The sequence below is a fragment of the Barbatula barbatula genome (genome assembly GCF_947034865.1).
Source record: "Barbatula barbatula genome assembly, chromosome: 20".
Lineage (NCBI taxonomy): Eukaryota > Metazoa > Chordata > Actinopteri > Cypriniformes > Nemacheilidae > Barbatula > Barbatula barbatula.
The window spans coordinates 273,855-339,719 of NC_136783.1; the positions used below are offsets into that span (position 1 = coordinate 273,855).

General features: G+C 43.2%; 1 protein-coding gene across 1 annotated transcript; it reads left to right on the forward strand.

Annotated features, from left to right (window-relative positions):
- The first annotated feature begins 13,124 nt into the window (after positions 1 to 13,124).
- col2a1b (collagen, type II, alpha 1b) lies at positions 13,125 to 60,498 on the forward strand. The gene is made up of 52 exons (XM_079482521.1): positions 13,125 to 13,168; positions 14,510 to 14,568; positions 14,728 to 14,760; positions 14,852 to 14,905; positions 17,481 to 17,582; positions 18,353 to 18,427; positions 19,083 to 19,127; positions 19,480 to 19,533; positions 20,220 to 20,273; positions 20,531 to 20,584; positions 20,729 to 20,782; positions 21,066 to 21,119; positions 21,230 to 21,274; positions 21,666 to 21,719; positions 21,902 to 21,946; positions 22,050 to 22,103; positions 22,242 to 22,340; positions 22,658 to 22,702; positions 22,798 to 22,896; positions 33,549 to 33,602; positions 33,926 to 34,033; positions 34,120 to 34,173; positions 36,887 to 36,985; positions 37,061 to 37,114; positions 37,283 to 37,381; positions 37,462 to 37,515; positions 41,293 to 41,346; positions 41,449 to 41,502; positions 41,642 to 41,695; positions 41,777 to 41,821; positions 41,908 to 42,006; positions 42,944 to 43,051; positions 43,370 to 43,423; positions 43,621 to 43,674; positions 43,759 to 43,812; positions 43,904 to 43,957; positions 48,627 to 48,734; positions 48,822 to 48,875; positions 48,954 to 49,007; positions 49,809 to 49,970; positions 50,215 to 50,322; positions 50,474 to 50,581; positions 50,711 to 50,764; positions 55,925 to 56,032; positions 56,216 to 56,269; positions 56,388 to 56,495; positions 56,756 to 56,809; positions 56,896 to 57,003; positions 57,077 to 57,365; positions 57,476 to 57,663; positions 57,753 to 57,995; positions 58,829 to 60,498. Exons 2-52 carry the CDS (start codon positions 14,524 to 14,526, stop codon positions 58,973 to 58,975), a joined length of 4,164 nt encoding a protein of 1,387 aa, XP_079338647.1. The 5' UTR covers positions 13,125 to 13,168; positions 14,510 to 14,523; the 3' UTR covers positions 58,976 to 60,498.
- Positions 60,499 to 65,865: the final 5,367 nt, after the last annotated feature.

Consider the following 65,865-nt stretch of genomic DNA (forward strand, 5'->3'; position numbering starts at 1 on the left):
TCTCCTGACCAACAGGCCAGCCCCTAGCTGAAAGCCCAAAGCTGCGGAAAGGGGGGCGAAAGCCCACTGTTCACACCTCACTAGCCAGCCAACACAGAGGGGGGGAGGGGAGGGGGGGGTGGCAGGAACCATGCAGATGAACCTGCAGACACACACCCTGCTTGGCCCCACAGACCCCAGCAAGCTGGCCAGAATCATGACAGTTGTCACCACTAAACACTGTCACCCTGAACACTGCAGGAGGCAACAACACACGCCTACCCGCAAAACATAGACTCTCAGGCATTAACATTGCCCAGTGTGACCACACAAGACAGATCACCTGCTTAGGATCACCTCCCGGCTAGAGGACCACAGCATCCTGCGCCAGCAATCAGAATCTGTCAAAGCGGATTACAGCGGCTACAACACCTCTGCTACAGCCAGCACCCGAGCCTACGTCAGACAACAGAACGGGCCAAAGGGGAAGCAGACTTCAAAGCAAAACTTTCCGCCCTCAGTAATCTGCATCACACTGCGAGTCAAGCGCTACAGCCTTTTTCCGCCACGATCACCTGTTATCTGCGGAACTCAGCCATAAGGCCTACAGAGTACATAGCGCTGCCTCCATAAAGACTGTTTAAATCCTGCCTATCTCTGCACATCACAAAGAACTGACTCTGGAGGGTGCACCACAGCAGCAGATCTTCAACAGAGACTTAGCAGATGTTCCCGCCTGCTGGGAACAGCCAAGCAACAGACAGGATGCCCTGAGACAACATGGAGCTGACCACTTTCGTCGGTCAACCCGAAAGACGGCGTCCCGTGAATACCCCGCTGGCAACTTAGGAGCCACTGACCTGTTCCAGTCCAACAGTCTGCGAGGCATTCATCTTAACACCATGGACGACACCTGTCCAGAGAGCAACACAGTGTAACTATGTCTGAGCCAGCAGAGATCCTGAGGACATCAAAGGAGCTGATGCCAAAAATCCTCACCAGGAAGGTGTTGAATAAATATTCCAAATCAGACTCTTTTGGCCACAAGTGGCAACGAACCACCCTTCAGAATGCCCTCCTATTGAGAAAAACGTCCAGATCTCTGCAACCTGCTTGTCGACCACAGATACAGTTATCCTAACACAAGATGAGCATGGCACCCAAACCGCATCTCATCAGATGGCTGACTACCCAGAACAGGCCGAGACACAAAGACGGCCATCAGCTGAGGTATGGCTGAAACAAGAAGTTCCCACACACCTGACCAGCAGCTCCACGAGCATGTACACCCCAAGTACATATCATAGATTGACCCACGCTCTCTCTTCACCAGCAAACACCTGCTGAATTGTTTTGCGCCTCTAAGAGACTTTGAGCTTTAATAGAATTGGGCTCAAGTACGGGAATTTCTACTTTCCAGCCCGTCAACTCGTCTGAAATTCAGTGCTAGTTCACAAAAGTCAGGTATAACTTCTCAACTGGTCACAAGAACTAACTCTCAAGGTTGAACCAGCCGACAACCCAGACATCAGCCTCACACTGCTCACATGCTCTCAACTGCAGCATCAGACATTCCCTCTTCGGTCAAGTGCGCACGCCGCTCCCATGGCCACGGCCCAGGACACCTGTGTTTTTGAACTTGAAAATGGAATAACCAATGCTGAATCCTTCCTGGTTTTAGCGACTCTCACTGCCCCATGGGGGGCCATGTCACTGCCTTTACATTGGTCTACACCGACAGCGTGACCAAAACGGAAAGGGGGGGACCAAGCAACAGCAGATCCCAGCTCAGGCAGAAACGCCCACTCCAGGACGGAGATCAGCCACAGAAGTTTGGAAACCAACGAGCATACAAGCCTGACTCCATTCCCTGAACCAGTCTCAGCCTGTCAAGTGTAAAGAACCAACTGAACAACGAGCAGTACGCTGGAAAGTATGCGTCTGTTAACGTGAAAACTGGGATGGGAACAGCTCGTTTGTATCCAACCGTGTCACACCCCACACCGCTCACAAGTACTTAAAATGAAAATAACCGGAGCGCGACACCTGCTTTTGCCCAGCAAACACTGCAGAAGAGGTGAAGGTGCATGCTGCATCCGGGAAGATTCACAAGAAGAACGTGATGTGAGTGACAAGATTTGGTAGCATAACTTGGCCCAACTACATGAGACAACCTCCCATCTGTTGTCCAAGAAACTTCTGCCACACTGGACTGGACTTCCCGTGATTGTAGACAGGTGCTTCCCCATCATGCATAGTCAAGATGAGCGGGGGCAGAAAGGACCAATCATCAGACGTGTCCATCGCCACCAGTTAAAAGACACTTGATATCTGGGCAAGAAACAAACTAATGTCAACCGAGCAGAAGTGAACTTTCTCATCACAACCAAAACTGTGAAGAGGGGGGAAGGTTCTAGTCAACGGCAGTCCCTGTGACACAGCACTACAGGCATCTGCTTGGAGGCCATCCCACCTGCTGTTTCATCCAGCACCGCCACTGTCCATCTCTGCGGAGACGGGAAACACCCTAACCAATAGGTTGCAAGAACCAGCAAACAGGTGCAGGGCTGCTCGCCCTTGATGTTCAAGCAGGATGAGACGGTACCCAAGTCGGTACAATGCCTGACCACATTGTTGGAAACATTCCCTGCCAGTATGTTGATATGCCAGGGACAAAGTAAGAACCATCCGACTGCCCACCATCATGATCCAAATAACCATCGTCAGCTTTAGTTTACACTTGAACTTCATCTTCCGAAAGGGGGGATATGTAGTGTATGGATCATTGAGAGGAATACCATAACCCCCCCCCACTCCCTTTTGTTCTGGTTCCTTGATTGGCATCATCAAAGGGCAAACCCTTTTGCTTCTCCGTGGGGTATTTACTACTCCTAAGCTTCAAAGCAAGCAAAAGGAGATATGAGAAGACTCTGTTTGCATCTGTAGTTTGTCCAGAGTCACTTATCAAGATTTCAGCTAAGTTTTATGAGAAGACCCCATCACCTTCCACAGACAAAGACAAGTTACTTTCCCTCCAAAGATGCCACCGTTTGATTGGGTCAGTCACAGCTATAGGGCGTGACCTCCTCACAACTTAAATAAGAGATCACTTCTCTCTTCACTCGCTCTTCCTTGTTTTTCACCTTTGGACCTGCCTCAACCAGAAACCAGTTCTTGGAGTCTCTTCGGAGATTGCCTTCACCCCCATCGGGGGGTGGGAGAAGGCACAATGGACTGCGGCCTACCACTGAGCCAGGAGGCCAGAACTGTTCCATCGAGATCGCATCCTGAAACCAATTGCAACCTTGCCATCCCTCCAAATGCTACGGATACAAATACAGCACAGAGCTCGCAAGTATTCCGTCCTATTCATCGAATAGCTGCGTTAAGTTTGTGCCTCTGTTAAAGATGTTTTATTGTTGTTCAGATGCTACTCTCCATGCTACTCTCACAATCTATTCTTCTCACATTTCTATCTCTCCTCTTTCCATATGTGTATTCATTTTGTGTATTTGTTTGTATTTGCATTCGTTAAGTGTACCATTTAGATATAGTTTAATAGTTTAATAAACAACCATATATTCATCTGTGATGGGTTTCTGTGATCAATGCTCACAACGCAAAGTCAATTCAACCGTGTTAGATCCAGGCTACCTCTGCTCCAGCCTCTGTTTAGTGAAGTAACGTAACTTATGGCCATGAGATAACGTAAAGTGTATTAATAATTGATGCATTCGCTGGACGAATGAATACCAATATTGTTATACTGTACATTACTAATCAGAGACTGTAAAATATGTATATTTAATAATGATTGTACATTGAGCTAAACTAATTCCTTGACTGTACTGATGTTTAAATAACTCAGTTCATTAATTTGATCTAGACAGATCTGGTGGAGAATTTATTTGGTGAGCTAAGCTCGTCATTATTTTAACATGCAGCTAAAACCGCTACAATTCTATCGCTCACCTTACTCGTTGGTTGGAAAATTGGTAGGAAGATATGTGTATTGTGTATTGTGATATGTGTAACGTGATACAGTCTGTGGAAAAAAAATCCTCTTTAAGGACAATAAAGAATAAATCTGAATCTAAAATGTATGAATTGGAGCTGCTCTTCCGATCACTTTATCAGAACCTGTTGTGTATTGATTCTCACAGAAAGCTGGCTGCATCCGCTCATCCCCGACACTGATATACAGATATCAGGACGCACTAGCTACCATCAGGCAGGGGCAAAGAGTGGTGTAGGAGAATAATTGGGGGGCTGTGTGTGTACTTGCAAAATTACTGGAGTAGTAACAGCAGTATCATCGCATGTCACTGCTGCTCTGCCCTTCTATCAGTTTTGTGTAGACAAAATATTTTACCTCAGGAACTGAGTGTTGTCGTTGTCATTGCGGTCTTTATTCATCCTAATGTTAGCCATGACAGTTGCGATATTCTGACTGGGCATATATAATAGCAGCAGTGGCCAAAGGATTCTGGAAGTATACCGTAATGATAGATCCAAGCATTAACCCACCCTGAAAGGCTGCTCCTGTCAACTTCCCACAACCAGGTGTCTTCTATTGCTGCTTTGTCCTTGAGTGTCTAATTTTATATCTTCCAGAGACTCTTAACCAGGTTCTCCGTGATGGTTGGATTTGGATGTTTTCTGTTGAGAGTCTGAACTTTTCGGGGGCTCTTCCCTTGTTGGAACCCTTGTTATTTGCGGTACGCGAGGTCCCCCATACCTCCACTGGGTTTTCTACCTTCGAGCTTCTCTATGGATGCCAGCCCCCAGGGTTTTAGACGTCCTGCGAGAGACTTGGGAGGACGGACCTTCCGTGAGTAAAAATCTAATTCAGTACGTCCTGGACCTGAGAGAAAAACTCCACACTTTGGGGCGGCTCTTAATGGAGAATTTGCTCCGGGACCGGGACCAGGACCGACAGAGCCAACAATATAACAAGGCAACCAGACTGCACAAATTTGCACCGGGAGATATAAAGTCCTTGTATTACTCCCCACATCGAGTTCCAAAATACTTGCCAATCTCCTCAAAAGTTGGAGGGAGGCGGACACAGTGATTCTGGCGACAGTGGTGAGTAGAGAGGAGGATCTCGGGCCAGAATCAACTACTAAAAGTCAATCTCTCGCTCTGGCTCCATGCGGAGATCATCTCTCACCCTCCCAGATCACCGATGTTGCCCGGTTGCAAGCGGAGTTTGCACAGGTGTTTTCGCCTCAACCCGGCCATACCAATCTCATCGAGCATCACATTGAGACTCGGCCGGATGTCGTAGTATGCAGCCGGCCCTATAGGTTACCTGAACACAACAAAATAGTGGTTCAGAATGAATTAAAAGCGATGCTAGATATGGGGGTAATAGAAGAGTCCAACATTGACTGGGCAAGCCCGATAGTTTTGGTCCCTAAAACCGATAGCTTTGTATGGTTCTGTGTGGACTATCACAAGGTGAGTGCTGTGTCGAAATTCGACGCATACCCAATGCCACGAGTTGAGGAGTTGGTGGATCAGCTAGGTTCGGCTCGGTTTTATTCCACACTGGATTTGACTAAAGGATATTGGCAGATACCCTTATCTTCCATGTCCAAAGAAAAAAACAGCATTCACCATGCCATTCGGTTTACACCAATTTGTGACCCTTTCTTTCTGCTCATTTGGAGCACCAGCCACCTTCCAGGGCCTCACGGACCGAATCCTGCTGCCCCACATAGCATATGCTGCTGCTTACTTGGATGATATCATCATCTACAGTAATGATTGGCAGCGGCCATGCAACACCTGAGGGCGGTTCTGAGGTCCCTGAGAGCGGCCGGGCTGATGGCTAACCCGAAGAAGTGTGCAATTGGGCGGGTGGAAGTAAGGTATCTCTGCTTCCACTTGGGTCATGATCAGGTGCATCCCCAAATTGATAAGACGGACGCGATTGCGACCTCACCAAGACCAAAAAGGAGGTGAAGCAGTTCCTGGGGCTTGGGGGATATTATATAAGGTTTGTACCTTATTATTCGGCACTCACCTGCCCGCTGACTGACCTCACTAAAAAGGAGGCGCCTGATACCGTCCAGATGAATGTATTACTCTCTCCAGACTTTTCTCTCCCCTTTCTGTTGCAGACTGATGCATCGGACCGGGGCGTGGGAGCGGTCTTGTCCCAGGAGATAGAGGGCATGGAGCGGCCGGTGCTGCACCATAGAAGGAGTGCCTGGCCATCAGGTGGGCCGTTCTCACCCTCTGTTGTAATCTCCTGGGACACGTATTCACGCTCTGTTCGGACCACGCGTCCCTCCGTCAGGTGGCTGACTTCCTCTCCAGGAGGAAGGATTCCTCTCCAGGATTTTTATAATCCACAATTAACTGCTTTGAGAACACATGATGGGATGTGTTTCATCAGGAGGATTTGGCAAAGTTTATAGAGACTTCTTTTTGCATATATATTTTTACAGACGTTTAATTACCATCCGAATAGGGCTTTTGTGTGAGTTTTCTGTTTCTGCCCCTGTGCCGTTCCCACAAAAAAACATGGAGCACTTCAATTCATAAATGTGATCTAACAAAGGTACAGGGCAAATATGAACCATATATGCTGTTTAGACTGCTTGTAAGGATGAAGTAAACATGTTTTAATTATTTGAACATAAAGTGTTTGATTGTGTTGAATAAAAAACAACAAACTGCAGTGGGTCCACTAGACCACCAACACTGGCTGAGTAACAAAATTATGAACAGGGTTAAATATCTGGAACAATTGCTGCTCCGCCAACTTTTTTGGACTTTAGGATCACCCATATTTTCTTCTTCGTCTTGTTATTATTATTATATACTTATTCAAACTAATGTGTCTGAGTGAGGTCAAATTAAATGACTGTTCATGAGAGTTTGCAGCGGGTGAAGAGCGCACACATATAGCATACACCTGCACTAAAGAAATACAAACAAACATATGGATTTCTTAATGTATTTGTCACCCGGTGACAGGGCCGAGGGTTATTTACCACCCTCCGGAGGAGCAGACACCAGAGAACACCAAGAGGCGGACAACAAGGATGAGTTTAAAAGGTAAGTTTCTTTATCCCTTTTTAGATTAATAAAAGCAGGGGTGGGGATGCTCGTGGCTGTAGCGTGGACGCAATGAAGAAGCAGGGGCTGGTAGGTACTTCTCCGTCCTTCAGGTAAGGATATTCCTCTCTTGGTGGGCCTGTGGCTGTAGCGTTGATGAAGTGAGTTAGGGGGGCTGGTAGGTACTTCTCCGTCCTTCAGGTAAGGATATTCCTCTCTTGGTGGGCCTGTGGCTATAGCGTTGATGAATGTGAGGAAGGGGGGGTGCCGGTAGGTACTTTTCCGTTCTCCAGGTGAGTATACTCCTCTCTAAGCAGGCTCGTGGGACCGATCGGGACTTTCCTCGTCGTCAGACTCGTGGAATTACTCGTGGGGCAGGCAGCTTCTGGACTTGGATTCGTCAACGTGCTCACAAAGCCACCATCCAACTCGTCACAGTAGCTCCCTCTTTACTCCCTGTAAGGGACGGACAATTCGATAGTGAGGCAGGCAGTAGTAGGTGAGACAAAAACCGGGTACTTTACCAGCCTCCACTCTCGTTCTGGATATACTGGAAAGGCATCATCGGAAGAATTGGCAAGGCTGGGCTTTCGCTGAGGCGGGATACAGTGCTCGTGATTTGTGGCAACAACGGAGCATTGAGTTCTCCTTCCTCCTCTACGCCATGCGCACGATCGTTAGGGACCTGGAAACAACTACGGGGACAGTTCAATTTGAATACATCTTCAAGGTTATAGACCAGTTTCATCCATCAGAGACTCAGAGAAAACAGTTGTTCGATCTCACCACACTCGTGCATAAATCACTCTGGTAAATCCTCACACGTGTTGGTTTCACTCTATCAGACACTGCAAACTCACTCTCTCTTTACAGCGATTAATCAACTCGTTTCTCTCCTCTTCATAGGGCGAATGATCCAAAGGTTAGTAGTTCCAAACGATAAAACCCGTGCTCGATGGTCTCCCCAGCTGGTACAGTTTCTGTTCCTCACTCACCACTCACTGCCACTACGATGATCCTCGAGTATTCCTACAGCGCTTCACAACTGCACGAACACTCTCTTCCCCCTTCCTCTTCTCTCTCTTTACCATGCTTTCAGCCTCTCTCTTTATACTGAAGCACATGCTTCAATGAAGCGCTAATCATTAGCTTCAGCTGGCGCTCGTTATGGTGTTGCACCGGCATTTCTTCCCCCTAACAACGAGTCGCAGTCTCTCTTCGGTTCCTGGTTCGTTCACCCGGTGACATATTTACCTTGTAGCCTAGTTTAATATTCACAGCTATGGATTTTGGAATTATACTACATTCATATGGTTAAAATAACACATTTAACTGTGCTTTATTTCTCTTTTGCACATAGCAGTCATACAGACAAAATTCACGATTAAAGAATGACATGTGTAAATTCTTGACTATTTCACATGAACTGTTAACCTGCAAACAAGAAACTTTGAAGTAACCAGACCGCTTGCTGAAGAAGATAGGTGTATTTATCTGGTCAGGATAACATTTTAATGTCATCCTAATTTCAGTTTATTTATTTATTTTCTGTATTGAACATGTTAGTCACTGACGTTTACCAGTTTAAAGAATATGTCACCATGAGGGAATGTGCAAATAAAAAAAGACATTCACTTTTCAAAAAATATTTTTTTTAGGTTATTTTAAAAAACCTTCTAGAACATTTCGATTCGGTTGCAAAAATGATATCTAAAAAGAACGTTCTGGTTCCCAAAACTTCATAGCCTTTGGGTTTTCCAAAAAAATAACCAAAATGGATCTAAAAACCAACATTAGGGGAACAATCTGTGTTTGCAGCTTTCTTTTTTTTGTCAGTAGCACAAACTTTTTCCCTATGGCAAAAACCAAACTGTAACCCTAACCGAAACGCAACCCTCAGTAAAACCACGATAGAAACGAACCGTACCATCACACCCCTTGTGATGTAATACAGCCCAGCCCTTTTTCGGGTTAGCTGTGAGCCCTCAGCGCCCGTAAGACCACCTTCAAGTGTTCCCGCTGTCAGTTGTTGCTATAGATGATAATATCATCTAAGTAGGCAGTGGCATATGCCGTATGGGGTCGTAGGATACGGTCCATGAGATGCTGAAAGGTGGCAGGCGCACAGGACAACCTGAACTGAAGTGTTACGAATTGGTGTAATCCCAACCGCATTGTGGAGGCTGTTTTTGCCTTAGAAACCGGCGATAAGGGGATCTGCCAATATCCTCTTGTTAAGTCCAATGTGGAAGAAAAATTTCGATCAAGCAATTCGTCAACCCGAGGCATTGGATAGGCGTCGAATTTCGACACCCCATTCACCTTGCGGTATTCCACACAGAACCTGACCGAGCCGTCCGTTTTGGGGACCAACACTATCGGGCTCGCCCAGCCACTGTTGGATTCTTCCATTACCCTCATTTCCAGCATTGGCTCTAATTCTGACTGAACCATATTTTTCCTTGTGCTCAGGTAAACGATATGGCCAGCTGTAAACCACTACGCCCGGCGCTGTCTCGATATGGTGCTGAATGAGGTTCATACGACCGGGTAGGGGCAAGAACACATCTGCAAATTCTGCCTGCAACTTGGCCACATCAGTGAGCTAGTAGGGTGAGAGGTGATCTCCCCCTGAAGCCAGGCGGTGGCCCTTCTGCTTCCTTCACGGGTTTCGCACCAGTGTAATGATTTCAGTTGTCAGGAAGGAAGAGGATGATGATGTGGTTGGCTTGGACGAACACAGGCTTTCATTCCACAGAAAAAAAAACACAACAAAAATAGTCCACAACAGGAGTCTCACACACAGACACAGTCTCGCTGTAGCTCGAGGCCCGCTTTAGCCGAGATTGTCTCCCATGTTCAGTCCGTCTCTCTCAGCTGTTGTGGGTCGTTCTCTGGAACGAGATACAGGTGTTGATTGTCTACAGGTTCCCCACTCACTCACCGCTTGTCTCCCGGTTCTCGTTCTGCTGCAGACCTCGCTAAACCACGCCCCCTTGCCACATCCACATGGAAGGCCTCTCATCTCAGCCAGCCCACTGCCACACTAGTAGATATACATACTGTATATATTTATATATAGAAATAATATGTTCATCACAAATGTAATTGTGTTCACTCTTCAGTCAATCTAACATGCTTGAATAAGCATAGTGTTGTATTTTGATGTCTGTGGGGTCATTTTGACTTTCATATGTGTTCATATGTATTTTCTGTTTGTAGGTAAACTTTTAAAGACAAGCATACACACAAGCATACACACAGACAAACAAATAATAAAAAGTGTTGTTAATTTCCAATTTTTTATTTGCTTTGAGATCATTGAAATTAATAATCTGTGTGATGTTTTTTCATCTCCAGGTTTCTGAGGTTGGGGTGTTATTCTTGAAAGTTCTTGTCTCTGTGAAGAGAGAGAGAGAGAGAGAGAGAGAGAGAGAGAGAGGGGAACTTCTCAGGTTTCAGCAGCAGTCGTTTCATGGGGGGTTTCGACTGAAGGAAGGGCTTGGATTTGGAGTTGTGCTCATTGAGAGCTGTATGGCAGGAGCTTTAGGGTCCATCTGTAGGACACCACACTCATCAAGCTCTTAACTGTGTGTGTGTGTTTGTGTGTGTGGTTTCGATATGACGTTGTGGACGCATTGCTGGACTTTACTTTTCTTTTTTGCATTATTGGCTGTTGTGAGCTGTCAGGAGGAGGATGACCGTAAGTTCGTGCTTTAACACTCGGTTTATCTTTGTGTGTTTGTCTGCATCGATCCATAAACAGTGAAGATAAAAGTGTGACTGATGATTTGGGCATGAATGTTTGACTAATGTGTGTGGTGGATGGGATGTAACAGGTTTTTAAGTTATGGTTTGGACTGTATTGTTGGTTATTTGTGAATTGAGGGGAAATGGTGAGGATACAGAAGATGCAACGTGGAAGAATTTAAGGCATTTCTTTCATCCCTGGGGGAAATTCCCACAAGCATGCACTTTCCTGAGTTATTCACTTATGACTTTTGCCTTTACCTTAGTAAAGTGAAGTGTATACAGGAGTGAAGAGGTAGAGAGAGAGAGAGGTTCACCTGGATATGATGAGTGAAACGCAGGTCGTCTACATGCTCTGCAGCTCCTGGTGTTTGGTCTTATTTCATTGATTTTGGTCGAGTGTGATTATGGGATGGAGGTATTTGTAGCCGATGCACTGCTGGTGGCCTGAAGGCTCAGCTGCTCACATTCCTGTGCTGTCGGAGGCCATCAGGACGAATCCAGGCTTGCACCAACACCTTTCAGATTCATAAAAAGACCCTCATGCTCTTTCATGCATCTCATGTTAAAGGCTTGAGAGGTATACGAGTCGCCTCAGCCACATTTACCTTTCCATACTGTTGTTAAAGTGTTTCCATCTGTTTTCTACATTACTCCTGCCGCCGGCTCTCATCGTCCCGGGAATGAAAGACTGTCTGGCACTCTCATGTTATTGGAAAAACATTGGAAGGACAAAAGCAGCTATTATAATTCAGCATGGCACATTCCTCTGTGCTTTTGGAGAAAGGAAGGAAAAATAAGCTTTGTCAGTTGGCATACTGGAAGATATTTCACATTAAAAAGTACAAATATGTGCGAAAACCCAGTTAAAGTAATTTTATGCTGATTTTCTGTTTTATAAACCATCCTTCGTAATGTAAGAACATTCTGTGAAAATACTATATTTGATATCAACTGAGTAATGCCATGTAAAAGATTTGATGAAATTAATGCTTGCAATCAAACTTTGATTTGAGACTGGATATCACAGACTAGGTTACATATTTCTGTTGAAAAAACAATCAAAGCCTGCCCAAATCAATATAGAAAATGTAACGGGATTAAGGGTTATAATGGTAATTGTTCTGGCTTTAATGGGCACCAAAGTGGTGTCTACTGGTATGTGATGGATTCTATTGGTGGGATGTTAAACCCTATCGGAATAATGAAATCAAAAAGTTTTGTAATGGTTCATAATGGTATTTTAATGTCTATAAAAAATGCATAAAAAGCATGCAGACAAGCCCCAAATACTAACAGTTGAGACACATGTGAAGACAGAGAGGTCAAAGGTCACCGTGCCAAAGATCGTTTCTTAAACTTTCACTTATGCCATTATTTGTTCTGTTCGATCCATTATCGATTTGACGTATGCGAGCCATGAGCAGAGATGAGTAAAGCAGAGCAGATATGGACCTCCCCTCACCTGTGTCCAATTTCCCTGATAAAAACCCCAGCAGTTCTTCTAGAATAATGACTAAAAGGTCGTCTCTCTCTGGCATGTTTGAACTGGCAGCTCGTGGTGTTTAGATTCGGCAGACACTTGTGAATTGCTCAGTCTTTACTTTTCAGAAAGGCGTCATTCATTGCCATATGGGTACTATTTGAATTAACAGGAGAAAAAACTCAAAAGTAAACAAGAATACTGTACGTGCATTACTAGAACTACTAGACCAACGGAGCCCTGAATAAACACCAAACTAATGAATATACTCTATAGCTGAATATATAGCTTTTGTTTATTTGACGTTTGCGGAGGTTTGATTTCACGTTGTATTTTACAGATATTTGTGTGCATTGTGAATGTTTAATATGGTAATATGAGTTTCTTCTGCAGACCACAAAAGATTTTGAAGAATGTTGATAATCAAACAACAGAATCCCATTGACTTCCACTGTATGAACACATTTCTCAAAATATCTTCTTTTGTGCTCCACTTAAGAAAGACTCCCATACAAATTTGCTGCCATCTAGTGGTGTGTGTTTGAATGCGTTGACCTGCACTAATGTTTATCAGATGAAAGATCATTGTGCAGCATCACACTAATACGGTTTCTTTCAGTAGTAATCAATGGCACGTCATAGCTAGAATAACCAGCTTTTCCTCTTCTTCTGCTCATGCTCACACAGAGGATCCAGGCAGCTGTATGCAGGACGGCCAGCGCTATAGTGACAAAGATGTGTGGAAACCGGAGCCGTGTCGCGTTTGTGTGTGTGACACGGGCACAGTCCTGTGTGATGAAATCACCTGTGAGGAGCTGAAGGACTGTCCCAAACCCGAGATCCCGTTTGGGGAGTGCTGCCCGGTCTGTGGCGCTGACTCCGGTTGTAATTTATTTATTCCTCATTTTGTTTGCTTGCTTATGGGATTTATTTCAAAAGAGCACCTCTAATGGGATCCTCCATCTCTGCCCCATCCTCGAATCATAACGGCGAATGCTTTTGGACCCAAAACAACTCACAGAGAGAGAGAGAGAGAGAGAGAGAGACACGGAGAGAGAGAGAGAGAGAGAGAGAGAGAGAGAGAGAGAGAGAGAGAGAGAGAGAGAGAGAGAGAGAGACAGAGAGAGAGAGAGAGAGACAGAGAGAGAGACAGAGAGAGAGACAGAGAGAGAGACAGAGAGAGAGAGAGAGAGAGAGAGAGAGAGAGAGAGAGAGAGACAGAGAGAGAGAGAGAGAGACAGAGAGAGAGACAGAGAGAGAGAGAGACAGAGAGAGAGACAGAGAGAGAGGACAGAGAGAGAGAGAGAGAGAGAGAGAGAGAGAGAGAGAAGAGAGAGAGGACAGAGAGAGACAAACAGAGAGAGAGAGAGAGAGAGAAATAGAAATAGACAGAGAGAGAGAGAGAGAGAGAGAGAGAAACAGAGAGAGAGAGAAACAGAGAGAGTAAGAAGGCGGGCTTTGTCTGCTGTGCTGATGGACACATATGGGAATCATTTGGATAGAACAGATGTCGGTTCAGTTTCAGGCCCGTCCCTTTAGCTCACAGAAAAGAGTTCACCAGTCTTTTACCGTTTTTACCCAGATCACCTTTAACACCGCTCACGAAAGAAAGAACAGATATGACACGCACTGCTTTACACATGTCACTGGAATACATCTCCAGTCAGTGTTTCCTACGGTCTTCATCAGCGCATCATGTTCATATATTCACTGTCCTTCTGGACCCTAAGATGGTTCGATTCATTTAAAAACACTGTCATTTGAAACGATGAAATACTTTGTTGTTAAAGTTGACAAGCAACGATTTATGACAAACAAATTGAAGGACAGAAGGTATTGGAAGGACAGCCGTGATATTTCCAAACTTTAGCATCATTGAAGATGTTGCATGTGTTCCATTTCACGTATTGTGACATCAGGCTCTCTTTACTGACAGACATCAGCTATCAAATGATGACTTGTATTGGTCACAATGTGTTGTTTTATGTATGGGGCAGCTGTGGGCTGTTTTTAACACTGTGTTCTCTTTCTTTCTGTCTGTCTGTGTGAGCACAGGAGTGCCAGGTGTGAAGGTGAGTCTGTGTCTTTAATGTGTGTTTTGACATCTGACGGTGTGATAAACTGTGATTATGTGTCTGCTTCATCCGCTCTATATACGCTGTGTGTTTGGTCTGCCGTAAGGAGTCTTAAATCACGGCATGCTTTTCATGATGATGATAAATAAAGTGTCATGATATCATATGATTTCACAGGGACAAAAGGGGGAACCGGGAGACATAAAAGATGTAAGTCTTCACATGTGAACGGAAAACCTTGAAAAGTGTTGTGTGTGTTTTCAGTAGTAAAGCTCTAATGGAGTCTCTGTCATCTTCTTCTCATGTTTGTTTGAAAGCGGAAAGCTTTTCATGATAATTAACTCTGACTTTCTGTTGATTTTTCCTCAGGTTGTGGGGCCGAGGGGACCGTCCGGGCCTATGGTACGAATACTTCTGGAATTCCTCAAATTCTCTGGGCTTGCTTAAGCGTTTGTGTTTCCGCATCTTAAACTCTCTCTCCTTTACCAAACAGGGACCGCCAGGAGAACAAGGACCCCGGGGAGAGAGAGGAGACAAGGGCGAAAAGGTTATCTCTCAGTTTATACATAGTTGACAAATAAACTGACACGTGTCCTTTGTTGTGACGGCAAAAATGAATATTTTTTCATAATGTATTGTTTTATATCACTGTAAACAAATTGGCAACCGGTCACAAACCCACGTTTTTGAGTTCACTCAACATACGGAAACTGAAGTCCAACCAACAATTAAACAATTATGGTAGAGTCATCAGTTGTCACAACATAGTCAAGTGTCAACAAAGAACCAAATATTTATTTTGGCCAAACTTAAGCAGAGAATATATATTGGTTATTGGTATATACAGCTTATTGCAAAAACTAGTTTGACAAAACATAACATGTTGCTAATACCAGCCTAGCACTCGACAGTAGAAGTTGATTCATTCTGCTCCGTGCTCAGTAACCAAAGATTTTCTTATGATAGGGAGATGTATTATTATGGGGTCTTTAATACTTAAAATTGGAGCATAAAGGCTAACGTGGATCACGAGAGGCCCCTCAGCCAATCATATAACAGCCACTAGTCTCCTCAGTGGCGGTTTTAGGCACGGGCGAACCGGGCAGTCGCCCGGGGCGGCATTTTTTCATGTCACGTGGGGGGCGGCACCGGCACGAGCAGTAAAAAAAACTCTGGGCCGCCGCAAATCGGTTATCTATTATCTATCATTCATTGTGTGGGGAATTGGCAAATTGGCGCCCCTGCATGCTGAAAAGATAAAGGTATGCAACTATAATGTTGTCATCTAAAGTTTTTCAGTGTGAAGAGATGCTGCGGTGTTTAGTCTAGTCGTTAGAGCGCCCGACTCTCATTCGGTCAGACGCCGGTTCGAGGCCCGCGCAGGGCAGGTAGAACTTATACAACAAATTTGGTTTTAAGTCAACAAACACGAGATCTAATTTCACCATTATATTGTGCTTTGCAACAAAACTGTTACTAGTTCAGTTATTATTATTTATTTCCATCAGTTGGGTTAACGTAAGGTCCCGCAATGAGCAAACTGAATTTTCCAATCTGTAGCTAGTTTCTAAGACGAACATAACCTTTGCTATTTATTTGCTACATCACACATGTCATGAATATGAAGGTTTTATGCATGTTTATGACAACTGTCATTAAGTGTCATTCGCTCAATTATGACATTTTTAATGCAAATATTGTTTGTTTGAGTTCTTTGTTGACAACTTTACATTAACCAATACATCTTAACCTGTCATAATTGTCATAAAAACATGACATAGCAGATTAATAATTGAATGTAACTGGTGTTTCGGCATCTAACCATATTGCCTTAGAGACACTTCTGTACGCGTCACAGTTGTTTTATTTGACAGAACAAACATTTTACTTGTACGGTCAACAGAAAGTTGGCCATCCCATCGCTCACCCCCCTACCAACCACGACAAACAATATAACACACCGGATATAAAGGAAACGGAAGTGAACACAACAAAACACGTGATTACAAATAACCAATAAGAAGATAAATGAATTAAGGCCACTACAGCTGGGTTAACTGTCATATTGGTTTTGACATTGGCTGTCATGAGGCCATTATAACTGTCATGAATCTTTTTTTGACCACTTTTTTTCCAGTGGTACAAATAGAAATGTCAGTAAAATATCATTTAGTGTTAATACTCTGTCAAATTGTTTTATAACAATGTCATGTATACTTTTCTTGACCTCAACTACAGTGGTACAATTACATTTTAATGACAAATTCAATTTGTACCACTGTAGTTTAGGTCCTAGAAAAATATGACATAATTTAGTTTTTTCGAGGGGGGGGGGGCGCTCAAAGATGTTCTCGCCCGGGGTGCAATTCAATGTAGAACCGCCACTGAGTCTCCTTGCCTGCTTTCTGTCAAATCCGCTGAAGCAGTGGACGGTAAGACTGCGTCAGGCAGCCATCGAGTCTTTGAGCTATATGCAGCTATAATTTATGGTTACCTGGGCTTGGAACATAATCGTTTGACTCCTTTAATTAAAAAAACTTTATTATCTTTGTTGGGAGAACAGTTTGCAAGTTGGATTGTTACAGTCTAATTTACAGTCTGTATTTTTACTGTAGAGAAGTGTGTACATTTGTTAGGATGGTAAAACTTTGCTATAACTTAATTTTAAAACACACACACACACATACACACACATTTATGTATGTATCAATTGAGGACATTACACAGACTTCTACTGTTTTTATATTCAGTTAGTTATAAACACTATAGTTTAACCCCTAACCACATAACTACTGGCATCTTTTCTGCATTATACTTTTGAAAAGCTTATTTGACTATATTTAATGTTTTAACAAATGATGACGAATTTGAGGAGGGAGGATTTGCTTGGATTTTTTAAGTGTGCACATACACACATACTTTATTCAGAAAAAAAGCAAACCTGAGGAACTCCATGATCACTACTCTTTTTTTTTAAATTTGTGTTCATGTTGCATAATTTTTGTATGCCTGATGATGTTTAATGTTCCAATACCAAGAGCTTTAAGATGACAAACACTCAAGCTGAGCTGATATAAAGCGTCTCATGATGAAGTCATTACGTGTTTCTCTGGGGGGTGTAGGGAAGTCCTGGCCCCCGTGGCAGAGATGGTGAGCCTGGCATCCCTGGAAACCCCGGACCCCCTGGACCCCCGGGGCCAAACGGACCCCCTGGCCTTGGTGGAGTAAGTATTTGTGAGGTGTCATATTAACTTAGAGGCAGTACAATTGTATTTTAGGGCTTAAGAACAGCTGTAAACTGAGACACAGTGAGAGAGTTGTGGATTAATATGAGCTTTTAAACAAGAGGGAATTCAGTTGATTCACGTCCTGTTTGAGCCATGTGTCTGCTCGAGTTGGGATTATGATTTTCAGAGAATTCAACTTTTACGTGCCATACACTTGTTTGCTCTGCTGAAGTAGAAGATCAAACAGCTCAAATCCGTTTATCACACACATTCATTCATTTCATAAGCCTGTTTAACTGTGGACAAGTGACTCTGGCCCGACTTCTGGTTAACTTCCTGTCTGTATTTGTTTGTTAGTCCGGCTAATGGCTAATAATATAACTGAATATGGTTGATTTATATTCAGTTTTGATTGCATATTGTATTACATAAACAGTTTGTTGAACAGGTGGGGTAGTGTCTCATTTAAGTTTCGGTTCTTCTACTGAACACCTAAAATAACACTAGACATAGTTTTGACTTGCTAGCTAATGTCATTCACTTGTTATCAGAAATAACCTACTCTACAGGGACTCTGTCGTTATTGATTCATTGTGGATGTCTACCGGAAGGTTAGGTTTGGGCCACAAAGCATTGGTCTATGTTTTTGCCGTTCAGACCGTCTATGGTGATTGTTTTTTATTAATCAAGGTTTAGGTTTTGTATGGAGGAGGTTGCTTTATCACTGTGAGAAACATTCAGTGTCATTAACTTTACATTTTTTTCAGAACTTTGCCGCTCATATGGCCGGTGGGTTTGATGATAAATCTTCAGCACAAATGGGCGTGATGCAGGGACCGATGGTGAGAGCACACACTTCACTGCGTCTTACATATAGTCACCTGATCATTCTCTATTTCAGTTATTATTGTAGAATTGTAGCTATAAAATAGTAAATACATGAAACAACAGGAAGTATGTTCTGATGAAAAATCATTCTATTTGAAACACTAGTCTTTTAGTGTTGTGTATTGCAATCCTGACTCATATCATGTTGGGATGTTAGAAACTCACTGCCTTCTACGGCTCTTAAACACTGACATGCATTCATTCCTGTGTGTGTGTGCGTGGACGTCTGGGGTTTTTGGTGCTTATAGTAGACCTGACTACCCAAGGTTTTCTTTGGCTGTCACCCAGAAGTTTGTTAGTGACAGAAGCTTACAAGTGATTCCGTTGAAATATTAAGTGTTTTTCAAAGAAAAGCCAGGTTCATGATTGAGATGTGTGATCTAGATGTGTCAGGACATGTGCTGTTAAAGGTTTAATTGTTGGTATGTCAGAAGGGTTCAGAGCACTTGGGCTGATTTCCGGCACATGAAGGTCGAGTGAGCGCCCGGAATTCTCGAAGTCTTTACGCTCCATTTAGTCACACTAATGTCCTACAGCTAGAGCTGGCCATACAAAAAAGTCATAATAAAAATATTTATGATAAATACTAAATATACATTTCTTCTTCAGGGACCGATGGGACCACGAGGACCACCGGGCCCAAATGGAACTCCTGTGAGTGCTTTTTCCCATTGAGTCACATGACACAGAAGACAAATGAGTTTTGATTCTTTTTGAAGATTAAGGGCAGAAAAAGCATGTGTAAGCTGATACTGTGCATAAACACAGGTTAACACTGTCATCTTCTCTGAGAGCTTTAGGCCTTTTTCCTTAAAGTCATCTTGACTGTTACTTTGTGCTTCATATTCGTTTAGAAGAAAACAAAATAGATTTTCGGAGAAAAAAGAAACACGTAGAGCATTGAAAAGAACAGACCGTTTTTTCCACAATGATGAGATAAATATTGTTTCTGGCATTGATGTACACACACTGTCTGTGCTGGTAATTCTGTCTCTCAATGCTGCAGGGCCCACAAGGATTTCAGGGGAACCCTGGAGAGGCCGGAGAGCCCGGATCAGCCGTATGTACAGACCATAACAAACAGCTCATTACCACTGAGAATCATTCACATCCTTTACACACACTGCTTCACAGTTTAACGAATCTCAAAAACATTTTCTCTATTTCCGTTCATTTGAATTTAACAGCAACAAACAAAACAAGTGCATCTGCCCTCGCACTCACCCCTGCAAAACCTAGTTTTTACAATCAAAATTGTCACTGTTAACCAGTGTAAAAAGGAAGGAATCAAATAGGATTATGGGTCCTCTAGTGAAAATGAAAGTCCAGAAAATGAGGAGAGTGCCCTCCTGTGGAGCATAATGGCTAGGCACCTAATTCATGTAATTAAATATCATATTGTATGTACATAATGTGTGGTCACCTTCTTCAACCCTGAGCAGTCTGGATCCTGCAATTCAAATTCCTCTTCATCTTCATCTTACTCCAAATTTGGCCTTCATTGTTGTCCAAACCAATGGCAGTATTATCTCAATGAAACACATGAGCTGTTAGTTACGAATGCTTTGTCTAATGGTTAGAACCCCCCTCCAAATAAATAAATACATCATTACGAACCAAGTGTAACAGTCTATATTTGTCAACATTTCTTTTAATGTGTGTAAAACATTTTCAACAAAATGAGGTAAACATGTACAGCAGAAGCTATGAGCCTTTCAAATGTAAGGTTTCATTGTTGTTTGGTAGGGCTCAATGGGTCCCCGTGGTCCCTCTGGTCCCTCAGGAAAACCTGGAGATGATGTAAGTATTCTAACGCCTCACCTCAATATCTCAGATGTTTTTGTAGTGTAGGGAATGAATATCACATCTCCAGCTGTTCCTCCAGCCCACATGACATACTGTAACACATAATGTGCTTCATCTTTATGCCAGCAGAAAATGCTTCTCATTTTTCCATCCACGTGTATCTGAAAATTTTGCAGGATATTCAGTGAAATGTCACTATAGTAGCATCATGTGATTGGCTTCCAGCTACATGTTTTGTTTCTTTGTTGAAGGGGGAAGCAGGTAAACCTGGTAAAAGTGGTGAACGTGGACCTCTTGGACCTCAGGTGAGTACTTCAGTGTTTATATCGCTGTGTGGACGCACAAGCTTTTGTCCAGATGTGAGCGTTTGCTGTGGATGCAGGCCAGAGAGAGAAAGAGGAGACATTCACCTCATACCTCTCTCACTTTCTCTCTCTCTTTGAACACAGGGAGCCCGTGGATTTCCAGGAACACCAGGTCTACCTGGAATAAAGGGACATCGAGTTAGTTGACTTTTCTCTTTTTCAGCATGTGCTTTACGATATAAATCTGCATCTGGTTGGTCAGTAGCTGTGCTTCATTTATGACAAAGCAGCTCTTCCTTATTCTTCAAATGCAGATGACAAGAGACACTGGTGTGCTTAATATTTACATGATGTTTCAGTAAAGGCTGTGCCATATTGTGCTTAACACTGTTTAACATGTGACTGTATTCAGTATCTGAATCACTCTAAAATCATGAGATAATGGTGATAACCTCTAAACCTGTGGTGTGTGTGTTTGTAGGGTTATCCAGGTCTTGATGGTGCTAAAGGAGAATCTGGAGCTGTTGGGGCTAAAGTATGACCTCCACATATCTCATAAGTTTCAAATGTTCATCTTTCCAGCGTTAGGTGTCCGTTTTTTTAGTAGTTTCAGTCTCTCTCTCTTATTCTTTGCCATTCTCTTAGGGTGAATCTGGCTCACCTGGAGAGAGCGGGGCTCCTGGGCCGATGGTACGTGTTTGAACAGCTGCTAATCCAACTCCTACTACCACATTTCACTGTCAATTTTTATCACACATTCACCAGCCAATGCAAAGGCAATTCAGAACTCTTCAAGAATCTACAACAAAACTTGGGAATTTTAAAACAATCGTATACATAAAATGATGAAATGACCTCACAATGCTCAGGCACGTTGTGACCCACCAGTACAGGATACGATAATTTTCATTCTAATTTTCTAATTTAAATTAAAACTTGAAAGGTAAATAAAAACCAGGATGTCGGAAGTGTAAAAATACTCTACATACGTCTATTACTGTATGTCAACTATTGTCTCATTTGTGTAGGAGAAACTGAGAATCTGCAGAATCTGAGTTCATTTGTGTGTGTTTTTGTTTAGGGTCCTCGCGGTCTGGCTGGTGAACGGGGACGTCCAGGATCCTCAGGAGCTGCTGTAAGACCATCTCTCTGCCTGTCATTTGATAAACACTATACTGTTAAAGCTACACTACACAACTTAAATAAAATTAAAAATAAAAACTCCCATGAAGAAGTTATATTGATTCTATCCACTAATCTCAGAATTGTGTTGTAGTTTTGTTAGCATTTTAAATGTTGTCTATTGTATTTGAACAGGGCGCTCGTGGAAATGATGGTTTGCCCGGTCCCGCTGGTCCTCCGGTACATTCTCTCATCACATTATCTCTTCATCAATGTGTTTTAGGAAAGCTGTGGTGCATTTACAGATGATAAACATGTGTACGTGTTTTTGGTGTGCTAACAGGGTCCAGTAGGTATTGTCGGAGCTTCTGGTTTCCCAGGATCCCCCGGAGCGAAGGTGGGACATTTCTTCCTTCGTCTATTTTTTTATGATTAATAAAAGAAATGCTTCACGCACATTTTTCAAACCAGTTAGACACCAACGATACATTGGTATGAGTGATGAAATCATTTCGTGCAAATGTTTGTTTTTTAGGGTGAAGCTGGGCCTACCGGTGCCCGTGGACCTGAGGGAGCACAAGGACCTCGTGGAGAGTCGGGCGTCCCTGGAGCTCCAGGGCCTTCTGGAGTCTCTGTGAGTGATCATACACGTCACCCCAGTGATGCTGTTTGATGGTTCACCTTTGAGCAAAGCACTGAACACAAGTGTGCTTTTATCCTAAATAACCACTGGTGAAACTAAATGAACAAGTGAAATCCTCCTCAAATGACTTCAGCATTACCAGTGAAAAGCATTCTGATGTTTTATCAGCTTTATTGTCTCTGTCCAGATTCCTTTTACAATCATTCAACATCACAGTGGCGGACTAATGATGTTTATTTTGTTCGTTGAGAGATGACATTGAGACACAACAAGTTGCTGACTGTTGAATATTTTGTCTGAATGTGTAGGGTAACGCTGGGACTGACGGTAACCCCGGAGCCAAAGGATCAGGGGTGAGTGCAAGAGCTTTTCCCATTGTGTTTGTTTATAGGTCACATACTCGGAATATAATGTATGTTGTTCACACATACTCTGTCCCCTCCTGTAGGGCGCTCCTGGTATTGCTGGTGCTCCTGGTTTTTCCGGTCCTCGCGGTCCTCCTGGACCTCAGGGAGCAACCGGTCCACTCGGTCCAAAGGGACAGTCTGTGAGTTTCCACATGTTAAATATTTGTTCATTATTTACACGTGATGTTGTGATAAATGTGTTAATAAGCGGTCATAATAGACTTTCTGTGTCAAAACTGGTAAAAGAGTTTATGAGTTCACGTGTACCACACCGGCATAAATCAAAATCACGCTTCAGGTGACCCGACTCGAGGTCCCTTGTCTCCACCCTCTCCTGTGTCTAATCTAACATAACGTTGGATCTCAATCTTATGGACTTGATTTAAGTTTTTTTTACTTTTATTTTACCACGAAAATCACATTGAGATTTAAAATCTTTTTTACAAGAGCATCCTGGCCAAGATTTTAAAACTTAAGTCACATGGATTTACAAGTAACATTCAACCATATATACACACATGATCGCTATTTCAAACGCAACACAAATTAAATCAAGTTTTAAACTAAAATCAAAAAAAGCATCTACAAGCATTTTCAGCTTCCATTTTATCTAACATCGTTTTAAAAACATCTAACGAGACCAGCTCTCTGATTCACAATTGCAAGTTGTTCCAGGCAGTGGGAGCAACAGATTTGAAATATTTTTTTCCTATGGAGATGATGCATGCATGTACAGTATATCACATCACCATAAACCATAAACCGGTACAGACATAAAAGTAGCAGCAACAAGTCTTTTTTTATTCAGAAGAAAGTCATGACTTACTTCCGAAATGAAAACCCAACATCACTTTCAGCATTGTCATCAACTGTTGAACATGGTGAGTAAAAGAAAGAGAGTATATTTATACTGAGAGACAGACTTAATGGTAGTACCCTGTAAAGTAGTGACTGATGGAAGGCTGTGAGGAATTAACTTTTTGTTCGTAATCATCATGAGCTTTGTCATATCAGCATTTAAAACCAGTTTTAATTAATATAAATTACACTGCACTATATCAAAAGCAAGCTGCAACTGAGAAAGAGCTAGATTAGGTGAAGATGCTGAACTATAAATAACTGTATCTTCAGCATAATAATAAAAAATTGCATTTTGCACAATGTGATCAATATAATTAATATATAAGTTGAATAGAAGTGTCCCAAGACCGACCCCTGAGGTACACCTTTAGATACATTGAGTGCATTTAAAATTAAACCTTCTGCAAGATAATTACCAAACCAGCCAAAAGCATGTTTTGAAAATCCTACACTGACTAGTCTTTGAATCAATATACTATGACCAACAGTGTCAAAAGCTTTAGATAAATCAATAAATAAACCTGCACAGCAATTCGTATTAACAACAGATTCGATGAAATCATTTAAAACTTTTAAGACTGCAGTTGTACTATGTTGCTTTCTAAAGCCTGATAGAAAGTCAGATAGGATATTATTAACAATAAGATAATCCTTCACTTGGTTACTGAAAAAAGTTTCCAATACTTTGGCTAATGCTGAACCAGCTGATTTTGAAGTATCTAAAATGTTTAAGGCTTTACACACTTCAGAGCTTGTAATAGGTGAAAGTTTAAAAACCTGACTAGACGTAATTCCCTCAGATTGTTCAATGGCAGGGTTCATCAGGGAATTAGATTAATCAAACAAAAAAACAGAAGCTATGAAATGACCATTAAAAGAATGAAGCATTTTAACTTTATCAGTGACTGTATGGGACCCTTTTACAATGCAAGGTGGAAGTTCCAAGTCTTTATTTTTTACAGTTGTTATGAATCACAGAGGAGAACCCAAGTGCAGGCAGACACGGATGATGAAGGGGTTAACAAGGCTTTAATAGATAATAAAACAGGAAACAAACCAAAAAACCCAGAGGGGAAAAAGCAGGGCACACAATAACTGATAATTAAACACTGAACAAGAACTCAACTATAAAACACTAAGACTGAAACTAACACAGACTAGAATATACGTGAAAGTATTTCTCACGACTAAGATCATTGACAAGGTAACATGTACAACGAACGAGCACGTTTTAAAGGGAGACAGACAGAGGATAATTAACAAGGGTCAGGTGCGGGTACTGAAACACTCAGGGAAGGTTAACGAGGAAACGAGATGGCGGGAACAAAGACACGGACCAGAGAGAGAGCAAGAAAGCCAATCGAACCAACATCTCTCTCTCACATAAAACATAAGACTTTGTCATGAATCTGCCTCAAGACCAAGAATAGACATGACATGAAGGCAGATTCATGACAACAGTAAATTATTTAGTAAATTATTTAATAGTTTTCCAAAATGTTGATGAGATTTTTAAATTTTGTGTTTGATTGAGGAAATACTTTACTTTAGCTTTTCTAATAGCTACTGTACATGCATTGCACAGTCATCTAAAATTAAGCCAATCTGCATTTAGATCTGTTTTTCTAGCTTTTAACCATGCCAGATTTCGCTCATGTAGCATATTGGATAAAAAAGGAGTAAACCATGCATTATTTTTACTGTTCACCCTATATCTTTTGAACTTGTTTGTTAACTAAAGTAGAAAAAATTGCATATAAATATTCCCATGCTATATTAAGGTCAGGTATTAAAGTTATATTTTCCCACTCAAAGCAATTTACATCATGAAGGAAACCTTGCACAGAGAAGTGTTTCATCATAATACACGATTTGGTTTTAGGAATATTCGTGTCTCTAACCGTTGCGACACAGTGGTCACTGATGTCATTCACAAATAAAGAAGCATTTGAATAATTATGTGGCACGTTTGTTCAAAATCAATTAAAGATGATTTTCAAGACATTTTGGATTCAGCCTGGTGGGACTATCAACCATCTGAAAGAGATTTATTGAGTAACAATAGGCAGGGTCATGCACAGAACTTTTGAGGGGCATGTGCGGAAATCCCCCATCCCCCCTTAAATGTCACATCTTAATGACAAATTAAATCAAACAAAATAATATCTACTCACTGTTAATAACAGAGGGAGGAAATAAAAAAAAAGATTGAATTTCTCAAACACTTAACAGTCTTTACTGCTAAATTTGATATTAAAAACAGAAGAATACTAATTAAAGCTACGGTAATGGGATCTGCCTTAACACTAGAAGGTGCTCGAGTTCAGAAAGGAATGTATATGAGGAAGGGGAGCTTGGGTAACCGAGCTGTCTGGATTAGGAAAATTAAATAATACTGCATCATGACTGCTAGAGCTGCATAGATCAAGAGGGATAAAGTGTGTAATTTGTACTGAACCCGTTAAATGAAGGAAAAGCGGAACTGAACATCCAAGTTAAAAGTGAGTGATCATAGGAAAAAAATATGGATCAGATATTTTCGTTGACACCACCAGGAAGTTTTAATTTCGATGAACTCATGGTCACAGTGGATTCAACACTTTGAATGATTCAGAGTTACATCGGACCTTGCTGAGAAGGACTCCGCTTACCATGTAAACTTGCTTCTATACATTATGGGAGAGAAAAGTGATGATATTTTAAATACATTACCCCTAAGTGAGGATGAAAAAACAGTTATGAAGTTATGAAGGACTCAAGAAGGCTTTAGGTGAACACTTCATTGGCAGGCATAACATCATAACACATAACAGATTCCAACAACCCAGGGAATCAGGAGAGGGCTTTATCACAGATGTATATAAGCTTGCGGAACACTGCAGATATGGCGATCTGGAACTCCACGAAATGGAAGAAATGGGAGTAATTTGGCGAATAGAAGAGCCTCCTGCCTGGTGCGTGGGAATGGTTGTCATACCTTAAACTAATGGCAATTTTAGAATCTGTGTTGACCTCACAAGATTGAATAAGTATGTGTGTAAAGAAAGACACATACTGCCAGCGGTGCATGACACCTTAGTGCAGCAAGAAGCAGCAGCTGTGTTTTCGGAATTAGATGCCACATTTAGGTGCTGGCCCTTTCACAAAGACTCCCAGTCGCTAACAGCATTCATCACACCCCTTGGGAGAAACTGCTTCCAGTGTCTTCCTTTTGGGATAGCTTCAGATCCAGAGCATTTTTAGCTCAGAATCTCACATATCATTGAAGGAACGACAGGAGCTCTTTGCCATGCAGACGATATCCTAGTTTTTTGAAAAGATGAGGAAGAACACAATGAGAGATTATGCAAAGTGCTGAAAAAGTTGGAAAATGCTTAACTAACGTTGAGCGACAAGTGTGTGTTTGCTGTCAAAAGAGTGAAATTCCTTGGTTATACAATAAGCGGGCGTCCCTTCTCGATGCCACAATCTCGCCTTACATGCTCTTTGGTGTTGCAGTTAACCCCGTTGTCACCAAGTCCTGGCAGGCGAAGTGCCATAAGGAGGCGTTCGTAAGATATCTCGTAGGAATACAACGTATCTGGGGGTTATATGGGACTCGATTGTATTGCAGGCACAACTGCAATAAGCAGACCAGGACAAGATTCAAGCCATTCTCAACATGCCTGAGCCAAAAAATGTGGAGTGAGTGAGACGTTTCATGGGAATGGTTAAGTATGCCGGGAAGTTTTCACCTAATTTTCCAACTCTCACAAAGCCACTGAGAGACTTGTTAACTTGGACATGGGACACACAGCAGGAAGAAGCATTTGTGAGAGTGAAAAAGGAGATAAGCTCACCAGCTATGCTGGTGCAGTTTAGCCGACACTTCATCCTATGGTCTTGGCTGAAACAGATTCAGAAAATGCAGGAAGAGGATCTAACCTGCCAACAACTGAAACAATAAACACAAAAGGACTGACCAGAACATCAGAAAACGTCTCGGTTACGTATGTAACCTCTGTTCCCTGATGGAGGGAATGAGACGTTGTGTCGAACCGACAGATGGGGTTCGCCCCTGAGAACCTATCATCTTCTGACTATTTTGAAATTGGCGAATGAAATTTGCATGCCGGTCTCCGCCCCCAGATATCCGGGTATTAAAGGGGAGCCGGCGTGCTCATTCATTCACCTTTTGTGCTAAGGAGCCTGAGAGCATCTCACGACTGCTGCAGTGGACGGCTAGTGTTGTGGCATGAGGGACACAACGTCTCGTTCCCTCCATCAGGGAACAGAGGTTACATACGTAACCGAGACGTTCCCTTTCTGTCGGTCTCTCGACGTTGTGTCGAACCGACAGATGGGGTTCCTATTGAAAACGCCACAGCACTAGGCCGCGTCACAATCTCTAGCGAAGCGACGTTGACCGGCCTGGGCGAGCCACACGTGAGCGCTATCGGGAAATTTGTAACCTTCCAGTGGGCAGGGAGGGGCTCCCAGAGCTTTTGGCAAAGATGAGTAGCCCCTGCCCTCGGCCACCACAGACGGAGGCCTTGTTTCTCTAAGCGAGAAGCCGTCCAGTACCGTAGGGTTACTGGGTAAGCGCTGTTCCCTCAATGTGGACGTTTGCTACGGAGACCACTTCCCACCATAGGGGGGAATAAAGTGGAGACACCAACATGGTCTCACCAAATAGGGGAGAACTCATGGTAGGTATGAGCGGAATGCCGCAAGGTGGATGTCCACCTGGGGGAGGTCATGGGTTGCCACGAGGGGAACCATCTCATGACGACATCTCAGACGGAACCACCCTAGTGGGGGGTTACTACGTGTGGGGCACTAGGTCGGGTTAGAGCTATATGTAATAACTCAGCTTGATACCCGGCCATAGGCGGCAGGGCTGCTCCGCCGAGCCCGCTGCCCTGCTTATTGATGGACGGACGGACTGCCTATTCCTCACCCTCGGGGAAAGAAGGGAGGCAGCCCATAGCGCACTGATCCACCTAAGAAGGGGAATGGCGCTATGCGCAGGCGTACGCCCTACGACTGCTGGTCTCACTGTTGGCAAGACTCGAGCTGCCGGTTCCCCATGGAGGTATAGCGTAGCCCAACCTGCAACTCTACAGATGTCTGCCAGAGAGGCGCACTGAGCCGGTGCCCACGAGGAGGCCACACCCCGAGCGGAGTTTACCGTCACTCAAATGGGCATGGGCTAGGATGGGCACGCCGAAGTGACGGTGTGTGCGATCCAGCACGACAACTGTCCTCTGAGACATCACGTTGCTGACCTCCATAACGGACAAAGAGCTGCTCAGAGCTTTGAAGCCCTCCGTGTGGTTGGAGTAGAGGCGCAATGCGCTTACTGGACACCCCACGTACAGTTTGGGTCTTTCTCCCGGTGAGGGAGCGCCTGCAAGTTCACCACCTAGTTCCCGAAGGGGAGCGGCGGAAACCTTGGGCATGTAAGTCGGCCGGGGTCTCAGGATCACGTGAGAGTCACCAGGCCTGAATTTTGGCAATCGGTGGACACGGAATGCTTGCAGGTGCCTCACCCTCTGGATGGACTCGAGCCCCAGCAGGAGACCCAACCCCCCTCGCAGAACGAGAAAGGGGGCTCTCCGCAGGGCCCGAAAAAAAGGGGACCCAAAGGTCCACCTTAAGGCCCCAAGAGGGTACGGTGCGCGGACGAGGCCTTAGCCCCTCGCGGCCTAGAGGAACCTAATAATCAGGTCATGCCGCCCCAGAGGCTCACCAGCAACTGGTACGTGATAGCCGCGATAGCGGGTACCCACGCTCCAATGTGGAAGGGGAAATTACTCCCCAGCCTCTCCTGCAATAGGGCAGCACGTTCCTAAGCGAGCAATTCCGCGGGTCTTCTTCTCGAGAAGAGCACCAGGACAAGAAGGGGCACCACTTAAAGGCATCCAGCCTTGTGGGAATGGCCCTTGCCTGAGTGATAGTCTCCACCACTGTGGGGGTAGATCATCCAGGAACTCCACGTCCCATCCGGAGCCAGACCCAGAGGTGGGCGTGTGACATGCAGGGGCTTTGCCACCTGCTGTCTCCACGGGAAGAGGCGTTTGGGTGAGTTGCGATGACTGCAGCGAGCGAATGCCACCCTAGGGTTTAGTACGCTACGCCGGTCGTGCTGTCCGGGCCAGTATGCTGGCTCTGCACGAGAGGCCGTAGCCTCATCAGTGCAAGCAGTACAGCTAGCAACTTCAGGCAGTGATATGCCAACGCAGGTGGGGGCCCATCCAGCGACCCGACACTGCGCGCCCGTTGCACACCGCACCCCGTAGGGAGGCGTCTGTCGTTACCTCGCCCGGCCTCAAGACCTGCCCCGGGGTTAGGATGTGACTGCATTAGGCGTAATGATGACACGCCTACTGCCAGTGCGCCACGCTCTCCAGGGAACTCGTCTCTGTAGTCAGTGCTGTAGCGGTCCCTGGTGCATCAACACGAGGGGGACAGGCCACCCCCGAGGACACCATGCCCAGGAGCCTCTGAGACTGATTTCAGGGGACCGCTGGCTGCTGCCTGAAAGTTCAAGCAGCTCAGCACTGACTGTGCTGTCATGGAGACAGTGGCGAGTTCCCCACCAGGAAAAGGGGAGCTCCGCGCCAGGGAGAGCTGTTCTTTTTCCCAGCTGACCCGTTACTGACATGCCAGCCCCTCGACAGTGCCGAGGGAGACTGGACATGAGAGTATGCGGTCAGTTGTCATGAACCACTCCTGGCGTCTGACAGACACCAGAACGCGCTTCTGCGCCTCCTGAACGGCACCCTTGCAAGGTGCTGCTCAAGGTATGCAGCGACCCCTGGTTTTGGGGATGATGAAGTGTGGCTGTAGAAGCCACTGGACATCTCGGCCGAGGGGACGGTTCGATCGCCTTTGCCAGAGGGGTGGCAGCCCCGGCCTGGAGCACGGGAACATCCCTGCCTCTGCTGAGGTAAGAGGATGCCCGAAGCCCGGCGAAGGTCTGGCGAACTGGATGGAATGCCGAGACGGACTGCACTCCCAGACACCGTGATGGTTTGAAATGCTAACCAAGCACCCAGGGACCTCACAGGGGGGCTACGATCTGCTTCATCAACCCGCAGGGGTTGGTTCAATGACTAGCAGTGTTGGTCCCACCCGGGGGGAACAGCCCCGCTAAACCACCTACCAGGCGATGGTGCAGCTCGACGCACCGTCGAAGCGAGAGTGCTGAGGGCTGCTTTATACTCGCCATTGCGTGCCGCCACGACGCAACGTCGAGTTGCCGAACACCATCTTTCAGAGGGTGAGAGCGGCTGCAAATGGGACCCAGAGAGAGACCTCTCCTTGTGAGAAGGCGGGCACTAGGCCCCCGGAGGGGCCCAGAAGGTGTCGGGACGCGGCAGGGACCACCCCAGTCCGATCATCCAGAGACAAAGGCTGGGTCGGGCCCGATGGTTCAATCTCTCTAGGTGGTCCTTCTCTCAACGTCTTCCTCCGGGGGGCCACCTGCGGGGTGAGTCTAGGTCAAGCTCCCCAGGTGGCCACCGTCTGCGGATACCCGCGACTGCATGCTCCACCCAGGGTGCATTGACATAGTCCCTAGCTGCTTCCCCGCCCCGAGGGCAGAGAGGGCGATAGAGTCAGCTAGATGGAAGCGCGCCAAAGGGGGCGCTCCAGGTCTTACTGAACTCCTTATGCGCCTCTGTAAAACTCGGCACTTGAGCCGACGGCTCGTGTCCGAGCGCGTGGCTGAGGAATAAGACGGCTTAGGACCATCTTCGGGGAACTGCTAAACCATCGAGACGGGGCGCGAGCGGTCCGCGAGCCGGCCGGCTGACAGATTAACGCTCACAATTATCCCCACATCACCCTCGCTGCTCGCCGTCGCTGACGGCAGGGCCGTAGCCGCTGCGATCACAGAACGGGAAGCAGACGAGGTGGTGGCTGGATCTTAAGAGAACACAGCCACCGTGACGCAACGTCTGAATAGCCATCCGCCCGCAGAATTCGGCAATTCGTAGAATGTCATCAGATGCGAAGGCTCTGAAGAACAAAAGGTGAATGAATGAGCCCGCCGGCTCCCCTTTTATACCCGGATATCTGGGGGCGGAGCCCGGCATGCAAATTTCATTCGCCAATTTCATTGGCCTTTTCAAAATAGTCAGAAGATGATAGGTTCTCAGGGGCGAACCCCATCTGTCGGTTCAACACAACGTCGAGAGACTGACAGAAAGGGAACTGTGAGTGCACCACTCATGCCGTACTGGTCTCAAAGAGCAGATATCCATGTAGCTGATGGAATTTTACTGAAAGGAGGATGAATTCTGATTCCACAACCCATGCAGAGGGAGATGATCAACAGACTTCATTAGGGTCATCAAGGAATGGCAAAGTGCATTGCAAGAGCACAGCAAGCTGTCTGGTGGCCTGGTGTAATAAGAGAAATAAGAGAGAGAGTGGAATGATGCGACATCTGCTGTCAGCATTCACAGCAGAAAACAGAGCAACTGATGACAACGCCTTTGCCAGCGAGACCCTGGCAGCGTGTTACAGCAGATATCTTTCAGTGGAAAGGAGGTCGTTACCTGGTCATGGTGGACTACTTCTCGAGATTAATTGAGGTTGCAAACTTTCCCAAACTCATAACGGTAACGACAGTGGAGAGGTTGAAGGTCATCTTTGCTAGGTTTGGAATTCCTGAAACCTTGGTGACAGATAATGGCCCACAGTTTGCATCTTGCAAGCGTTGCTTTGTGCCACGCAGCAAGCTGTCTCTATACTGTACACGCGTCATAGCAACCGTTTAAAATCATGCCTTAATCATTTAAAGGCATTTACATGGATAAGAGAGTGCTTGTATAGAAAATTGCGTTTAATATTTTTAAAAGCATTATTCTAAAAAGGTGATGCCATCCGGGAAAACCCATAATATGGTTAAATTGAACATATTAGAAACTTTGAATACATATAAAAAAAGACGGTTTCAAGCCCCTTCCATTTCAAAGTTTTTACAGCGTGGACATGAATTAACCAATACGATTGATTAATAAAAGTGTACAATCATAAATGAAAAAAGATATCTAAAAAAATACATTTCTTAGATATATTTGATCAAGGTGACGAGGATCACTCGTGTGGCTTTGTGTGAAACTCAAATGCAGTTAACGTTACAGGGTTTTTGACCAGCATATGTGCAAATGTGCTTTTTGTCCATCATCATTAAAATGCCGACATCACAGTTTTATTTGACAGTTTTCCTTTTGTAAAATACATTTGACCAAAATCTAATTAATAAAAGATGAAATGCTACTGTGTAAACGCTATAGCAGGCAAATACTAACGTTAGCCCTCCAGTCCCAAATGTCTCAGGCCTCAAATACATAAAAAAACATATCCAACCAGGTCACAACCTAATCCAACCTAATCACAAGCTCTTTTTAACCTTTTATTAGCTAAATTCTTGTAAAACAGGCATGTTAAAGATAAGTTAAGTTAAAGAACTATCAAACAACTCCTCTTAAATTATTGTATAATAATATTATCTCCGGGATTTACCTGAACAAAATTAAAATCACAACGAATACTTACAACCAATGTAAAATTGTCCTGTAGTGTCATAACACAGGTTATATGAACCAGGACTTTTTTCAGCTCGTTCAAATGCTTGGTTTTTCTTACTTGGATCATTTTGAGACCCCCTTGTTTGAGAAACACTGCAATAAAGGCAATAAAGGCATTGGACGAAAAAGAAAACATGCAGAGATGTCAACCTGAAATTATTTTAGAGCGAGAGAAAGATATCATCATTGTGATTGGATGATTTTGTGCTTTAGGGCGGGCCAATATAGGGTTGTTTTTATCATTCTTTGTGTCATCATGCTGAAATGTAATTTCATTCATTTTCGTGTTTGATTCTGACGTGAAGGGTTAAAACTTTCTGATGTTAATAGATGGTGTGTGTGTCCTGTAGGGTGATCCGGGTCTGGCTGGGTTCAAGGGTGAAGCAGGTCCTAAAGGAGAGTTTGTAAGTCATATTCTTTATTCATGACCACATGACAACAATTTAACATGAATATATCTGTGAAGATAATTCAGTTCAAATTTGACTAGACAGTATATACGTTAATGTTTAAAAGTACAGACTTCCACTTGAAAAAATGTTCATGATCTCCAGTCATTGATGAGTTTTTCTGACTTTCTACTTGTTCTGTGTCATACAGTAGGGGGCACTGTTACTCATCTTCTGAAAGAATTGACTGATCCTTAAACATGTGAATGCTCCATCTACAGTATGTTGTGATCATTGATATGAGTTAAATTAAACGATCTTCACTGTGGTTTGTTTAGGGTAATGTTGGGCCTCAAGGTTCCCTGGGTCCAGCTGGGGAGGAAGGTAAGCGAGGACCCAGAGGAGAGCCCGGCGGTCTCGGACCCATCGGACCATCTGGAGAGAGAGTAAGAGGACACTCCCTATGGAGCTGAACTGTGTGTGTGTTGTTGGCTAGATGAGGCAATTTGACATTCACTGTTGTTTTCTGCAGGGAGCTCCTGGTAACAGAGGTTTTCCTGGTCAAGACGGTTTGGCTGGTCCAAAGGTGAGATGTCTTTACAGTTGCTGAATGTTTATTTGGAGCACTTGTTCAGACACCTGGTGCCCGATCTCCCTTAGTTTGGTTTGTTTAGGGATATATGAACACAGTAGTCATGCTTAGATCCACAAAGAAAATAGCTCCAAGATGACCTGAACAAGGTGACACCAGCCCATATGAGAAGAAACCCTGGCGTGGATCCCTTGTGCTTTGAAAATTAATGAGTGAAGTAATGTACAGTGAACGTTTTGGGTTACTTGGCTGTAACCCTGTTCCCTGAAAAAGCGGGAACGAGATTGGGGCTTTAAATAACCTCGGCAGGTGACGTGGCTAATTACACCAGCACCTGCAGGTTATATATACGCGTTCCAACTTTGTCTGAAAGAACGTCCAGCATGTCTACAGTACGGCATTGAGGGCATAGCATCTCATTCCCGCTTTTTCAGGAAACAGTGTTACAGCCAAGTAACCCGAGAAGTTCCCTATCAAAAAGGTTTTCTGGGATCAGCTGTGGCCTAGTGGTTAGAGCGTTGGTCTTGTGATCAGAAGGTTGCTGGTTCTAATCTCAGTGCGAGCAGGTCATGGCTGAAGGCCCTTGAGCAAGGCACCTTACCCCTGATTGCTCTGCAGTAATGTGACACTGTATAAAACTACTTGTAAGTCGCATTTCTGCCAAATGAATAAATGTAAATGTAAATGTAGACTCCAGGACGCATGGACATCCAGACTATAAAATCTGACAAATGTGTGCGGAGAGCACACACAGCATCATAAAATTGCTGCAAGGGGACACTTGCTAAGGCCATAGAAGATGAAATCCCCCTTGTTGACCTCTTGTCCTAGAGGTAAAGCTTGACCGCGGGCCTCATTGGCCAGAGCAAAAGCATCCCTCACCCATTGTGACATGGTTTGCCTGGTAACATAACATAACATATGAAAAGCTGCTCCGCTTTACACCACTGGCTAGTGCGGTGGTCGTAAGTCCGAAGAGCACGTACTGGACACATTAGGTGTAATCTTTCCTGCTCCGATGTCGTGAATGACGGAGGGCAGAAGGCCTCAAGAACAACTGGATGCACGGTGGACAACGGAACTTTAGGCAGATAATTATTTTGAGGATGCAGTATAGCTATGAACATCCTAGGCGCAAACATTTTACAGGACGGCGAGGTCGAGAGCGCCTGCAAATCTCCAATTCTCTTAAGTGAAATTTTTAAAGGTCAGAGCCTGATAGGTGCTGACTCCATAGGTTAAAAAGGGGCGCTAACCAGACCCTCGAGGACTATTGCTAAATCCCATGACGGAACAGTCTGTCTAGAAGGAGGCATCAGCCATCTCGCTCCACGAATAAAGCGGGCTACTAAAGGGTGTTTTCCCACAGAAACCCCACCAATCAGTCCGTGGCAGGCCGAAACGGCGGCCAAATAAGCCCTGAGAGTACCTGGGCTTGTTCCTGAGGACAGTTTCTCTTTAGATTAGATTAGATTCAACTTTATTGTCATTACACATATACAAGTACAGTGTAACGAAATGTAGTTTAGGTCTAACCAGAAGTGCAATTAGCAAGTGCAGGATATACAGTTAGAATAAATACAGAATACAATATTGGGAAAATATTATACTCTTGCACAAACTCCAACACTGAAACGATCTGGCAGTGAATTGGGTCTGCATGGTGTACCATGCACCATCTGCCAAAGACGTTCCATCAAAGAGCGTAGCTAGAACTTAGAATAGTCTCTACTACTTCCGGTAAAAATATTTTGCCGTGTTTGACACGTGCTTCACAACCGGTCGAACAAAGACTGTTCTCCCATAGCGTTTGAAACGCAGCACCGAGAGTAGCTTTAGATAGGGAACACCTGCTGTTACCAAACATAATCACTGAAGAGAACATGAACATGAACAGAAAACACACAACAACTACAACTGATTTACAGTCATGCTCAAACTGATTTTGCCAAGTCAGCAAAGATTTTGCCAAACCCTAAATTATCCCTCAAATCTGAGTGAGATGATAGGTGAATAACATTGGTGCACAAGCCACTAACCTAAGTTGTAAGCTTAAACTTCACATGAACTGTAAATTCAAATCTGATTGGTTGATTGAAATGAAATGACAAAATCAAAGGGAGCCGGCAGCCACACAACCTTGGACTTGGATCCAATCCATAAAAGCAGATTGTGGGTTTGCCTCAACCCGATAGCACACATACTATATACAAGATACATTTAGTTTTTTATCTTTCCGCTGTATTAGAACTGGGCATTAGTATAGATTTCAATGTTTGGTTTGTATATGTGTACTGAAAAATGTATGTTTGTATGTGTCTACAGTTTGAAAGAAAGACATCATATTGTACAGCAAATCATAAAACAACTCACTGTATCTTACTGCGAATTAAATAATCTTTATTAATTTTTTCATCCCTTGTTTGCATTATTAAAATAACAGTTTCTTATATAGAATCAAATGTGACTCGCGGAGCGTCGCCGTCACAGTTATGGTATGGACAACAACTTGAAATGATAAGAGAGATTTAATAGATGTACCTTCAAACACTTGTGAACTATTGAAACTCACATTAACAGATAGTCAACCTGTTTATTTCTGCACATCACAAGATTGACCAGCGACCTGCGAATGTTTATGATGAAAACCCTGTAATGTGTTTATTTCAATTCAGTGTCAGTGTGCTGTTGTGTTGTTGTGTCACAGGGTGCTCCGGGTGAGCGTGGAGCTGCAGGAGGATCAGGTCCTAAAGGAGCCAGCGGTGACCCTGGACGGCCTGGAGAACCCGGTCTGCCCGGTGCCAGAGTAAATTTCTCATTCACACAAACATTTCCTCATTCACGCTATGTGTCAGACTCAATCACATGTGTGTATGTGTAGGGTCTGACGGGACGTCCCGGTGATGCTGGCCCACAGGGGAAAGTGGGTCCCTCTGTGAGTACACAGCATTGATGTTTTTATTCAGTCAGATTACACTACTGTTGTTTTCCTAAACCCAAACAGGGCAATTTAAATCTAAAAAAAAAGAGGTACATATGGTTGGAACACACTAACGGATGTGGACATTGTTTTTTTTCTCTGGTGTTTCTGTTGAGGATTTAGGGAGCTCCTGGTGAAGATGGCCGCCCCGGACCCCTTGGCCCTCAGGGTGCACGTGGTCAACCTGGAATCATGGGATTCCCCGGACCCAAGGGTGCAAATGTAAATATCAAATATTTGTGTTGTGTGTGGGTGGGTGAATATGAGTCGAACATGTCACATGAGGTGTTTCTTCTCTTTAGGGTGAGGCTGGGAAAGCGGGAGAGAAAGGACTTTCCGGAGCTCCTGGTTTACGTGTAAGTTACTCATCTCAACACATCTACAATGCTTGTCTTCAACAGACTCCCTACTTTAGTCCATAAAGTTAGTTAGTTGGTAATTATTGCGGGTTAAACTTTATTTTGATAGTGCACTTTAAACATTTGAATTTACAACAACTAACTCTCAATAGAGTACTAGTAGACTGTTAGTAAGGGTTTGTCAGGACCCAGGCTTGAACTCGGATCTCTGGTGTGAGAGTCTGCCTCTTCACCTTTTGAAACCCAAAAGGTGAAGCAGACACAGCAGATTTTAGAAGGCAATTTATATCCGAAAGGTCACAGGGCAACTTTGTTGTATCCAATACAACGGAGGGAAAATGCTTCAAAGTTCCAAAAAAAGGATAATGATAAATAAAAATAAAATAAGATACAATGAAGTCAAAAAGACTCAGTCAGAGTCCATCCACAAGGAAAGTCCAATATGTTCAGCTCGTACATCTATTGAAGTTGACTCACCAGAATAAATATGAGTAGGGCAAGGATGGGTCACACACACTCAAACACCAAGCACAAAACAAAGGAAACAAAGAGCTTAAATACAATCTGCATAAACAGGACACAGGTGAAACTGATGCCACTAATGAAACAGGTGAAGGTTAAATAAGCACTCAATGGGGCCACTAGTGGCCAAAAAGAGAACAATAGGTAAACCCTGACAGAACCCCCCCTCTAGGAACGACTCCCGGCTGGCAGAACGCTCTCCATAACCTTGAGGAGAACTGGGGGCCTCTGTCCGAAACCATGTCCTGGGGGATGCCGTAGATACGGAATACCTGGTTAATGACCAATTCAGCCGTTTCCTTAGCAGTGGGTAACTTGAGCAGGGGAATGAACCTGGCAGCCTTGGAGAATCAGTCGATTACCAAAATAACAGTATTGCCTTGAGATGGGGGAACACCAGTGACAAAATCCAGAGAAATGTGGGACCAGTGCCGACGAGGGATGGGCAGAGGATGGAGTAACCCCTGAGGACGGAGATGAGACGGCTTCCCTAGGTTGCATATTGGACATGCCTTAATAAAGGTGCTTACATCGATCTTGACTGTGGGCCACCAAAATCGCCTTTGAATAAACTCCAGGGTGTGACCAGTACCCGGATGACAAGTCAGGTGGGAAGAGTGCCCCCACTGAAGGACCTGTGACCGTGCCGCTTTGGGAACAAACAGACACTATTAGGCCCCCCTTCTGGACTGGGCTCAGCGGCCTGTGCTTTCCTCACAGTATCCTCAATTCCCCAACAAACTGGAGCTACAATCATGGTGTTGGGAATGATATGCATCTCAGTGTCACTTCGGGTGGGGAGGGTATGAACTCGGGACAGAGCATCCGGTTTGAGGTTCTTAGATCCAGGTCGATAGGAGAGGACAAACCTGAATCGATTGAAGAGGAATCATCGAGCGTGTCTGGCATTCAATCGTTTTGCCTGTTGGATGTATTCCAGGTTATTCTGGTCAGTAAGTACCTGGAAGATATGAGTCACCCCCTCAAGCCAGTGTCTCCACTCCTCCAATGCCATTTTGACTGCGAGAAGTTCCTGGTCCCCCACATCATAGTTCCTCTCTGCGGACGTGAGCCGATGGGAAAAGAAGGCGCAAGGGTGGAGTCTCTTGTCCTACATCTGAAGCATCCATTTCCACCACAAAGGTGGAAAGGTTGTCCAATTCAGGGAGAGTCAGGACGGGAGCAGAGATAATGTGTTGCTTGAGTTTCACAAAGGATGACTCGGCTCTTGCACTCAAGAGAAACTTTGTGTTGCCTCCCTTGGTAAGGGCAGAGAGAGGCGCTGCTACCGAGCTAAAGTTTTTAATGAACTTTCGATAAATCGCTGAACCTCTTTGAGGGATGTGGGCCTGGGCCTGGGCCAGTCCGCTACCACCTCAACCTTCTTAGGATCCATTCGGATGCGGCCAGGCTCCACAATGAATCCCAGAAACTGTACTCGGGAGGCATGAAATTCACATTTCTCTGGCTTAACATAGAGGTGGTTGTCCAAGAGACGTTTGAGTACTTTCCTAACATGCTCAATATGATCTTGGAGGGAAGCAGAGAAGATGAGGATGTCGTACAAATAGACAAACACAAAGAGGTTAAGCATGTCTCGGAGCACATCATTGATGAGAGCTTGAAATGTTGCCAGGGCGTTGGTTAGGCGGAAGGGCATCACTAAGTATTCGTAATGGCCAGTGGGTGTGTTAAAGGCAGTTTTCCACTCGTCCCCTTGTCTGATACGTACAAGATGTAATGCGTTACGTAGATCCAGTTTGGTGAAAAAAGATGCTCCTTGTAGTAGTTCAAACGCTGTAGCCATGAGAGGAAGAGGGTGCCGTTTGCGGACAGTGATGCTGTTGAGGCCTCGGTAGTCAATACATGGGCGTAATCCCCCACCTTTTTTGGCCACAAAGAAAAACCCGGCTCCTGCAGGTGATGTGGATGGACGAATGAGTCCTGCAGCTAGAGACTCTTGGATGTAGGTGCCCATGGCAGCCCGTTCCGGGGGGGACAACGAGAAGATCCGGCCTCTGGGAGGACATGAGCCTTTTAGTAGTTCAAACGCTGTAGCCATGACAGGAAGAGGGTACCGGTTGCGGACAGTGATGCTGTTGAGGCCTCGGTAGTCAATACATGGGTGTAATCCCCCACCTTTTTTGGCCACAAAGAAAAACCCGGCTCCTGCAGGTGATGTGGATGGACGAATGAGTCCTACAGCTAGAGACTCCTGGATGTAGGTGCCCATGGCAGCCTGTTCCGGGGGGAAAACGAGAAGATCCGGCCTCTGGGAGGACATAAGCCAGGGAGCAAATCAATACTGCAGTCATAGGAACGGTGGGGAGGTTAGGTGGAGGCCTTCTTGCTAAGCACCGCTTTGAGATCATGATAGCACTTAGGGACTCGGGACACATCAATGGATTCTTGAATCTCGGGAGAAGGGTCAGGGGAACTCGAGAATATACACGTAGCATGACAGGTATCTTAGCTTTGTATACTGTGCTAGGCTTTAATGGACTAGATTGATGCACTTATGTATTTTGTTGCCTATGTTGTTATAATTGCTTCCTCATCTGTAAGTCGCTTTGGATAAAGGCGTCTGCTAAATGACTTAATGTAAATGTAGGTAGGGCCCTATTGACGGATAGACCCCACAGACCAGTCAATGTGAGGATTGTGGTAATGAAGCCAGGGGTAACCAAGGATAAGGGGAAACTCTGGAGACTGGATAAGGTGGAATCCTATCATCTCTTGATGCGGGGAAATGGAAAGTCGAAGTGGAATGGTCAACCATGTGACAAGACCTGGTCCTAGAGGTTTCCCATCCAGGCCAGTGACTTCCAAGGGTGTGCTGAGAGAGTCGGTGGGAAAATTGTTCTCCTTAGCCCAGGAGCTGTCCATAAAGTTCCCTGCTGCGCCAGAGTCAACCAAGGCTTGGAGAGGTAGGTGTTGATTGCCACAGGAGATGGTGACCAGCAGGAGACGATTCTGGGGATCATGGATCAATTTGAGTAGATTACATTTCAAAAAATGCCGAAGAGGAAATGCCCTTGAAATGGGAGTTTCAACTAACAATGACCACAATTGCTATTTTAAAAATGCAGCACAGGACGGGTAAATGATATCTGTGTGGGGCTGAAACTAGGTAAAACACTTGCGCCGCATTGCGCTGGGTGTACGATAGTCAGATTGACAATGCAAAATACAGAGAATGGCAGGATTTTATACTCACCAGAGCTTTAGTTTCATTTCACTCTCTCACTGTAGGGTCTGCCTGGTAAAGATGGCGAGACAGGCGCTGCAGGACCTCCTGGACCAGCTGTAAGTGTCCCTCACACTATTTGTTTTACATCAGCTGCGTGCTCGTTATATGAATGTTTGAGATGCAATTAAGAGTCTCAACACAAGGCTTCATTATCTCAGGGCTCTGCAGGAGAACGAGGAGAACAGGGTCAGCCTGGACCTTCCGGCTTCCAGGTGAGTGTACTAGGACCAATCATTTACCATCTGATATATTTTCTCATTGACAGGGCTGTAGTGCTTTTTTGTTGTTTTGTCATTATCATATATAATTTTGTCATATCAAACAATCATCGATACTGATGTATTGTAATAGGGGCTGCCTGGCCCCCCCGGTCCCCCTGGTGAAGGAGGTAAACCTGGTGATCAGGTGAGTTTTTAAAAGACTAAGAACATCTTGACTTGATCAATGGTTTATACAGTGCTGAACGTGATATGTTTGCTTATTCAGGGTGTTCCAGGAGAAGCTGGTGCTGCTGGGGCCACAGGACCTCGAGTGAGTCACCAATCTTTCTTCCCTGGTTTGTAAGCAGTCATTTCATTCATGTGATAAAGCTTCTCACACACTCTCACTCGTCTCAGGGTGAGCGTGGGTTCCCAGGAGAGAGAGGAGGTGCAGGACCAGCAGGCCTCCAAGGGCCCCGCGGGCTTCCCGGTACACCTGGATCTGATGGAGCAAAGGTCAGAGAATTACATGATTTTGTTCTTGTTAAAAGGGCATTAAAACAAAGCTGAATGCATTAGTCTGCCTTAATCAACAGTGAACAGTTGAGAAGCACACAGGCCAATATCATGCAGAGTTCTCACGCACTCACTCTTTCACTCACTGACTCACTTACTTGATCACTGACTCGCTCACTCGATCACTCACTCTCTCTCACTCACTCACTCACTCATTCACTCACTCACTTGATCACTCACTCACTCACTCACTCACTCATTTGTTCACTTACTCACTCATTTACTGGATCACTCACTCACTCACTTGATCACTCACTTACTCTCTCACTCACTCGTTCACTCACTAACTCCATCACTCACTTGATCACTCACTCACTCACTTGATCACTCACTCTCTCTCTCTCTCTCTCTCTCTCTCTCTGTCTCTCTCTCACTTGTTCACTCACTAACTCCATCACTCACTCACTTACTTGATCACTTACTCACTTGTTCACTCCATTACTCACTCATTCATTCACTTGATCACTCACTCATTTACTCACTCGTTCACTCACTCTCTCTAACTCCATCACTCACTCACTTTATCACTTAGTCAATCAATCAATCAATCCCTCACTCACTCACTCACTCACTCACTCACTCACTCACTCACTCACTTGATCACTCACCCACTTGATCAATCACTCGATCACTGAATCGATCACTCACTCACTCCATCACCCACTCATTTGATCACTCACTCTCTCTCACTCTCTCAATCACTCACTTACTCACATGATCACTCACTCTCTCTCTCATCAATGATTCACTCACTTGATCACTCACTCATTCACTCCATCACTCACTCTCTCACTCACATTATCACTCACTCTCTTGATCACTCACTCACTTGTTTATTGATTGACTTATCCATTCATTGACTTAACATGATTTATAGGGTGGTGTTGGTCCTGCTGGTCTTCCGGGTGCTCAGGGGCCACCGGGTCTGCAGGGAATGCCTGGAGAGAGAGGAACACCCGGTGTGTCTGGACCGAAGGGTGACAGAGTAAGTGTGAAACAAAACTCACAGCTGTTATTGCAGTAATTTTATGATTAAGACATTCAGCTCTGGCTCCAAACATCAAGAAATTTAACATTCTAACACTACCGTACAGTACACAAATTTAATGCGTTTGTACTTGTGCATACTGAATGAAGAATAAGATTTTCACTTCATCATCACTTTATAATGTATTGCTCTAAATAGCACTCATAGGATGATGTGTGTACAGAGTATACTTCAGAGTATACAGATTATATTCAAGGAGTGGAAAGCATGTTCTTTCTATGAAATATGTGAGATTCATGTGTCTGTGTCTCACAGGGAGACAATGGTGAGAAAGGACCTGAGGGAGCTCCTGGAAAAGATGGTGCAAGAGTAAGAAGATTCATCATGTCCTCCAGTAATATCCCCTTTGTGTTTGAGACCCGAGTGAAATGACTGTAACACACAGACCACAGAAAACGTATTTCTATTGATGTGTTTCTAGCCAGCAATAATACACAGTGTGTTTATAATCTTTTTACATTGGATACTCTGAACTCATGGTGACACACTGCTCGCTGTCTTTACAGGGTTTAACCGGTCCTCTTGGTCCTCCTGGTCCCGCTGGACCCAACGGTGAGAAGGTACTCAGGTTCAGCGTTTATGCTCTCTTTTATGTAATGATGTTGTGTGATGTCATTGGTAATTATTGCTCTTTGATTGGTCAGGGTGAATCTGGACCTGTGGGACCCTCTGGAGCTGCCGGTAGCCGCGGAGGTCCTGTACGTGTCTCGTAATATCACTGTCATCAATACTGTACATACTGTAGTGATGATCGTGACTAAACTTTACACAGCATGTGTTTTTTCACAGGGTGACAGAGGAGAGACCGGTCCTCCTGGTCCTGCTGGTTTTGCTGGTCCACCTGTAAGTGTCATATTTGATTCACAGTGTTGTTACACTCATGTGAACATCTACCAGAACAAAACTTTCTGTTCAGCTAATTCTGTAAATAAAGGGTAATGGTGATGAAACATAAACCTTACATAAAATACCTAAAATACCGAAAATATTTGAAAAAGCATATTTTCTAATGTGACCCCTGCTGGCCAAGTCACAATGAACAAATTTTTAAAAGTTTTAAATGTATTGTTATTTTCACATTCTCTATTAAAAAACCTTTGTTTGAATCTGAAAAAATAAATTACAGGGCTAAACTTTTGAAGTCTACAGAGTCAGCGAAATCAAATTTGAGAGAAATCAAGTTAATTCAAGATTTTTGAAAGTTCCTAAACAAAATCACAACAAGCATATATTAAAATCACAGAATTATTGTAAAGACAGGTGTTTTAGGTACTGTAATTCTGTTTATATGTGTACTGTATATTAATATCACACGTTGTCTGAGAGCTTTGTGTACACACTTCGGATGTGACTGTCAACAAGTCCCGCACTTGATTTTTCAATTCTCATTAAATGAGCATTGGGCTTGCTAGATGAGGGCTAACAGTAATGTACTGGTTTTTAAGAAAATCTCACATTCGAAGAAAATCTCATCTTTGACTGTATGTCAAAATTATACAGTGTGCATTCTGACTCATTATGCTATTTCACAAGTCGCAAATGTATTTTCTAAAACAAGTTGAAATTGACAATGCTGTTTTGAAAGAAAAGATGCCTCAGTCATAGGCACAAACTGTACAAAGGGAATCAGAAAAAAAGTTGAACAATAGATGACAGGTTAGAGCTTTTCCTGTTGGCAGTGGCGGTTTTAGGCACGGACGAACCGGGCAGTCGCCCGGGGCGTCATTTTTTCATGTCACGTGGGGGGCGGCACTGGCACGAGCAGTAAAAAAAACTCTGGGCCGCCGCAAATCGGTTATCTATTATCTATTCATTCATTGTGTGGGGAATTGGCAAATTGGCGCCCCTGCATGCTGAAAAGATAAAGGTATGCAACTATAATGTTCTCTCAGTGTTATGATTACTGTATCCATGTTGTCATCTAAAGTTTTTCAGTGTGAAGAGACGCTGCAGTGTTTAGTCTAGTCGTTAGAGCGCCCGACTCTCATTCGGACAGACGCCGGTTCGAGGCCCGCGCAGGGCAGGTAGAACTTATACAACAAATTTGGTTTTAAGTCAACAAACAGATCTAATTTCACCATAATATTGTGCTTTGCAACAAAACTGTTACTAGTTCAGTTATTATTATTTATTTCCATCAGTTGGGTTAACGTAAGGTCCCGTAATGAGCAAACAGAATTTTCCAATCTGTAGCTAGTTTCTAAGACGAACATAACCTTTGCTATTTATTTGCTACATCACACATGTCATGAATATGAAGGTTTTATGCATGTTTATGACAACTGTCATTAAGTGTCATTCGCTCAATTATGACATTTTTAATGCAAATATTGTTTGTTTGAGTTCTTTGTTGACAACTTTACATTAACCAATACATCTTAACCTGTCATAATTGTCATAAAAACATGACATAGCAGATTAATAATTGAATGTAACTGGTGTTTCGGCATCTAACCATATTGCCTTAGAGACACTTCTGTACGCGTCACAGTTGTTTTATTTGACAGAACAAACATTTTACTTGTACGGTCAACAGAAAGTTGGCCATCCCATCGCTCACCCCCTACCAACCACGACAAACAATATAACACACCGGATATAAAGGAAACGGAAATGAACACAACAAAACACGTGATTACAAATAACCAATAAGAAGATAAATGAATTAAGGCCACTACAGCTGGGTTAACTGTCATATTGGTTTTGACATTGGCTGTCATGAGGCCATTATAACTGTCATGAATCTTTTTTTGACCACTTTTTTTCCAGTGGTACAAATTGAATGTCAGTAAAATATCATTAAGTGTTAATACTCTGTCAAATTGTTTTATAACAATGTCATGTATACTTTTCTTGACCTCAACTACAGTGGTACAATTACATTTTAATGACAAATTCAATTTGTACCACTGTAGTTTAGGTCAAGAAAATGACATAATGACATAATTTAGTTTTTTCGAGGGGGGGGGGCGCTCAAAGATGTTCTTGCCCGGGGTGCAATTCAATGTAGAACCGCCACTGCCTGTTGGGTAAGTGATGCCGAGTTCACACTGCATGATGTTGGCCCCGATTTTCAGTCGCCGAGATGTTTGGAAAAATCACAGACAAATTTTCGAAACCGATGCTTGTTCACTCGAGTGACGTTCACGCATTGTGAATTATCAATGATGCGATCTGAGAGAGTGGGTCAGCCCCGAAATCCAATCTGGCACCTTATTTGGCAGAACCTGCTCCTCAGGCGCTGTCATGAAACTGCTCCGAGACTTAGAGGGGAGATCCACTTGCAGCTTTATTGGTGGGTAATCCAAAGGCGTAATCCAGATAACGGGCAAGGGTCATACACAGGTAGGCAGTTCAAACAAACAAACAAAACAGGCAGGGACCAGAGGCAAAAGCGTAAACGGAAAGCAAGGCAAGAAATACAAAAACCAGAAAACCATAAACCAGGGAAACGCTCAGAAATGCAGTATAGAACAAACAAGATTTCGCAGTGAGTGAATAAGTGCACATGGTATATATAGAGTGAATGTGAATGATATGCAGGTGTGTGTGAAATTAGTGCTGATGAGTCCGGGTAGTGAGTTATGGGAAATGTAGTCTGTGAATGAATGATAAGTCTGATGTGGAGTGCCCTCTGGTGGTTTTCAAGGGCAATCCAGCTGGTGACCGTTACAGGCGCTAATTTAAAATGTCAGTACTGACCTGTTGCGAGCATAATTTCATTAAAAACCACGTATAATAATTATAATGGCAATAACAATTTTATTTTGATAATGAACAGGCTGTCAAGTTTGAGATTCTGGAATATTGTGTGTGGACGTAAAGTACCGGCACAATCGCTTGAGCAGAAACTTTAAAAAACTCATTTCACTGACATGAGGTGCTGGTGGTAATATTACACAACACATGATGTCACATCCACCAGCCCAAAGGAAAATAAATCAGCACAGTAAACAACATAAGATGGGCCTTCTTAATGTCTTAATAATGTTTAGGTTAATAACTAAAAACATTACTATTTAAGGTCTTTGGGATTATCTGATCCATGTCAAGTCAAGTCAAGTCAGCTTTATTTATATAGCGCTTTTGACCAATTTCATTGTTATAAAGCAGATTTACAAGAAAACATTGACTATAAGCAAAACATATAAGGTTCATATAAGGTTATGCAAGTCAAAAAACAGGTCAAATATCAGACAGAATATAAATTCCTATATGCAGTGTTCATTAAATAACACTATACAATTTTATCAGCCACCCCGGCCAGGCAAACAGTGCAAAACAGTATCCAAACGGTGGCGAGGAACCCAAAACTCAATTGGAGGAGATAAAAACCTCAGAGGGAAACCAGGCCTAACCAGGGGATTCCAGTTCCCCTCTGGCAAAAGCTGCAGCCTCTGCACAAGCTCGACAGTGCTTGCACAACAAGGCAAAATAAAAAACAATTAGATTTAAGATTATCATTAATATTTTGTAGCATCACCACGTCTTTGTCCAGCTCTATCATCACAGGATTTGTCAGGTCTGGGCATGGACTGTGTCCTGCCCGCTCTGGTAACCTTGGACTGCGTCCTGCCCGCTCTAGTAACCTCGGAACAATGAGACAAGACTGGCTGAGAGTAGAGTTCTGTTCTGCACTCTTTGATGCAACAAATGCATCAGTTGTTATTGGACGTGTCCCTGGTTCCGGTTGATCTAACTAGTGCAGCCTAAACCTTCTGAATATATATATTTTGATAGTGTAGTGTATGCAAGATTAAAAAGATGCGTCTTTAGTCTATATTTAAACTGACAGTGTATCTGCCTCCCGGACAGTGCAGGTAAGACTGTTCCAAAGTTTAGGTGCTAGATAGGAAAAGGATCTGCCACCTGCACTTGATTTTGAAATTCTAGGTAATACCAACTGACCTGATGCCTGAGAGCGTAGTGCACGTGATGGACTGTAATACGTGAGAAGTTCACTTAAGTAGTGAGGAGCTAAACCATGCAGGGCTTTATAGGCAATAAGCAAGATTTTAAAGTTTATGCAATGCTTTATAGGTAACCAGTGCAAGGTTGACAGAACCGGGCTAATATGCTCATACTTTTTTGTACGCGTAAGAACTCGAGCTGCCGCATTTTGGACCAGTTGGAGTTTTTGTAATAGGCCTGCAGGGCAACCACCTAATAGTGCATTACAGTAATCTAGTCTTGATGTCATAAAGGCATGTATAAGCTTCTCTGCATCTGATGGTGACAGCATATGACGTAGTATAGATACAGTATATTTTTTTTAAATGGAAAAACGCGACTTGTTTCTCAAAAGACAGAGTACTATCGAATTAAACGTGAAGATTCTTTGCTGAAGATGAGGATTTTATGGAACATCCATCAATAGTTTACCAATTGTGTTGAATTGAACTCAATGTAATCTTTTTGATGAGCATTTTTTGTTGTTTCCTTTTCAGAAATCTCACTTGGCACATGATTCACTAATGCACAAGAGCTGAACATGTGTTGTTTGTGTGTGTAGGGTGCAGATGGACAGCCTGGTGTTAAAGGTGAACAGGGTGAGGGTGGACAGAAGGGTGACGCTGGTGCTCCTGGCCCTCAGGGACCCTCTGGAGCTCCAGGTCCCCAGGTAACCCGACTGAGGGTTCAACACACTGCTCTTGTTTGATTGTGTGGCGTCAGCTTGTGTTTCTTCACACTGTTGATGTGATTATAGGGACCAACTGGTGTTTCTGGACCAAAGGGGGCTCGTGGAGCTCAAGGACCTCCTGTGAGTACAAATGAAAGCTTGATTTATTTGTTTATTGTTACAGATGATGACAGTAATGATTTTTGTTTGTTTGTGTAGGGTGCTACAGGTTTCCCTGGCGCTGCGGGTAGAGTTGGACCACCGGGTCCCAATGTAAGTCACTTGTTCTCTTTCAGTCCGTTTCACTTGCAATACAATGAACAACATATGACATCATTTGAGCTGTCTGGTGAACTTATAAACACATTGATGATTCCACTGTAAAACCTCACACACGGCACTTCTTTATAGTTCCCATCACAGCTGAGATCTTTCAATGATTTCTCCTAGGGGTGTAACAATATTCAAACCAAAAAAAACGTGATCCACCACCCATGGTATGATCCGCTGTTTTTTGCCAAACCACAAAGGCACATTAAAGGATTTATAATACAACTGTAACTTAAATTGAAGACTGGTTTTATTCCGAAACAGTCTTTTTATCTTTCTTTTATGCTTGTGTTGCATGTGAGAGGGTTAAGGAGCTTTAAAAGAGAAACCTCTGAGCAATACCACTTTTATCTGGCTTGATATTATTATTCAAGTCAAGAAAACTTTATTTATATGGCGCTTTTTTACAATTTCCATTGTTACAAGGCAGCTGTTAAAGAAAACATTGCCTATAAGCTAAATTCATATACTGTATTTTTGTGTTTTGCTGTGCAGTGCAGTGTTTTCAGGGCTTGCTTCACTTTATAATGTCAAGAAAAGTCAGCTTTATTTATATAGCGCTTTGTACACTCTCACATCTCATCATATGTAAAATGTTCATTTTATAGTGATTCTTGGAAAGTTCCTATCATCAATACATTTTGTAAAGCAGTTATAAATTGCTCTAAATCCAAAAATCTTCCCCATATGGATATGAAAAGTAGTTTTGTTGATTATGGTTATATTTGTGTGTGTTTTTTTTAGGGTAACCCAGGTCCCGCTGGTTCTGCTGGTCCTCCAGGAAAAGATGGACCTAAGGGTGTGCGTGGTGATGGCGGTCCTCCTGGAAGACCGGGTGATGCTGGTTTACGTGGAATGGCTGGTCCCACAGGCGAGAAGGGTGACTCTGGGGAAGATGGTCCACCTGTACGTACATTAAACACACTGCTGACTTTTGTGTGTGGCAGTACATTTGTTGTACCTTGCTGGAAACAGTTAGAAAGGGAAGCGTTTTAATCTGTTTGATCAATTTCCAAGATTAAACTCGATCTTACTCAGCCTCTTATAAAACACACAGAGAAAGAATATTGTCAGATGAATTAAGAATAAACCCTACAGATGTTATATGAGGATTTGATATCAACATGGTGGTGGTTCTGTCCTCTCTCAGGGTCCAGACGGTCCATCGGGTCCAGCAGGTCTGGCTGGACAGCGTGGTATCGTTGGACTTCCAGGACAGCGCGGTGAAAGAGGTTTTCCTGGTTTACCTGGACCTTCTGTGAGTTCCCACGCTCATGTGTACTTTTTATGATAGCCTGGAGATGTGGAAGATATTTTCCAGCTTTTCAGTGTAAAGAGAATGACAGACACGTTGATGAAATGAACACATCTGTCTTTCACGTTGAGAATGATATTGATCTGTTTGAAAGGGGGAACCCGGCAAACAAGGGGCTCCTGGTGGACCTGGAGACCGCGGACCTCCCGGACCTGTAGGATCTCCTGGACTCACGGGACCTGCTGGAGAACCTGGTAGAGAGGTCAGTTACACACAAACCTCATGTCAGAATAATACTTGATTTTCTCTAATTATGTAATAAAATTATCATCATATCATCAGGTATGCTGTGCTTTTGAAATGGAGGTGACTGTTCTCTGTTTTTTGGTAGGGAAATCCAGGATCTGATGGTCCTCCAGGCCGAGATGGTGCTCCAGGAATAAAGGTGGGGAACATAGTGCACATGTTACCTGCACAATGACAGTTTTTATGTTTTGTCATAGTTGTTAAAAGTTTTTTTTGTTTGTCTTGAAACTGTCCATTGATCTTCAGAAAAATTATCCAGGTCTTCCAGAATCTTAGATTTTTCAGCATTTCTGTATATTTGACTCATGTCCAACAGTTACTACATGTAACTAAATTTGATTTATATAGTGTTTTTCACACTGTTTCATTGTTACAAAGTAGCTTTACTTGAAGAAATGGAAAAACAAACTAAATTTAGAATTAGTATTAAAATAGCAAGCGTCTATCTTTGCTCTTGGTTGTTGACAGAGATTGCCTAAATTGGAGCTGGGATGATCAGTTTAATAAACAGGATCTCGCAGAAGGATGGCAGATGAACTCCACAAGTTCTTGCATGAGGATGGCATGTGATGATCAACTGGTGCTTGTGTAATGTGTAGTTTCCTCTGGAAAGGAATCCCAATGGTCAGTCAGTCCGCAGGCTCTCACAGGAGGTTGACACCAGGTGGTCCAACTTGAGCCGGCATTATCTGTGGTTACTTCGGGCTGGGTATCCTGAGGTAGGGGAGACAGCTGCTGTTTATATACTTAAAAACAAGAGATAGTACTGGTATGCATCATATCTATGCTTGGCTGAAAAGATGTGTTTTTAATTTAGATTTAAATTGGGAAAGTGTGTCTGTCCCTCCAATAGTGTCGGGAAGGCTATTCCAGAGTTTAGGTGCTACATATGAGAAAGCTCGACCCCTTTTGGTGGATTTAGTTTTTCTAGGTAGTCCAGAGTTTTGTTATCGTAGAAGTGTGATAGAAGCTTTGTTAGATAAGCAGGACAGATACCTTTAGTGGAGGAAGCGCATACGTTCGGGACGATCAAGTCTCTGATGATCACAGCATTGGACTCTGTCTTGCAAAGGGTGGCAAAGCGGTTCTTGGTCGGGATCTCGAACACCGGAGGCGGCACTGGAGAAGAAGTCATCACTTTGGTCCTGGTGTGGGTGTGCTGCTGGTGCTGGAGTGAAGTTAATTTGGGCTGTCCGCATTCTCAGAGCCTGGGCTCTGTGCAGAGAAACAAACGGGGTAGAAGGGAGTATTAAGATTGTACTGAAAACTCACCGCAGGCTTGTTACCAGGATGTTTCCTGCACAGTTCGTGCTCTCGAAGCCATGCCTACTTCTCTAATATATCCTGAATTAAGCTTCTCTACAGCCTGTATTTCTGACTGCACCGACTGTAGCTGTAATGTGTCCTGGACATAAAACATAATTTTAAACTCAATTCAAATTTATTTAAATAGCAATTTTAAGAACAAACATTCATCAAACACAAAAACACACACAGAACACAGACCCGCACACACAAGTATTCAAATATTAAACGGACTATAAATGCCTAAATGTAATAATAAATAAATTAAGCAGAATGTTATATTTAAAGTTATATTAATAAATACAAAAACTTTAAAGGTGCCATTCCCCATGATGCCAATTTTCAAACTTTAGTTAGTGTGTAATGTTGCTGTTTGAGCATTAAATATACCAGCCAAATGATGAAGCTCAAAGGTCAATGTCAAGCGAGACATTGTCTTTAACAGAATTCACTTTTCAAGGACTACAGAGAACGGCTGGAATCAGACTACAGCCCTTTACTTCCCAGGTACAAGATGTCACTATTCTGAGTTTTTGAACAACTTCTGCGCAAAGGAATACGGCAAAAAAGGGTCAAGGCCTTCCTTAGAAAAAAAGGAAGAGCCACTGGAGTAGTGTTTGGGTATCAGAGATTGTAAATGTTCTGTTATTAGTGACGATATAACTGGTTCTGAAGATGTTCCCCAGGACTCTCTCCTCTCGCACTTGCAACGTAGACTGGTAAGTGGACTTGGATGAGCAAAGCTTGAGGTTGGTGGAGCAGAGTCCCCCAGGGTCATGATGGCCAGGACACGGTCCTCCGGGACGGTGGCCAGCAGGTCTCGGCTGGCTTGAGGGAGTCGGTGAGGGAACCATTAAAAAGCAACTTGAGTTCTGCCTCACCAAAGTCAGTCTCCGGGGCTGCCACCACAAAGTCACAGGTAAAATCCTAAATCCCGAGATTCCCCTGACGGAGCCCAAAAAGCAGATGATCGAGAACTTTCCATACTGTCTGCTGGGTTCTGTAGCTGGCTGTTTGGTTCTGTCAGGACTGTTCATGGAAAGAGATCCCAAATGCAGGCAGCAGTTCACGAATAAACTTAAACTTTATTACTCAAAACAAAAGCCCATGATGGGGAGTAAAACCAGATCAACACAAATACGGAAGCGTAAACAAAATAATTCCCACGAAAAGGCAAAAACAAGAGGACAGGATCAAAACTTAACACTCACAAGACTTTGATAGGACTAGGGCATCAAGACAAGGTGATAAATCCAACATGGCAAGGTACTAAGCACACGCATGGCAGGGCAACAAAGCAAAACGAACAGGAAACATAGGGTATAACATAGGTAAGCAAATCGAGAGAGCAGGATCGTGACAATATGATGTAGTTTAAAAACGCGTTTTTCAGGTGTTGGCGACATGGCTTTCAATGACAGAGGACTATCGAATAAAACGTCAAGATTCTTTGCTGACGACGAGGGTTTTATGGAACATCCGTCAATAATTAAGCAGTATTCTTGGTAGTTACGTATGGCGGTTTTCGGTCCAATAAGTAACACTTCAGTTCAAAGAAAGTTGCTACTCGTCCAGTATTTTTATATCGACTATGCATTCCACTATTCGATGGAATTGATGTGTTGCATTAGGCTAGCCTCTGGTTGCATTGTTATATTTCTTTTATATTTATATTTTTATTTGTAAAGTAGATTCATAGATGAATCACTGCTACGCTGATATTGCTGACAATTAATTTTTTTGTTAATTTAGCTACTGTGACAATCAAGAGACTCATACACAACTATTACAATAGATAGAAACATTCAGGGATACTTATGAAGGCAACACACTTATTTAAAGTCAAGGGGGTGTAAACCTCTGAAAATGTTTTTGGTGTAAATTGTTATTAATTTGTTTATATATATTTTTCCATTTAGTAATGTCTTTCAGCAGCTTTAAAATACATATAAGCTTATCAGGAAATTACACAAAAAGCCTTTTTTACAGGTTTACAACCACCTGACCTTAAATTAATTGTGTATGTTTTGAAGATCAGTGGACAGTTTAATGACTCAGGACAAATAAGAAACCCTTAATAAACTATGACAAAACCTAATAACTGTCATTGATTGTACAGGTAACATCATACAGTAGGCCTATTAAGAATCAGGGGGTTGTAAACTTTTAACCTGGGCTAATTCTTAGATATTCTAATATTATATTTTATGTAAACTTCATGTTAACACTTCTTTCATAAAATAACTTAAACCTAAATTATACATAAACCTTTAAGGAATTTTCAAAATTCCTCTTATTTTCCCATATTTTAAGCATTTTCCAGATTCTGCAAGGGGGATGTAAACCTTGATGTAACTTTTGGGTTACAGTAGACGAAAAAAAAATTCACTTGACTAAACCTAAATGTGACAAGTTACACTACCAGACACGTTAAACAAATTGTTTATTTATTTCAATTCATATAAATTCAATATATCAATTGTTATGTTACTAGTCACTAGCCAGACCGATAAACAAGCATGTTGAAAAAACATAATATATTATGGTTAGTATATTTAAATGTATATGTAATGTAAATGTAGGTATGTTTTGAAGCATGGCAGCTGGTTTGAGCTGGTCTATAGTTGGTCATGGGCTGGTCCTGGGCTGGTTATAAGGTGGCCCTTGGTTAGGACGAGCACATGGCAAACATTTATTTCATCATTATGTTTAATGATTGCTGCTTCATGTCAGTTCGACAAACCCCAAATGGTTTCATATTCATGAGATTTATTTTCTCAGGCAGCCATCATATCATATCATCATTTCATTATTCCACATATTAACTTCGGCTAAAGTGTTGTTACATTTTCTTCTCAAAAGCAAACAAACATGTTACATTTATATCCACCTTGGCAATTCCACTATCACTCCCTACAAATCAGCCAGGAACTTCTGAGTCATATTTGATGAACAGCTGTCCTTCAATTATCACATTGTAAAGACAACTTGATCCTGTCGATATGCCATATTCAACATTCGAAAGGTCAGACCCTACCTCACTGAGCATGCGGCACAACTCCTTGTCCGGGCCCTGGTCATCTCAAGGTTGGACTACTGCAATGCTCTCCTTGCTGTGTTTTTTTTGCAAAGGCTATCAAACCACTTCAGCTGGTTCAAAACGCAGCAGCAAGCCTCATCTTCCAACAGCCCAAAAGGGCTCATGTAACACCCCTTTTCATCGCTCTCCACTGGCTACTGGTTGAAGCTTGAATCAGGTTCAAGTCACTGATGCTTGCCTACAGGACTATCACTGGATCTGCACCGGCATACTTTCACACCCTACTACACTCCTACACCCCATCAAGAACCCTGCGTTCAGCAAACAAGCGGCGCCTTGTAATGATAATTTTTGATAGTCTTATTTAATTAACTCTGCATATAGGAAGATATTGTGTGTCTGATATTTGACCTGTGTTTTGACTTCCATAACCTTTTATGCTTTAGTTATAGTCAATGTTTTCTTGTACAGCTGCTTTGTAACAATGAAAATTGTAAAAAGCGCTATATAAAATAAATAAATAAATAAATAATGCCTTCTCATAAGGGCATTAAATCGCTTTCCCGCTCATTCTCCTTCACAACTCCTTCCTGGTGGAACATTCTTCCTATCGCGGTCAACCACATCTCTCACAAACTTCAAAAAACTACTTAAAACACACCTCTTCTGTGAATACTTGACAGACAAATGAAGAAAAAAAAGTACAATAACCTTCTTCTCTCAACAGGTAGTGTTCTAGCTTTTGTTGAAACTAGTAACTTTGTATTAGCACCAAATGTACTATTGCTCTTTTATGACATATCACTTATTGCTCCCCGAACTCTTTGTAAGTCATGACTAAATGTAAATGTAAATCTGTACAGAGGAGAAATGTTAGCTATGATTTATTTCAAATGTCTTTCACACCATGGTATATGCAGCAGCTGAACTCAAAATAAACTCTGTTTTGTTCAGGGGGATAGAGGTGAAACCGGTCCAGTGGGCTCTCCTGGCGCTCCCGGTGGTCCTGGTGCACCTGGTCCGGTTGGACCTACTGGTAAACAGGGGGACAGAGGAGAGGCCGTAAGTACTTCTCACCTGTTGCCATGTGAAATAAAACAAAAGATCCACATTATCCAAAATGTCAATGTAAAAAAAGAAGGAAGACCACGTCAAAATCAAGTCTCTTTACCTTTGTTGTCTGAAAATGTACATCGCAAAAATGGGAAAGGTCACTTTTTTACACTAATGACCTTTTACATGCAGGGACCAAAAGGACCCGCTGGACCTCATGGACCTGCAGGATCTAGAGGAATGCCGGTGAGTACTACTGTACTATTCTACCAGCCTTTCTAATCCGGAAAAGGTCACTTTTTCTTTCTGAAAAAAGTTTGGAGATTTAGTGTGCAGTTGCTGTGCTTATGTGCATCTATCACAGGGACCACAAGGGCCTAGGGGAGATAAGGGAGAGGCTGGTGACACTGGTGATAGAGGACAGAAAGGACACAGAGGATTCACCGGTCTTCAGGGTCTGCCAGGGCCTCCTGTAAGTTGTTGTGTTTTTGTAACACATGAACCAAGTGGGCTTGAATTGAATTTGACACTGAAAACTTTCACCTGTTCAAAAAATGTAAGGGATCTGAATATGCAGACCTTTTAAATTGATACCTTTGTTGTTTCTGTGATGTCATGCGTACCACACCATGTGACCAGTAGTCTCCAGCTACTGACATGTAAAAATGCTTTGTTTTGAGTTGATTTGTCGCTGTTTTTGTTATCACAATGGCATTTTTTGGGCACACATAGGGTCAGCCTGGTGACCAGGGTGCTACTGGACCTGCGGGACCTGCCGGAGCAAGAGTATGTACCCGAGCGTCTATAAAGATTAACGCGTAATATTTCCACCATTGACTTTGCTTGAGACTTTTCTCTACGACTCTCTTCAGGGTCCCCCAGGTCCTGTCGGTCCATCTGGAAAAGAGGGAGCAAATGGTTCGCCTGGACCTATCGGACCCCCTGGACCACGGGGTCGTTCTGGCGAGAATGGGCCAGCCGTGAGTACATTATCATGATCAGAAGGAAATGTTAAGAGACTTGACAAGATTACATTCATTCTTTTTTCCTCAGGGTCCCCCTGGAAACCCCGGACCCCCCGGTCCTCCTGGCTCACCAGGGCCTGGCATCGACATGTCTGCATTTGCTGGTCTGTCTCAACCTGAGAAAGGCCCAGATCCCTTGAGGTACATGAGGGCAGACCAAGCGGCAGAAGGAACTCCACAGCATGACGCAGAGGTAGATGCTACTCTGAAATCCCTGAACAACCAGATGGAGAACATCCGCAGCCCTGACGGTACTAAGAAGAACCCTGCCCGCACCTGCAGAGATCTCAAACTCTGTCATCCTGATTGGAAGAGTGGTGAGTTAGTTTGTGTCGCGTCAAGGCACAGGGCACATTCGGTCGACAGCCCAAACGTATAGAGTGCATATATTCAGAACGCCGTAATTAATCTTTTTTTTTCATTGTAGGTGAGTATTGGATTGATCCTAACCAGGGATGCACGGTTGATGCTATCAAGGTGTTTTGCAACATGGAGACGGGTGAAACCTGTGTTTATCCAAAGCCCTCAAACATACCACGCAAGAACTGGTGGAGCAGCAAGGGTAAAGAGCGAAAACATGTGTGGTTCGCAGAAGCCATGAATGGTGGATTCCACGTAAGTCCTTCTTTTGCTGCTCTCGGTGAAAACCATCTTGCCAAAATGGGATTTTCACCTTTGCTTCTCTAAACTTCTGACTACCACAGTTCAGCTATGGAGATGGCAATCTGGCACCGAATACAGCAAGTATTCAGATGACCTTCCTGAGACTTTTGTCCACAGAGGCTTCGCAGAACCTCACGTACCACTGCAAGAACAGCATCGCCTACATGGACGAGGCCAATGGCAACCTGAAGAAGGCTCTGCTTCTGCAGGGCTCCAATGATGTGGAGATCAGAGCTGAGGGCAACAGCCGCTTCACGTACACTGTTCTCCAGGACGACTGCACGGTGAGAAAACAAACAAATCATCCAGACACTTCAATGATTCACAATTCACAGAACTGTTTTCAGGTGATGCAGCAACAGGCCAGTATTTGTGCGTGTGTGCTCTCTTCAGTCAGTGAGCATTTTAAACGTTCTTTCCTCTCATACAGTATGTGCAGCTTTCATTGTAACAAAATGAATGTCATGACAACACTTTTGACAACAATGCAGATGTGTGAAATGGCATTATTTCACTTTTGCAACCAAAGAGAATCTGAGAGATTACATGTGAGAGAATCTACACACGTCAAAAGATCTAACATAATTCAATTGAATGAAATTGAAACCAACATGAGCAGAAGGGTGTGAATCTTCACTGATCTCTCAATTGGGTTACGATTATCACATCAATAATTCAATTTGATATCCCAAGTGTTGCTTGTTATTTATATATAAAATAACATTAGCAAGAGTTAATAAATGCTGAAAACCGTGTTAGTTCATATTAGTAACTGCAATTAATTTTTTTTACAAATACAACTTTATTGTAAGGCAGGGTTCCTCAAATCCGGTCCTGGGGGGCCAGTGCCTGTAGAGTTTAGCTCAAACCCTGATCAAACTCACTCACATGGGATGATCCAATGTTACTGAAGACCTTGATTAGCTTGTTGAGATGTGTTTTAAAACCAGATTTAAGGGACCCTATTATTTCATTACTTCTGTTGTTTTCGCATGCTGTTGATTTACTATTGGCATCGAGAAGTCAATTTTTTGGTTTGGTGACAACACTGCATTCAGATGGATGGAGCAGCTTTCTGCTGTATGTGTTTACAGTCCAGTTTTCTTGATCTCTACAGAAACACACAGGACAATGGGGAAAGACGGTGATCGAGTACAAGTCACAGAAGACTTCACGTCTACCCATCGTGGACATCGCCCCTATGGACATCGGAGGGGCAAACCAGGAGTTTGGTTTGGATGTGGGAGCAGTGTGTTTCTTATAAAGACAAAGCAGCATAGACTGCATTCGGTCCGGAGCGAGAGAGAACAGACAAGAGAATGGGTTAAATCAATGCTGGTGTAGAATTTGCACTGACCCATCCAGAGCTCTTTCATCTCTCTGAGAACATTACATAACGACAGTGACAAAGATGGCATCTTGGGTTTATTTATTTATTTTTAGGGTGCTATTCCCCCTATGCATTTGATTCAAGTATTGTACACCAGTGAGTGCCCTACCTAGTATCCCTTTCCCAGCTTCATCTATCGACAGGCCCAAAAGCAAACATTTTATTTTTCTTTAGCATCACTGTGTATGTGTGTACTGATGTGCATTAGGATGGTGCTACTCTTGCTGCGTCTCTTTCCCAAACGACCGGGTAGATCAATTACATGATAGATGACTGTCAGCTTTATAGTGTTTTTAATTCTCTCTTACAGCCCGACTATATTGGCCCAATACGTGGTTTTCAATGGTTTCTTGTAAGCTACCTCATGCAGAACGAAACCATCAGCGATGGACTATAACATCAGCACTGGTCAGATGGTCCGAGATAGAAGATCAGTTCGTATCCACTGCAGGCGCCTGTATTTGTGATCGTGGCAAAGTTGAGGGTTGTTTTAGTCGTGTTTCTTTGGGTTTTGTGGTTTTGTTAAATGTAAATGTAGTTGAAATTTTTAAAATGTAGAACCCACCTATTGCTTTTGTTGTTGTTCTTGTTGTTTAGATGCACTCTTTAGAAATAGGGTACAAACCAGCTACTCCTGCACATCAACCCATCATGTTTTGTGAATTTGTTTTCTTCTGAAATAAAAGGATTACACGTATCTGAGCATGGGGAACAGAGGTGGGTCAATCTGATTCAATATTGTTTGCTTGATGTACATTTAATTGGGTCTGAGCACAGCAGTACATGCTTCATGTTTGTGCTCCTGTGACGCTTCAGCAGTTCTGCCATCTTTTGCTCTTGCTGTTTTATAACAGTACTCACAATCTTCAAGTAAACTCCATTAGGATAGGGGTAGAGCATCATACAATTGAAGCAGTTCAGCAGCTTACAAGTATGACAAGCAGAGAACGTTTGAGCGAAGGGAAAAGAAAGCAAAAAACATCATTCATTCAGCACATGCCTGTGGTTTTATGTTTGGAAGGAGCCCTCTCAATCATCTCACAAGCGTCCTCTCTCCTCCTCCTCCACAGCTCCTTCTGGACTTCAGTTTGTTTGACTTGAAGCAGTGTGTTTGACTGGTATGTTAATGACGATAAGTGTAAAGTTTTCATTGTCCTAACTTTGAATCAGAGACACTCAGAAATGTTATGCACATGGATGAATTTAATGAAGTAAATATTCATATAATGACCTCTCATAAAACCTCTCCCCTATTTGCACTAGATGCGTTTACAAGCCACTCATTGTTTTAGAAGTATCGCAGAGAATTAAACCGCTAACATCAGAAACACATATGTTTACTTATTCAGTTCAAATCAATTTTCTTTGTTGTTGTAAAGCAGCTTTACATACATTATAATAAAAATGAATAAATAAAATAAAATAAGTAAATATCCACATGAGTGACCAAAGTATGATCAAATGGTGTTCAAGCGGCCTTTCTGACAGTTATTTACATCATAGCAAGAGCGCTTCAGGCAGCTACAGTATTTTGCATTGCATTTCTTCCAATTTATTGCAATGGCAGTGGCACACCTTTTTAATATACTGTATGTTATCTTTGGCCTTTCTCATTGAGCACTAGTGTTTGCAGTGTTACGTTTACTTCAATTACAGCAATCGCAAGTATTGCATTACGTTACTTTAAATATTCTGACATGCAAAACCTCTTCAAGAAGCTTATTTTACTGGCATGTTTGTGAACAGCACAGCAGTTTTTGGTGTAATCTTTGCGTTTATTCAATACACCAGAAATTTGTACAAGTTGAATTTTGATTAAAGATAATAAAATAAATCAAGTTAAATTAAGAGACTTTCTTCATAAAGTTTTACTGTTCCTGTCACATTAGCATAGAACAATGAAAATACACTTTAATGTGCCGAGCCAGCTGTATTGTTGCATACCGACTCATTAACGATACTTTACTATTCATCATTTATAAACTGAGTTTTTCTTATGTTTGAATCGCCGAACACGCTGTTAGGCAAGAAGCTGGGTGAGTACTATCATTCTACTTAAAAAATACATTTATCTTTATCCTTTGTCACCCCGCATTGACACTGCTGCGGAGAACGGACTGTAGTTGACCGATCATCCTGGACATAGCAAATCCAGCTCTAACCCCATACAGGGACGAGAGAACTCTACTCCGGACTCCAAGCTACCGTGATCCCAAAAGAACTCAGTGCAAGGCACAAAAGTGAAAAGTGGTGAGTCAGATAGATTTCTGAACAGTCTGGTTAAAAAGGGGAGACTTCTCAGAAATTATATGGATAAACCAACATACAGAGAAATGAGGAAAAATTGGGGAACGGGAAGTTTACAAGGTGTACCCTATTTAAAAGAAAAAGCTAACTTTCCAGAAAACGGTACATTCAGTACCACAAAATGAGAGAGGATAAGACAACACATGGGAAAAAAAGACATATTTAATATGTCTAGAAAAGAAAGAGAATAATATGATGAAGCATGTAAATGTTTAGAGGTATGGAAGAGGGAAGAAAATAGACATGACTATGTTTTTAAAGAAAAGGCTTTGGAAGAACTGCCACCGCCGTGTCATACACCCCCACCGCCGCATGCTCCATTGTACCCTGTTTTGCCTGAATATAATGATTTAACCCCTCTGTCTCCTTTACCCCCATCTATGACTTGTTACAAACCCCAACCGGAGGATGATTGTGTCCCTCCTCACCGACGTCTGAAACCAATCGCAGACCTGATCGAGGCAGCTCCAGTGCCCCCACCAGTGTCTCCACCAGCACCAGTGCCACACATGCCACAGCCCGTGGTGCATCAAAAGTAAGAAAGAGTGCGTCCAGCACCGACGTATAAAGAACTTTTGACCTTTTGCAAAGAATTCTCACCCTCAACAAGAGATTTAGAGAGACTGTTGAAAGTCAAACTGAAACCATCTGACCTAAGAAAGCAACAGGGAAAATGGCCTGTGGAAGTTCAAGAGCTTCACAAGACAAAGAACTTAACATGGCTCTAGTAAACATCGGAGAAGAGCATGGAGGGAAAGGAAACTGGCGTGGACGTGGAAGAGGAGGTTTTAAACCCTCTAGCACTTATGATCCAGAAAAGTGTTTCAACTGTGGGAACTCGGTGCACGGGCGCAATGACTGTCTTGAGCCTCTGATGTCAAAAGAAAAGGGCGATTGAAGTGAGGATGTGAGGCATCTGTGAGGCATCATTCCGAGGGTGATGAGTATGATTTCCCCTAGCATATTCAATGAAGAAATGCTTTTTCCTACTGTAAGCAATGAAGATCTGCTTAGCTCACATTCCATGATGAATGAAACCGCTTTCTGAACTTTGCTAAAATGCACAATGCTTGTGTGCAACAAACCGCTTGAATTTTTTATAGATTCAGGGGCAACGAATAGCCTACTGTGATTCACAAGAAGTGTTTAAATTTGCCAGAGTCTAAACTAGCTGTGTTTTCCCTAAATGCTAGTGGCTCTAATGTACAACAATTTATGTCAAAAGGGTGCAATGTGAGTTGGGGAGTGTCAAATTTCAACACAGGTTCCTCATGTTTGACTGCTGCCCGATTCATTTGCTGAGCAGAGTCATAATGTGTATGATGACAGATTGAGCATGATACCAACACGACCCGAGTGCAGCGCTCGTACAGCTGTACGATGTAATATTGAATTACGTAAGTATGATGTCGAAAGTTTTGCCTCACAGAGCCTCATGACGTTGATTGCAATGGTGTGGGGAGCTGTGGGTGTTTTGCTGACAAATATGCGCACGCCATAGAATGGGTTAAAAGGGATGACGTGCAATATTCAAATGTGTTGCACGCCCATCTTGAGAATCATGCCTGTCTGTGAGCAACAAGGGGACTTGAAGTGTTTTCACACACAAATAGTTTAATGATGCATGTTGACATACCAGAAATTTTGGGAAGGTGCCCGTACAGCGGCGGGTAACAGGAAAATATGATGTTGGGTTGATTAGGAACTGTGAGGTTGTTGTGATAACCCCAAGGGTAATTTTCATCCATGCAAATAGCAATACCCCCTCAAAACAGAAGCCTCAAACCAGAAGCCCTCAATGGCATAAGGCCAATATTAAACGAGTTTCTAAAAAAAAAGGCATAATTGTGCCATGCCCAAATTTACCGGTGCGCAGGCCTTTGTTTCCAGTTAAAAAGATAAGAGAGTGGAAGTAAATGTCTCCAAAGTCCAGCTGGCAAAACGATTTGTTCATTTTTTGGGTCACGAAATTACTGACTGCAATTACAGACATCGCATGTCCAAAAGCAAAGAAGCAATTGATATCATTTTTAGGGACCATTTCTCTGCTCAGACAGCAGAGCGCATTGCACTCACACGCGCATGCAAATTAGCAAAGAATAAAAATGTAGACATTCACACAGACAGTAGATATGCATTTGGTGTAACTCATGATTTTGGCACACTGTGGAAACACAGAAACTTTGTAAAAGCTGATGGTAGAAACATTCTTAAAATGCAAAGCAAGCAACATCACAGCCACAGACAGATTTTCTCCAGAAATCACTAACAAAACTCTTTCTCTTGCAGAGATGCAAACATTTTGCAGAACCAGCTGAGCGTGCACTCTGGAAGAAGTGCTCATGTAAATACACAGGGGGCCCAAATGGCCTCACCTGTTTGCCAAAACATTTTTTCCCTGCTTTTGCGATTTTGGCATGGCCTAGACCAGGGGTGTCAAACTAATTTTAGGGTATGGGCCGGATGGAGAGAAAAGTGACAATGTGCGGGCCAAATCACATTTTTTAAACCATATTGCACCAAATTACAAATGAATTAGCAAACAAACTAGAAAGACATACTGTTCTGTAAAAGGTGCATTTAATAAATCCTCAGAACGGTTCTATAACACTTCTATATTATTCCTCTTTGAAAAACTATTTTGTTTAGGTAAAGGCAATCAAAACCCTTTCCTTTAAATATGAATATTTTTTGTCAGATACTTTTAAACTAGTAATGACAAAAATGCAACAGACTCTATTTGTCAAGTCAAGTCAGCTTTATTTATATAGCGCTTTTTACAATTTTCATTGTTACAAAGCAGCTGTACAAGAAAACATTGACTATGAGTAAAACATAAACGGTTATGGAAGTCAAAACACAGTTCAAATATCAGACACACAATTAATTCCTATATGCAGTGTTCATTAAATAACACTATCAAATTCTAGCAGCCCCCCCGGCCAGGCAAACAGTATGCAAACGGTGGCGAGGAACCCAAAACTCCATTGGAGGAGAAAAAAAACCTCAGAGGGAGACCAGGCCTAACCAGGGATTCCAGTTCCCCTCTGGCAAAAACTGCTGCCTCTGCACAAGCTCGACAGTGCCCGCACAACAAGGCAAAATAAAAAACAAAGTTAGATTTAAAATTATCATTAATAATCTAATAGCGACTGAAGTTTTGTAGAGTCGCCACGTCCTTCGTCCAGCATTTGTCAGGTCTGGGAATGGATTGTGCCCTGCCTGCTCCGATAACCTTGGACTGCGTCCTGCCCGCTCCGGTAACCTTGGAACAATGAGACAAGACTGGCTGAGAGTAGAGTACTGTTCTGCACTCTTTGATGCAACAAATGCATCAGTTGTTATCGGAAGTGTCCCTGGTTCCGGTTGATCTAACTAGTGCAGCCTAGATCTTTGAAATATATATATATTATGATAGTGTAGTGTATGCAAGATTAAAAAGATGCGTCTTTAGTCTAGATTTAAACTGACAGAGTGTGTCTGCCTCCCGGACATTGCAGGGAAGACTGTTCCAAAGTTTAGGCGCTAGATAGGAAAAGGATCTGCCGCCTGCACTTGATTTTGAAATTCTAGGCATTACCAACTGACCTGACGCCTGAGAGCGTAGTGCACGTGATGGACTATAATACGAGAGAAGTTCTCTCAAGTAGTGAGGAGCTAAACCATGCAAGGCTTTATAGGTAATAAGCAAGATTTTAAAGTTAATGCGATGTTTTACAGGTAACCAGTGCAAGGTTGACAGAACCGGGCTAATATGCTCATACTTTTTTGTACGCGTAAGAACTCGAGCTGCCGCATTTTGACCAGTTGGAGTTTTTGTAATAGGCCTGCAGGGCAACCACCTAATAGTGCATTACAGTAATCTAGTCTTGATGTCATAAAGGCATGTATAAGCTTCTCTGCATCTGATGGTGACAGTCATTAATGATGACCTGACCTGGAGCACCAACACCACCGCCACCATCAAGAAGGCACACCAGAGACTGTACTTTTTGAGAATTCTGGGGAACAATAAATTTTCCCAGGAACTGTTGGTGTCCTTCTACCGCTGCTCCATAGAGAGCATCCTCACATATTGCATTTGTGTGTGGTTTTCCAGCTGCACAGTTGCAGAGAGGAAGGCGCTCCAGGGGGTTGTCAACACGGCCCAGAAGATTATCGGATGTCCCCTCCCCTCCCTGGATGATCGGTATAGTTCCCACTGTCTTAGGAAGGCCAATAATATTCTCAGAGACCCATCTCACCCCAGATACACTCACTTTGAACTGCTGCCCTCAGGCAGACGTTATAGATTAATGACAGTTCGGACAAATAGACTGAAAAATAGTTTCTACCCCAGAGCCATAACTGCACTGAACACAATGAAGACCTAATTTTGTTGACTATCTGTGTTGCACTTATTGGGCAATGAGAGGAGTGTTTGTGGAAGTGTGAATGTAACTGAATTATTAGTACTT

Excerpts from the sequence above, each read along its gene's own strand:
- col2a1b (XM_079482521.1), top strand. The coding sequence starts at position 14,524 with ATGATTTCACAGGGACAAAAGGGGGAACCGGGAGACATAAAAGAT. Across the intron at positions 14,906-17,480 it reads GAGGAGACAAGGGCGAAAAG|GGAAGTCCTGGCCCCCGTGG; the intron begins GTTATCTCTCAG and ends TGGGGGGTGTAG. Across the intron at positions 41,503-41,641 it reads CTGGACCTTCCGGCTTCCAG|GGGCTGCCTGGCCCCCCCGG; the intron begins GTGAGTGTACTA and ends GTATTGTAATAG.